We start from the raw sequence: 64,545 nt of genomic DNA on the forward strand, positions 1-64,545 counted from the left end.
TTAACAATTGGGTATACAGGGATCGTAAAAATTATTATTTTGACCAACAAACAAACATCTTTACTTTGCTACTCTGTCGCTATATACGTATTGTTCAAGGACATAAAAGTCTGTATTTCGGGCGCTGAAATAATGAAGTGATGCGTTCATTAAAGAAAAGGGCACTTCAAGTTAAAAATAATATCCGGATTTAGAGGATCCATCTTTCTATTTTACCGAAGTGCTTGTGACAGTTTCAGCTTGTTTCATGTCTTTCTTTTTCAATAGATAGCATGTCCTCATTTTATCGTGCCCGGCCCTTCTAATCGGACATGCATAATTTCACTAGACTCAAAGGACCTTATGCCAGGCATCGCAGACGACAACCATTAGCATTTGTTGTGCCATAAACATCAGGATTGAGATTAAGTTTTTGCATTCATCATTTACAAGCCTGCTTATTAAAACGTCTTTGGTCGCGCCGGACAGATAAGACACTTTTTCAACAAAAATATTCATGAAATTTGACAAGCGCTTCCATAAGACGTTTATTACTAGGTGTGTGAAGGATTTAAGTCACTGTGTGCATGAACAATTGCGTGGACGTCATTTTAACGGGGGATAATAGTGAGGCACTGATGTTTACTTGCCCATGGCTATAAACTTTTGTACTGCAGGTTCTGAATCATAAAATGAGTATGCATTCTTTTTCGAAGGTACCATCTGTGATTTTTCGAGTCAAATGTTTTGGAAGCGAAAAATAGAAGAAAAGACACTTCACACCAGATGTGATTTGTCCTATCAAAATCTTTACTCTATTCTTCATATGTTCATGTTACTATGGTTGACATTTTTGTTTTGCTTTTTTATACGAAGGTGGAGGTCATCATTTTCCTAAGCTGTTCTATTATCCGACTACTCACCTCTGTAAAATTGTGCCGGATTTTACTACAAAACCGCACTGTGTTTGGAACGTTGACATAGCAATAGCCGACGTTTGATACCTCTGAGCGTTGTATTTGTTGGCCAGTATCAACTTTTCATTAGAACTACAGCTAGAACAGAGGGAATCACTGCATAAATAAATAGATATTGCCTATTTCCTACTCGAGAAACACGACACTACGTGCCACTGGTTCTTATCTGTTATAAAAATGTGAAATACAAAGACAGAAATTTTCAAAGAAGAATTCATATTAATTACTTGACATCTCTTGCTTCATAAGGCATGCATTATAATGTTAGCTGCTGCCGAAGCGTTAGGTCGTAAAATTGTATGTCCTGTCAATCTCGGACACTGGAACCGACGAAATAAAATTTTACTTAAAATTACGGTAGGGACTTTTACTACAGTTAAGGTAGCTTCAAAGTCGGACTCTTGTTTATAAAAAACCCGCAATGCCAACGCGGAGTATCTGCCCTTAGTCGACCGGGGGAATTATGTCGCATCCGAAGAGTGGGTTCCGGTTATATACACAAATTTGAGATTTAGGCTCAAACTGTGTTAGTTAAGAGTTTATTTCAGCCAAATTTGTCATCCTAACAGTAGGCCTAAAGTGCGAAGTATTAAGTGATGCAAAGACGAGAGATATTCAAATACAATCATAATGTGAACGCGAACCGTTCATGCTCATCTTGCCTTACCCTTGCACCAGGCCCAGAGATGGTAATGGACTTGAGTAAGAACCTAGCATGTGTGAGTGTGTATCGTAAGACTTGATTGAAGTTTACTTTACAACCGGGCAGCCTCAAGCTTCAGACAATCCTGTGATTTTAGCATGTCATAAAGTTTTTTTTTAAGTTCATACTACCTGTACACAATTAAGGTAGTTTCAAAGCCGGTTGCCAGTTTAATAGAGAAAGAATGTTGTAAAATAAATTCAAGGGACTTCGGTACTTTACATACAATTTTTATTGAGTAAGCTATAAGAGTTAACCCATGGTAAATGTAAAAACGTAAAAACATCTTGTTTTTCACGCTAGTTTGTGAGCAATTTGAAATCATCATCATCATCATCATCATGTATACCTTAGTAACTTGTAAAAGGGACAGTGCTTACACATCATTCCCCTTCTCTAATAATCTTGGCATATCCTAGAAAACATGACATTTGATACCGGTGAGATAATTGCAAAAGTTGCGCTCGTTTGTTAATATATCACGAGAGACAAAAAAACTAAAAAGTTTCAAAATGTTGACATTTTCAAAACAGCAGTGGCCGTCAAATTATACTTGATAATTCGTATAACATTACTTAAAGTTTGAATTAATTCATGAATGTAAAATGTAAGCTGACTTTATTTATTGTTAGTCCTTACCTACCACCTGTCTATTCATTGACCTTTCATATGAAAAACTCAACAATAAGTTGATTCCAACAAACAACACAAAATTGTAAATATCAAGTGTGCTGCCCTGTATTCTCACTTACATTGACTTAATCCGTGACAATTTACGTGGTTTTGGACATTTTAATAATTTATCTTCCTCTTTAAGTGAGAATTTGAAATAGAATATCAAAACTTCTATACCCTAAATATAACAGTTAGCATGCATGGTTGAAGTCTAAAAATAATATAATTTGAAAAAGGACTTATTCTAAGCTACACAATATAATATGCTAAGAAATTACAATACACAAATATAATAAATTCCGTGTACAAATTATCAGAGATGATATTCTGAAAGCTTTCCACGATAAAAATACATCAGACAAACTTTATGACATTCTTGATCACTTTGTTACGTCGAAGAATCCGCACTTCAAAATTTGCCTTTGATTGTATATATCTGAGCAAACTTAATCTAACACTGTGTATCTTCGCTGAATCGTGGTGACACGATAGATCGTCTTAATGAGACTGAAATAGGTATTTCAGGAACTAACGAGCATCATTTAAGCGGCGGAAATTGTCAGAGGCGCACGCAACCACCTGTTTACGTTACAGTGTTAACAGTCAAATCTTCATTTAACAACAGTCGGCAGCAGGTAACGGCCCGGATCTCAAGGACAGGACAGATAAAAAACTCCACATTACCCCAGTGTTCCCCGGAACGTTTTCCCTGCACTCGAGTGCGCACAGACCGAGCATATCTGTCAGGATCGATACCATATATTCTAACAATAAATTTAGACATGGAAGGCATCGCGAATGAAATTTCGAGTCGATACAGCTTCAGGAATTCAAAAATTAGCCGAACGAGTTGCCAGAGCTCTGCAGACATAATAGTCTATAAGCAGTGATCCATCTATCGATTAGCTTAGTAACGTCTCGGCTCCGGTAGTATGACTCAATGCGGATGTCATAACGTTAGACTAGTTTAAATTTATGAATAAATACCGTATGATCTCCAGAAAAGCGACATGGAAGGCGCAAAACATCAAGTCATTCACCGAAAGACGATAAATTTCCTTTATCCAATAAATATCCCTTAAATCGTTCGGAATCGAACCTGCATCGTAGGGCCAGCGAAGTCATCAGCCGTCAGCTGTAGCCTGAAATCAGTCGCGGTGTGGATATATTATCGAATGTCGACGACAAAACAGAGTTTTCTTCAAGTGACAACAGTTTGAAGGTATCTACATGCTGGATATATGCCACTGCAAAGATCAAGGTCCGTAAGACGTAAACATTGATTGGGATCGGGATTGACTTTCACAAGAGCGGACCGGTCGACATAAGTGTTGCGGCCACAAGCATGCAATCAGGTATTTAACAATGAGTGCCATGGAACGGAACCTGTCGGGCTCGTAAGACGTAATCTTGTGATGTTTTAAAGACATGACTTTTCCTATTATACGAACTACTATTTCGATCTTGTCGTTGCATTAAATTCATTTATATATTTGAAAATGTTTTCAATAATTCTGATTACTGTTGCTGTCATTTCTGTCGTAAGCGTAGGGAAACCACTCTGTTCCCAGCCGATGGATGACTTGCTGGGATGTCGGGACGGCCTGAGACAATGATTAACATGTTCACGTGATCGAATCCGTATGTCTGATTTGTACAAATGGCATTTGGTGTATCAAAATTTCAACTTGACCGGATTTATGAATGAAGATATCCTGTTAATTATTTGCATTTATGGGCAGTTGACGGACCGTTTTACAATAAAATGGAAGATATCCCGGGAAATAAACACACATCGCGGCAATATTTTTGCAAGCTGTAAGAGTAATTGAGATTCACCCACATCAAACGAAAAGTAAGCAGACTGTTCAATTGGTAAATATATAATCCCGTGAAATTTTTCTCTATTTAACGTCATCGTACACTCGTGTATTTCGTGCAGCTGCACAACTTCTCGCTATCGGTTCTAATATATGGCTCCGCGAAAAACACCCAACTCGCCCGATAGTTGCTTTGTATATGTTCCAGGCAATTTATATCCACACAGTGCTACCTGTTCTTGTAGATATTTTAGGATACAAAATCATCAACGGTTGAAAGAAGTGGATTATCCGCTACTTGCATCAACAGAGAGGGCGTATCTTACATTTCTGAGATCAAAACTTGCTGTCACACTGACTCTAACAATAGAAACCGCCGAGGGTTGGCGCTAAGTGTACCAGTTCGTAAACTAAAACATGCGTAGAACAAACGTTTCTGACTATCTACGCCGTCCAAGCGATCACTCCAAAAGTATTCCGATAAACGAATATACAAGGCCATAACAAAGCCGACATGCGCCCTCACCTTGTCTCAGGGAGCTTATGTTACGATCCGAGCCACTGCTTTATCAATAATCCATGTCTATAAGTGCCCTAAAAACTCGAAGGTAACGAATTACTATGGTCAGAAAATTCCTTTTGACACACTTCAGTTATCAGAAAATATACGAGATTTGAGATCAAAATAGAAATATTATGGCATGGCAATGCGTGCCTTGTTGTCGGTTTATCATGGTTAGTTTTTTCCCGCTCTACAAAAAAGTGATTATAGTAACTAGCCGATTGAAGTTATTAATTTACTCATCTTTGAAAAGCGAATATATAACCGACGACAATTTGCCCTTCATCAATTTTTATGAATTAAGTTGTTTAACTAAGCCTTCTATCCTCCTTTATTGCTTTTATATGCAAGTTGATTTACTAGAGCTGAAAGTTATATTAAGTGCAATATACTGCACATATTGTGCCAAGATCCAGTGCAGGCTTATATTGGAGAAACGTTTCATACTGCAACTTGTACTTTCTTTAGTGGCTGATCATGGCTTTTAGTTTTTTTCATGTAATCAAAGTATTTGTTTTTGGTATCCTTTGCCCCAGAGCATGATTCACGTAGTAAATTAAAATAAATAAATAATAAATAAATAAATAAATAAATGAAATAAATGAATAAAAGAAGTTACAAAAGTAAGGAATTTTATCTCCTGCAAACTTTCATACAGCGCTGCCTGTGGCGGGGGTCAAGAGGTCATCGTGTAGGCACTAATACGTCAACATATATAAAAGAAGGCTGCAATGGTTGTACGGGACTGCTGTTCCTTGCATGCAAAACTGTCAATCTACAACCCCTTTCCTGCCAAGCTCACATTGGACAATCAGATCATGCTGGTTAAAACTATGAAAAAGCCAAAGATGACTAATACGGTGCAATTTAACAAGATGTTGAACATTTTAATGCCTCTCTAAAATATGAATACTGTATAAATGATTTCTACGGACTTGAGCTGCATTAATAGAACAACAAAAGCAGGTAAAAATACGGAAGGTTTGTTGGCTCAATGCCGCTTTTTACTGAGTTGGGAGATAGGGAAGTGATGCATTCTGACAGGGAAAGGGTAACTGTGCAAATCGACTACGCCCGAATAAAGAGAATAAACTTGCGACAATCGTTGATCAACTTACCAATGTATCACAACTTGACATTAATTATTTCTATTACTTTCAGACAGATCGCATCGTGTCATTCACGAGTCATCAGCAGTGACACACATAATTTAAGTCGAAAAACTGGGGAACCTCCTCATATCATAGTACCATTTTGTTTATTATTTGAGCAATCAATATTTACTGTGAAGCCAGGCCAATGAGCCTAGAAATAAGGTTTCCGAAGTCAGTCATATCTTGTGTATATGGTAATCTTCTGTCGTTTCCGAAATGTCTCGAGCGACTCAAATCAGACAGGAAAGCACGGCAAATATTTCCCTGAAAAGAAGTAAATATAAAGATATAAGAAGACAGACAGGCGGCAAGCAGTCAAACAGTCTTATTTCATTATATATATATATATATATATATATATATATATATATATATATATATATATATATATATATATATATATATATATATATATATATATATATATATATATATATATATATATATATATCAATGCGGGAAATACGTCATTCGTTATTTCACCTGGAAGGTACTCTTTGATTGAACTCAAGGAACATGCAGTATAAACTTTTAAAACAAATCGAACATTTTCATTAAGGTAACGACTTACAATTAATGAGTTTGACTGGACAAAAAATCATCAAATACTAGCTGGTTGTACCAGGAAATCTGACTGGTGAGACTAACCTGCACGTCGATGGCTATGCAGACTGACTCCTCAGACACACAGCCGTGCGTCATTCTCTTGTCGTGAAGGAAGTCGAGAGATTTCGCTATGTCGACAGCGATGACGTGGACCTCATTTATGGTGATTTTGCCTAGTAACAGTTTTTGGCTCTTTTTCAGTGGTGTCACACTGGCGAAATATGACGCCATCAGATCTCCTGGGACGACAGGGTTGCTTCGCATCGTGTCGTGAATCAAAGGTGCTGTAAAATGAAACGTCATCATGTATTTGCAGATGTTATGCAATTGTAATTGAATAATGAAATGTGACAAAAGAGTTCAGTTTTGATGGAGAATCAATAAATGAGATATATTCTTCTAGTATTTGGAGAATATCATTTATTTTGCAGTTCACTCTCTCCGCTGAAGGAAGAGCCCCCACGTGGTCTCGGGAGAAAATCGTATAATTTAAAATATAATAGACATTGCCTGTTTTCTCATAGCCGTCTAAAATCTTAAAATCTTCGTTGGTAGACACTTGCTTTAAAATATTACTATCAAAGCGTAAATAAGTACGGCATGGTGGCTTAATAAGTCGATTTAAATGAAACATACCTGATTAAAATGAGATGTTGCACTATAGATAGAACCAAAGACATTAAAGCCCCAGTATTTGTAACTTTTAACAATTTTTTTTTCATATTTTTGATTAAAATGACATCCTCAGTATGTGAAAGTAGACCATAATTAATACTGAATCGCATGGTTTGCATGCCCAGCCCGCCTCACAATTAACAGTAAAAGGAGAGAAAAATGACTTCTTGTCCGGACCAGAAGTCAGCTTTGTTGACACACGAAACGAAACTTAATCACACCCCCGCGCATGCTCAACCACATCTACGCAAGTTTTACTGTGGCGTCCGTAGAAACTATACCCGCGCTCTTCGAAAAGGTCTGGTCCATCGAAACTGGAAACTCAGCTAAAAACGCGCGATAGTTGGGTGAAATACCGGAAAGACATAAATATGTAAGTGTTTAAAGATTGTTCCGACTATAATAAGCCGTGCAAACAAATGTCTTGAACAGCTAAACTACCGACGGAGGCAGTCGATTGTGAGCTTCATGCAATGCATTGCACGTTGTGACCGACGGTACGGAGATCGTTTGCTGAATGAATTGAGAGAGAAAAACACATATGAATAAAAAATTCAACACTTTACCATTGTAATCATTGAACTAGTCGTTTCTTCCATTATGGAGTATAATGAAAATTTTGTCGAAAATAAATGACGGAACTGATTCTGCTCCGTCTACTCAAACAAAGTTTTGTGTACGGTCAGGCTACGCTGCAGGCAACACAGCCTATCAACTTCGCATATCGTTGCCGTAATTGAAAACGCTCAGAAAGGAAAAATTATAGTTGAATGCAGTTCAAAAGTCTTACTTATTAAATTTAAAAGTATTTCCAAATAATATCGAACGTAACCGGTATCTAATTCTCACAAGGACTACAGTAGTACAATTATCGGCTAGCATGGTATTGGTAGAAGTTCGAACACAAGAGAGATCCCGGCCTCACTGCAAAGTCGTCCCCTGCGCACCCGGCCCGACAGCAAACTAACGTCTTGGTTTGATTCTGTTGTTTACATATATTTGTATAAAATTCATGATACATATATCTGACTTTCACAACTGTACAATTTGGTTAGGAGTGTGATTTTGGCTGTAGTCTACAGACGATCGGAGGGAGCTAAGGCAGGCCCCAAATTTGCATTGTCAATGCCCGGGACAATTATAGACGCAGCTCGATGAGAAAGTCATTCACATAAACCTAAATGAAGTGATCAATACAAAAATTTTAAACATCACTGGTTCTGAAAATTTATGATCAATGGTTCTAACCTACGGATTTTACACTGCGGCGTTGTTTTTTTTGTGTTTGGCCGGCTAAAGGCTGTACTACATGGAGGTAGTAGACTGTATACAAGTGCAGCGGGGCCGGACCGAGATTGGTGTGGGGCCTGCAGCAAGGTAAAGTTGACAGCGTCCATTGCAGAATGCCCGCGTGTTATCCTTTCGCGTTTGGGAGGAAATTTACCGCTGTATTCAGAATACCTTTTTACCTGTATAAAAGCTCAGAAACTGATGCATCAAGAGCCATGAGTCTGTAAATTTCTTAGCAGTAGCTCCATTGTTTTCTTCTAAATTTTCTCTGAGATACAGCCGTGCGTATACTGGTCCCGATCGTTCTGACTCAGGCGTTCACAGCTGTCGAGGGAGCCGTCTTCATTTACGACCTGGGGGTCGGAGGAATTACATTAGAAACTCCGAAATTTTGAGTCACACCCCAGCCAACCATGATGACTTTGACTAACCCCCACTCTAACAGAAATTTTGGCTTACCTGAGCCCATGTAACAATATGTAGATATAAAAGCTCACCTAATAAGCAGTCTCCGACCATATAGGCCTAGTATTGTTAAATTTGGGTGGGTAGCATGTCATTATGGTATGGTTAAATATCCAAAATGGTTGTTGACCTCAAGTCAATTAAAATATACATTTCTATGATAATATAAAGGATGAATTCGCAACAGTTCAGTTTTGTCCTAGATCCTGTGCACTTATAGTAAAATCTGTAGAGAACAGTACTCCATGACCCAGCCTCTCCTTCCACCTCTGGCAACGACTGCAAAAAACTACTGTGTGACATCATCATCACCACTATCGATCCTCATCTTTACTGTCGCTGGTGCCATTGAGTACATGAACAACGATATCATTCTCATCGTCACTATCTTCTCTTTCATAATAAGTATTGCTAGTAGTAGCAGCAGCTGCTTGTAGTTTTTTACCTTGCTTCATCTAGTTGATATTTATTTGTTCTGTTACAGTATTTATTTTCTTTTTATTTAATATGTATCAGAGTAAAATATATATTATCAACTAATCATTATGTCATTGAGGACAGAGTAAGACAAAGAAAAAACATTTTGAGCGCCCCCTTATTAGCTTTCAAATTTTGAATGACCCCCATGTCGTAAATACTGACAGTTCCCTTACTTGCTGCCAAAGGCCATCGCGTTCCCTGCATTCGACAACCTACTATACGTTGCCAAACTATGTTGCAACGATTTTGCAATCACCTTGCCGCTAAAGCAACAACCAGCTGAAATTTATTACTTCAAGTTACTCAATTTTGATAACTATTTGCCTATAGTGAGCCAAGTGTATATAGTGTCGTCTTGATTTTACATCGGTACCCGGAGTTCTGAGTGACCAACTGCAGGGTGCGCATCCGAGTCGGTGCACTGCCGACTGCAGTTTGAAATAATCCGTATATAACGCACTGTGCCAGAATAGAATGTCAGCCTCCTCTGCCAAAGTTCTGTATCCCCTGTAACATAGTAGCAGTACGTATTTGAAAAGAGAAGAACAAAATAAAACCATTCGCAGGTCATTCAGCCGGCGACCATGGGCGAGTACCCAGGCAGTGTGGCGTGCCATGGCAAGGCCCCAGGAATGTTGCAGGCTCGATGATGTCATCAGTATCGGCGTTCTCGGTCACGTGCACAGCCTACAAGTTGTCAACAAACCCGCATGGCAATCCAACTCGATCGGGCAATATTAAGCGTTTGTATGTCACTACAGGAGCACAAATTTGGCTTATTTCTTTACTGAACAACATTTCACGATGGATGTAAGCGAATAACATGCAATTTCGAGCATAAAAAAGGTTAAAAGTTACAAATACTGAGGCTTTAAAAGGAAAAATGATTAAACAACATAAAAGTATGTACCCGTTTCCCATTCACTTGATTTTTTTGAAGTTTCCATAGTTACGGGTATTGATGACCGCGGCAGTCTTTTCTTCACCTTGATGACAGATATGGTGTAGAGGATGGGGTTCATTGCAGAGTTGACAGGCAAGATGAAGACTGCTGTCCAAGCGTATACAGATCCCGGAATTGTGACCGTGTCAGTCAATGCCAGTATACCCATAACAGTGATCGGAACCCAGCAACAGAAGTCAGTCAGTACTATCAGTGTCATGCGTTTGGCTATCTTCATTGCATTCTTTGTATTCCTTTGGGAACTTACGCCAGCGGCTGTCGTTGAAAACTTAACAGATATATACATTGCAACATAGCATGCGAAAATCAAAATAAACGAAAGAAAGTTGGCGAAAAGGAAAATAATCACCGAAAATTCCCATCCGGGTGTGCGCTCATTGGTCAGATGAAGAGACAGACATACAGGGGAACGACCATAGTAATTATCACCAAAATAGGGAATACCAACAAGTGGCAGGAAACTTAAAACGGCTACAACAATCCAACCAATTAGAACAATCAATGTGGCTGTTTTGAGCTTGATACGTATGAACTTCAGGGGAAAGACGATTATTAGAAACCTATCAAGTGTTATGACTGTCAGTGTGAAGACCGACACCTCACTCGACAAGGATGCCAGAAAACCCGCAAACTTGCAGAGAAAACTGTTTTTCCAGAATGCGTCATAAGTGACGTAAACTCCACGGTAATACACATCAACAGAGGCTATTATCAACATGTATATCCCCATCAAGAAATCAGCAAGGGCTAGGTTCCAAATAAGAAAAGAAGGCACTTTGTTTAGGTCATTTTGTTTGACTCTCCAAATAATGACAAAGATGTTGCCAAGAAAAGCTGATATTCCAAGGACCCAAATAGACCATCTTAGAACTTGATTGGCCATGAGATCTTCACAAGAGGAGAATGGATCAGCAAGTGGTGTGCACACATCTACATCCTGGTGTTTTCTGACCATACAGCAATATCGGTAAGCATCAGTATGTCTGAAAGCGAGGCAAACAAAACACGAATAAATGATTACGTTCCACAGCATGAGACATTTCTTGCAGAAGTAAAGGTGACACTTATCAAACAAATATGGATATGATTGAGTCTAGAGAGGCAGGGTGAAAAGTATGGATCATAATAAATTATGCTTGCCTCACAGCAAGAACGTATGCGCGTTCGCTACTGTTGTTGATGAAACGTCACGTTTTCGAGCAAACGAATACCTACATTTCTTGTAATCCTTTCAAGGGTTGGAAGACAGATGAACTTTCAACGTCGAACATATTGTCTGTAACACTCCTAGAAAAATAAAAACAGTTTGATTTATTCCTATGTTGGAACTGTAAGGCCACAATTATGGATGTTTTGATGTGGCAGTCATTACAGCAGCATGCAATGAAGGAAAATTTCAACCATGTCTGACAGACATTAAACAACATTGAAACTCGGTGTGGATGTTTCTTAAGTTTGCTTGGTTGGAAATAATTTTAAGTATATCGGTGGTTTTTGAATACAGGATAATAGCATTGTAATAACGATAAATCTTGTTTTGCAAAAACCTGACTTGTTTTATTTTATTTGTATTGGAAGGGAACTAAATAAAAATTAATATTCGTGAACGTTTGAAACACGATGTTATTTTAAAATACTGCGTTCACATTGCCGTGTATGTGTATGTTTTCATGGACTACCTTTGAGCTGCAAGAGATTAACCATGTCAGGCAATATAAGGCAATATCCTAGCACACACACACACACTCTCTCTCTCTCTCTCTCTCTCTCTCTCTCTCTCTCTCTCTCTCTCTCTCTCTCTCTCTCTCTCTCTCTCTCTCTCGTTTTCCACTTGAACCCTTAGTTACCTTACCATGCCTTAATCGCAACATACTGCCCATCATTCATATCACTTAACATCAAACAAGGAGGTACAGGGTTCTCACATTTATCAATCTTTTTTGAATAATTCTATTCATCTATCAAGATGTTTGTCTTTTAAATAAGATGACCGGGTAAACCATATGATATTCTGCCATCATTTGTGTAGACACGCAGGCAGGAGAAGAATATATAAATCGTCGATCGCGTTACAAAACAAACTTTGCGTACTGAAAATAAATCTGGATATCTCACATGAAGTTAAGGTTTCCAAGTCCTTGCAAAGCACCCATCTTTAACAAACGTATGTGGTTTCCCGATATGAAGCTAGAACAAAGCAAATGAACACTTAAAATCTCGTCGATAACCACAATGGCAAAATCTTGCTGGCGTTTTCTAATTGTGCAATGTTAAGTTTGCAATGCGTAGTGATTAGCCGGTGTTGAGTTATAATTTAAATCTTCAAACTCACTAATATACAATCAGTTTTCGACAACGACAAATAGCTTTTTTCACAATATGCTGCAACCTTACTAACCTGTTTAAATCCTATCTCAATACCTTGAGAAAAAAGTATCATTTGATGTATAACCGAGAACACTGATCCAGAGAACACATCAAGGTAATCTTAGAAATGACAAAGTATCGGTTGCAAAGTTACTTAAGTTATATTTGCTTTTAGCAATTCCTATATGTCGAAAACACAGAATATATAGCAAAATGCTCTGTTACTGACAGTTTCTTCAGACTTCGTAATCCATAAAATGTGTCTCGTTGTAAAACTTTAATGTTATTTGCCTCGAGATTCCTGAAACAAATTAATGTGCATGTCAGGTGATTAAAATGCTCAACTCATTAATGTTGATTAGAAAGTAATTTCGGGTTTACTTGTAACAAATTCCTGACGCAATTCTTTTTTGCGTATGTGCAAAAAACAACAGAGATATACAAATTAACAAGATAATTGTTGTAAATGTGAACATACGATTAAGATAAATAAAGTTTTTTTTTCTCAGAATCAACAAGAAAGGCCAAAATCTTTCATTCAAATATCTTCTATGGCATCGAAAAAGGTTTCTGATACACTTACAGCAGGTACAGATTCGTCAGGAACTTGAACTGTTTTGGTCGAATGCTATTTATAGAATTACGAGAGATATCTCTGAAAGAAATTAAAAAAACACAAACGAAACAGCATTATTACCCTGCTCTGTTGTACAATGAAGTTATGCATGCGCTATGTATGTATGCATGAACGTATGTCTGCATCTATGTATGTATATATGTATGTCTGCATCTATGTCTGTATTTAGTTTGTGTCTATGTAAGTATTTATGTATCTTTGTATGTATGTGGGTATTTTTGTAATCTGGATGGTGTTATACATTATGAAAGCATTAAACACTTGTAGCTAATTATGCAGATGATTGGTTGATTAACTAATTAATTATGTCAATAAACCAGATATGATTGGTTAAGTAGCGTCCATTTATTTCTACCAATAATATGGAGTACTTACAACTCTCCCAACAATCGGAGGTCACCAAAGTCTTCTCCTTCAAGGATTACTGCATTTCCAGACAGATTTCTGATTAAAGATGTGAAACATTGGTGACATTAAAAAATTGCAAACAATGGATCGAGATATATACATGTATTTTCTATTGGCGTAGTCCATCATCCCATTGAATATGGACATTTTTATGTAAACTTTGACAGAAGTGAGCAGGAATATCAAATTAAGGGAATACCACATGTAACTACAGATCGTAAACATTTCTTTTCTTGTATTGCATTTGAATGTTCTGTTCCATTTCAATATTTCTGTTACAACATTAATGTGTAAATCCATCAATCATACGTACAATTTCTTCGTATTTTGACCAACTGAGTATGGCATTAAATTCATCTTCTGGTTGGTACAGTCAATAGCAGCGCCATGACATACACAATTGGGTGGGCAGTGATCATCTAGATATGTACACAAGAATGTGACAGAGGTCACATTTGAATGTTGGAATACGAATACCGACATTTATAAGATAACTATATCTCAATGACCAATGCAATAAACGCAGTATAGGCTACATCATTGCCACAATATTAAACTTGATGAAACGTCTTATGTATATTAAATTGCGTCTTATTTAAGAAACCTCAGCCGTAAATAATGAAATAAAGAATGCATATAATTGGAGTCATATGTCCTTACAAGTTCAAGGACAGGAACTCAATATTTACAGTGAAGTAAGACAGATCAAACTTGTGAAAATACAAAACAAGCAGGAAAGAATATGACTCAGACAACAAAATACAAATACAACAAAAAGATATCATAATTTTTTTTTGAAAGTATTGGTCTCCGATTTTTTATTTAGGTAAAGGTAACTGTAGGTAGAGGTAGCTGATTCTATAAATCTGCTGTTTCCATGGAGCTTCTCAAGAGAATCACTTACCACATAACAGTTCATCATCTCCGTAGTGACATTGTTTAATACCATCACATCTTTGTGATAAAGAAATGCAGTTTTTCATCCCATGACAACGGTAATTCCCAGAACAAGTGTAGGAGTCTAGTAGGGTGAAAAGGACACAAAGCCACTTCCATGGTAGTTTCCACAAGAATACTGCATTGGGTGTATTTTATTTTCTTTAGCCCCTTACCCCTTGCAATAATTAAAATGTGCCACATAGTATAAATGCCACACCTGAGAACACATTTTTATTGATATTCTATAGCCTAATAAAAGGGATGTGTGTGATGAAATAGCTATCAAAGCCCTGCCAGCTAGAGTAATATTCTGTATCTAGATATTACAGTGTACGTCTATGGTAAACGTATTGTATCCGAGATTTTTGATAATTGTAATTCAATGTGTTTGCATATAATTTGATATTATACGCCTTGTAACACATTAAGAAAAACTCCCAATTGTAATTAAATTATAGTACGCTAAAGTTCTTATTAGAATTGTATGTTTACAGGTACAAGTGATGTCCTACTAAACTTTCTCCATTATTGTCTACTATCATGTAACGTTGCAATTACGTTAATTCACACTTTTTCCCTTGCTTATGGTTAAGTGTTTATTGTATTCCATCCAAAAGGTAAAGATGCGAGCATGTTACTGAAAATTTATTTAGTTATTAACATGTATTTTATTTTGCTTATTTATCTACATTCTAAAATCATATTAAAGCGAGATCATTCGTTCTCTGTGAAGTCTATTCGTCAACATGTCATCACATACTAGACTTAATAGACATACCACAGTTTTGTTCATCCGAGCCATGTGGACAATCAAAAATACCATCGCAACGTCGATACAACGGTATGCAGTAGCTGTCAGGACACTTAAACATGGTAGCTGGGCAGCTGAACAGTTCTACGAGAAACAACATTTTGATACTTTTACTATCGATAAGTAAGACAATGGTGGTCATGAGTGAAATCGGCAAAACATCAAAGTTACACTTACTTTTGGCACGGGATTTGGGATATTATAACAAGAAAGTGTTCGTACCCTGTGAAACCTTTTGATAAAAGGAAAATTGGAGAGTCGAATTCCCTATAAGACAGGGGTTCATTTAAATGTCCAGTAAAAGGAATAAAGCGAAATCGGAGTATTCAGAAAATAGTCATAGTCACGCAAATAAACCTGACTCACCACAGTGTCTAAGGTGAGTGACGTCACGACATCCACGCTGGTAGCCATACCTATCAAAATCATAAATACACATCCATTTTCTGTCGATACAATGTCCATTATTACATTTGAAACCATTTGGTCCACAAGCTCCATAGTGCAGCTGCATATGGAATTCAACGTCATTCGTGGCGTTGTCATAGTTACAATTGAGCTCATCTTCATTTTCGGTACCAGCACAGTCCTTCTCTCCGTCACACCTCGCTTGGTTTGGAATGCAGTCAAGATAATAGCAAAGGAATTCTTTGCACATATCTGAAATTATAAAGAAAAGTGTACTCCTGTTAACCCAATTTTTTTCCATTATATTTCTGTTTGAGCGTTTGTCCACAGAATGTTCATTAATGTAACTGACATAGTTTATTCCTCTTTGTATTAAAAAGTTCTCTATCATATATTCATCGTAAATGTAATACTAAATACAAAACAAACACTTTCACAATTAAACTCTATTTCATAAATTTCCAAAATCTTAGAGCCATAAAAAATAGAAAACACTTACCGCAAAGAACTTCATCGCTGCCATCAATGCAATCATAGATCAAGTCGCATCTCCTCGAGACATGTACACACTGGCCATTGTCACACATAAACTGGTCCGCTGTACAATTTCGGTAAACTGAACAGTGATGAAAATGTGAGATATTTTAGAGTATCCTGGTAAAAGCCTGCTCGGTGTTAATGCAAAATCAATCATCAGAATCCGCTGAGTGGGTATAACATCGCATTTTCTACTGCCTAATTTCCCACATTTTATTTCAAGAATCGGTTTAGATCTCCCACTGAGTGATTCAAATCACCTTACATAAAACTTCCATACTACCCCTGTCCAAGAGCAATCTGCTTTGATTATAAATCCAATGTGTATCACACTATACTCTTCCGGAGGTAATTGTACTTCCGTAATACTAAGCTATCGCGATCAGATATATCCATTAAAGTTCATGAAGCCTGAGATTCTCGTATTTCCTATGACCCTACTGGCAAATCAGGCTAGACATATTCATGACAATCAGAATGAGACCATCTACACCTTAAATTATAGTCATTCATAAGCAACAACTCGATTCGCTCATAGTGTCAGATTAATTCGCAAAGAAGACACGTTCAGTTAAATGTCGTTTTAGGTATCATTTCAGGTAGACAACGGAGAAGGAAATAATACGCACTACATTTATCGTACTTCATGTACATCTACGATCAAACATTGGCCCTTAGGGCCTCGACGTTTACCGAGAGTCAACGGTGCAGTATGAGCGTCTGTCATGATTCATGTGGAAGTATCAAGTTCCCTACATTCAGAACACCTGATATTTAAAAAAATACCGCATTGAAAGTCTGACTATGCCCACTGTCTCCGACACGTATTGCTAAGTTTCTTTTACACGTTCATATACGATAGCAGAAACGAGAGCATCACTTATGGTTGGCAATAAGCTGATCTGTGTATTGGTGATCGATCAAATTGTCCCTTACATGACTAGCCAAAGTCAAACAGATTGTTTGAAAGCCCGAAATCATTCAGAAAGAAAGATACATTTGATAATTTGTAGCGTTACTTTTCATTGGCTCTTTGCAAAAAAGACGCGTATCTAATATCGCAAAACGAAGAAACCCAACCATTTAGGCATTAAATAGGATAATTGCACAAGAGACAAGGGACCTTCATCAGAACAACCTAGGATAAAACATTATCAAGAGCAAATCGATAAACAAATCCATTGACTATAAATTCGGTATCACTTCTAAAACCGCCTGCAGCATCAACCACAAAGTTTTGGTAATCTTCCCGTCAGAATTCATCACACATCATTTTCTTGTCAACGAGGTTTATGTGGCAAGCCTATCTTTTCTTTCTTTTTTTTAACGTTTTTTTATTGGAGTTTCATTATGTGGAGAATTTACAGTACTAATATCCACCGAGACCGTGGCAAGCCTATCTCTGACGATTTTCGAAAGCCACAATAGCCTTAATGTGCTAAGATTTATTGTCGAATACACAAATAACAATACAATACAAACCACAATTTTCTTCATCACTGTTATCGCCGCACTGGTCGATAAAATCACAGTAAAATGAAACAGGAACACATTTTCCATTTTTACATTGGAAACTGTCGCTTGTACAGGACCCGGTCGCAGCTGTAATCGGACAAAATCGATGCTCAACACAGTTGACAACAGAACAACAAATTTATAATATTGATGAAGCATTATTAGGGAGGCCGATATGATATCTAAATTTGAAGGGTTGCATTTGCAGGAACAATTCATATTAAGTAATAATGTAAGAAGTACCGATAAGCTATCTTCAGTTACGTCATTATTCGGATTCGGAATTTCTGAATAGGTTTTGTGTTGAGACAATGCATTTTTAATAGTCTATTTTAAACTCACCGCATTCTAGCTCATCGGAGCCATCTCTACAGTCGTCTTTGCCATCACACGTATATACATTGTGTATGCATTCATTGTTTTCACATTGGTAGTTGTCACCGCTACATGTCTCCGGTAGATAATCTGAGAGGGTTTTACACAGGAACGACGAACTTCAGAGAATATAAAACTACGCCACAACGTACGTGTTATGGCATAATGCAAAGCATAACCCGCACATTTTGCCCAGCCTTATTACAAACGTCCTGTAGTGAAAGGTTCATTAGGTCCCCGTTATGCAACAATTTCGTACCTACTAACACCTTCATTTGAATATTTTCCCGATCAGCTTTCTTGCCAACTCAGACAGTCCCTAGACAACAAGCGGCTGGCAATGTTATGTACATTAGATTTATCTCCACCATACACTCGAAGAAATCGACTTGCACGTCTTTTCAGGGGACCCCTTTTTTCGAGAGGACATAATGCATTATGTCAATTGTAATGAGCCTATTCGAAATCTCCTGGTTGGACTAATCGACGCAAATTTGCACTTCTATTTCACTTTCTTATTCACTGGACATTACAAGCATATCACCGTTCTGTATTTTTGTGAGTATCACGCTATATATGTATTTATGTCAGTTTAACGTCACTCATGATGGGTGCAGAATACAAATGTTGATGCACACGTATGCATATGCGTATCTTTCCAGTTATGCCCTTTCTTTGTGTCTCCCCATGTGTTTCTTTTACATATGTAATATATACTGCATTGCATGATAATGAAGTTTAGTTTTCTTTACCTGTAGCTGCTTTAACACACAATACATGTGTGATTTGATGATCATTACAGTTCATCAGTCGAATGGACCAGTCGGATGTGCTTATCACGAGACATGTTCTCGAACTATTCGGATGATAACTTGAGTTATCAAAGTGGTGATCCACAAAACAGTTAGTCCTATTAGTCTGTGTATAATGCTCGCAACCACCACCGATCATTTTTGCTGTGTCAGAGGTTAGTTCGGCGTTTTGTTGCACTAGGACATATTCAGATCCATTATGGAACCAGATGTAGTGGAGGTAATGTTGCAGCGTGTCCATTTTTTCATAAGATGTCCCTTAAAACCTAAATCAGCGCCTTCACACTGCTTTTGTCCCGACAGGATCCTATTAGGCTTAAAACACACGCGTTCATAGCGACCCCATGAATGGTCATCACATTCTGAAAAATCAAGCAAAATTCATATCAAAGGAAGAATATGTCACAGTAAATGTTCTACTTAAAGTTCCACTTCAAGCTAAGGCTTAAAAGTTACACTGCATGCTACTGACTGACTTTTGTGTGTATCAACAGTCTTCCAATTCTTAAACGTTCGTGTATAATCTAGCGTTTCAATTCATCAGAACCAAGCTAAGAAACGATAAAAAACTGAAATATAATAATAACAGCACTCAATTCATCAGAACCAAGCTAAGAAACGATAAAAAACTGAAATATAATAATAACAGCACTATAAATCGAAAGATAATGAAACGCACACATGAATGACGCCACATAATAAATACATGAAATACTTATATACTAATGGTAACTTACTTTTAAAAGGCACGGTAAAACTTTGTCCTTATTACAAAACTGGAAAAATACCATCAGATATTTGAGCAGTACATCGTCAGATACAAGGCCCAATTGTGCATTATATGGTGTATCTTGTAATTCGAGGATTACATGCAAGCATTTACTTGTTTGTTGGGTTTTTTTTAGAACATCATTATACTTACCATACATTGATATGCCAAGGTTTCGATCAGGTTCCTTCACAAGTCCATCAAACACAGCCTCTCGCTTGCATATATATTGGTTCATTGTGTTTGACACACATGAAATGTCATGCCAGTGGTCGGTAAGATGAAAATCAGACAATTCGATCTTTGTACACTGTTCAAACCTGGCACCATCTGGCTGATTGTGCTCAGCATCTGTTCGAGCTGTCTCCCTATTATGATAGGGTAAGTACACATAAACTAAGAATAAAGATTCAAATCACCTCTCAAATAGTCCAGTCTATGACATGTATATTCTATGATGTACAGAATCTAAATAGTAAGCAGTTGTCACCAGCTAGGATGTTGCTAATATATGCATATATGCATATAGCAGTTTTTAAGATATTCACTGGCATCTTTAACCGCTGAAACGACAAAACTAATAAAAACACTGTTCTTTGTGAGTGATGACAAAGTGTTTTATATAATATATATATATATATATATTATATATATATATATATATATATATATATATATATATATATGATATATATATGTATATATACATATATATTCTTATACTTAGTCTATATTCTTATACTGAAATTTCTATATATCCTGTTCTCTTATATCCTCATGTCGTGCAGTCTCATAAAATACTAGGTGAAATATATAATACACACCAGTCTGCATAACTCATTGGGTTTCCATCTGTCCATCGATATCTACCGTTCTGGTTTTCATCGGTTAGTCCTTAGAAATAGTAATTTACATTAAAAGAAATTAGCAAAGTGTCAGCAGGACTCTAGCTGACAAAAGAGTCAAGAATTAGAGGTAACAAATTGGAACACTTAAACTGAAGAGCAAATGTGTTTACTGAGTTGTCAATGCCGAGAGTCTTGAGATGTTCAGACTGAATTTAGATAGCGTCTTATTTTGATAACAGCAGATGAATAGTATAAAGGACGGTTCTACCTGTTAGTCATTCTTTGACTCCAAAATATACTAGCATGCAAATCACACTTTTCCTAAAATTAAAGAGTTCGATTATAACTTTACCAATTACTTCGTATTATTCATTAATTTTTCATGTAAAGCGATTAGTTAATACGAAGCTAATATTGAAGTCACATGGTGGCAGTCATTCTTCAGAGAGTTAATTTTACTATGAATGGTCTTTATAAAAAATCGTAATAAATCGTTAGGAGCAGTAAAGTCATCGCAGTCTTCCTCAATCAACTAACCATGATTGAATGTTGTAACATGCAGACACCTTTTCCTCTCAATTAACAGATTAATGACCTCCTCTTTTTTTCCATTTTTCTAGTTGTCTTATAACGTCTTTACTGAAGGGATTTTAAACGGACTTCTGCTTTTTTATTGTCTCTCTTATCTTTTCCGAAACAAAGAATGTTAAACTGGAAGTTTGAAATTATTTTGGTAATAGCCTTATAGCTGTCTGAGGTCATGAAAAAAATCCATGTTAAATGAATAGGCAATGATAATTCATAGTAAATTATCATAATCGTCAGTAGGAAGATCCTTACCTATGTATGTTGACGTGTCACCATACCACCAATCATTGGCCAGTGTAAAGGTGATAAAGTTTGATTCATCCTCGTTTAATATACTGACAAGATGAGCGCCCTCACGCCGACACTTGTTCTCAGCTTGCCGCCAAGACAATCCGGTATCTTGCCGATAAAACTTATAGCATTCCTTTCCATGCTGTCGCCAGTCGTCGTCACATTTAAATACTAAAAATATAATAAAAACAACATACGTTATGTTGACAGGAAAAGGAGCCTTAGAGATAACCAGAATTTATGTATTCAGTAAGACAAGTACATGTACTTACGAGAATCTCTTGGCTTCAGTCGTGGAATGTCCAGTTGGTATGGAATAGATGTATACCGTGCCAAGAAACCAGAATCAACACCGTGAGGCGTCTGTTGTCCTCTGAATTCGATGTAGAGCGTCGAAGAGGCTGATATAATGGGGGTTGGCTTTTCATCCCCACATAGCGTTCGATATAAATACATATCATCGGCTGATAGTGAACCATAGACTTTCACGAAGTCACGCTCACAGCTTTCATCCCCGACTTTGAAATCAAGGAACTCCAATAAAATGACGTCACCTTCAGCCACTTCAATACTCCAACTACATATCGTATTCGATTTGTATGGATGGGGATATCCAGACGATTTGAAATATCCACATTCTGAATTGGCGTGTATATGATTTTCACATTCAGACATACCCATTCCAAAACCCTCGCAATCTGAAAATGCAGTAGGAAATGCAGTTGCTTTAGATTCTGACAACTACGTATCTAACTAGTTTTCGCTGTCAAAAGATTTGTCTTGCGAGTGAAATACAGCTTTCAGAAAGACACACGTGAATCATATTACGTCTAGCGGATGAAGATGAAGGGCGTTCAAGCCTTACAATTCCAATTTGAGTAATCTTAGAGAGTCAGTAAAAACAATTATAAAAGTATTTATCGTATTTCGAAATTAACACAGATTCCACCATGTATAGATGTCTTCATTTCAAGTACTGTAATCTGTCAACTCAATTGAGAGTAAAAAGACGTTTAAAATGTACCGCTATATTTATTGTGAGGCCTTAGTGTTCTGTAATAGGCATGATCAATTTATAAGACAGTATCAAATGACGTGCACTAGAAGAAAAACTTGTAACTTCAAAATGCAAGCCACGCCTACTTGCATAAATTATTGTAGCAACTATATCACTACATTTAATCCCTTGATATTCTCTTCAAATATAAGGTTTTGTAAGATAACTGAAGATAATTACCTTGTTAAGTTAACAGAAAAAAATCTGTCATCTTATCGGAGCAGGGCAAAACTACATAGCTACGGTATCATTTGCTACGTAAACTTCTATGACAATATAATGTAACTATCGCTAGAGTCAATAATTTTCTAACATATTGCCGGACAAGTGATTAGTACCTGCAGTGTAGTAGGTAGCGTTGAAACCTGTTCCTGAAGTAGTTCGATCAGATGAAAATACAAGAGTCAGCTGATTGGAACTTGATGAAAGGAGCGGTATCTGAGAACCGCAAAACATATCCATCAGTTGAAGAATGTTGACGTCCAAACCATCATATAGAGCTACATAGCTGTCACAGTGTCTACGGCCACCACTCTGACTGCTTGGCACGTCAAAAGAGTCGAACCTGACGTGGATGTAGTGGCCAGACGGTGCAACAATGGACCATTTACAGAAAGTGTCCGGATAGTAATGAAGGTCGCCGGTCAAATAGTTTGTAGTATAAATGAAACCGGTTGTGTCAGTCAGTTTACTTGGGGAGCCACACCCAGAGCAGTCTCCATCCTCGCAATCTGTAATTAAATATAAACACAAGGGACTTTAAACAGAATGCTAGCCTTAAGATCAATCTGTCTGTGCGACCTGTTTCTCATCGTCTGGCCTTTTTCATTTTGAAACATTGTACATCACTTTACGGTTATGAATCCAAATACCCTTTCCTTCAGTTTAGATATGCTTTCTGAAAATATGCCAGCTATGTTTTTGAGCTTCGATAATTTGTGCCTTCTTTCCATTATTCAAGCGAATGACTTGAATATCGCTAGAGAAGTCATATGCTATCATTTTTTCTGGATGTAAATAGTCGCTAAATTGTCACTTACAATTTTGCAGAATTGCAACCACAGGTAATGTGTAGGCACCGTCAATCCTGTCAACAGATACTGTTTGCCCTTTAAATAAGTTTCCTTCCGCTGAACTTTTGCCCATGTTGTTACCAGGGCACTGTGAACATTGATAACAGATATCACTGGTGCCGATGAGATAACACGATGATTCACACATTAACCCTGCAATAGCCATTCAATGTAATATATAAGAAACAATAAACAGTATCCAATGCTTGTGATTGACACAACAATAAAAACACCGCATTTCAAAATTGCGTCATGTGACAATTTTCCAATTGTTATATGAATATCATTACTACCTAAGCATTGAACATATTATCAATAAAGAAATTAAAACTTACCAAGGAAATCCCCTGGTTGAAAGTTGAGAGAGTCTTCTGATGGCAGATCAATGGTTATGCTATCACTCGTCACATCAGTAAGCTCTACGTCACTTTGTCCAACCAGCACGAAATGGTTGTCTTCTTGACGGCGATAAATGCCAGGATGCAGAACTAAAGAAGATCCATTTGCCCACGAAGTGTCTATTTCCCACTGTTTGATTTTGCCAGCACAGGGAAATTTCGAAGATGTGTCGATGAAAACGACCGGACCAGCTTGTTCGATGTAATAGCTATAGTTATTATTTTTCCAGCCAATGTATGGAGGGCATTGGAGCACATCTGTGATATCGAAAGATAGCCACGTTTTAGAATGATATTGGAAGTAGAGTCTCGTTCATTGTAGGAAATTGAGGCAATCGCGTCATATTTACCTTTGCACTGAAAATTTGAAATCCTCAATGTTAATAAAGTCTGTCACGCATACTAGATCACCGTTTAAACTGTTGAATATGCTCATTTCTATCGATATTGAAGTTACGATAAATTGAAGCACTCACCTCGTGGTATAAATACAAGGTGAAATACATTCTGTAAATACATTTCGCTATTTGCGAATGTCACTAACATAAGGTTGCCAGTGCCATAGATGATCTGAAAATGGTAGTTAAAAGACAAATAAGTGAATATGTGTCAGCAGACCGGTTATATAATTAAAAACGTGTACTGGCAGTACAATGCACCTCGTTTCTTCAGGTAAATGCGCCTCGAGAACAAATACTCGGATTCTCAAACTTGTTCAATCCTTTTCTGATATACCACTTATGGGGGTTCATTTTAAAGCTCTTGGTGTAAGAAAACGTTTAAACGGCTTAGTTTTTCGAAAATTGAAAATTTTATTTTTTCTTTTTAGAGTTAACACAGGGATGGCGGCCATTTTGAATTTAAATTGTAAATCTTGAGTACTTTTTTTTCCTGTAGTTACCTCCGATTTTTATTCTTGATTTTGAAAATATATTGTTCGAGGAAAGTTTGAGCAAAAGTGTAAGTCTTTCACTTTCGACGCGTGAATTACATTAAGCAAGATTTTCAATAAAACATATAACGTGAGATCTGCAAAGTGTAATGATTGCTTCACTCTGTAAACTAACAGCTAAGCAAACATTTTTTATAATTAAAGGTAATTATTAGCCCTCTCTAGCATTGACGTCCTGTAGTACTATAAAGATCTCTCCCAGCATCCGAGAGCGAAATTGTAGCACCTTCATTTTACCTCTTGTGGTTTTGTGTTATCTCCACATACGACCGCAAGTTTATCATCTCCAGTGTCAGTCCTGTCGTGTAGCTGAAGAACGTCGATGGCACAGCGTGTTCGCAAGCAATCGCCAACAATAGAGTAATACTCAATGACGGCGTCAATGGTGCTACCTTTAATGTAATGGAAACAAAGTTTTTCTTTTTTTATTGTAGTAGTAAGTTTATTCATTCATTCATTCTTTCCATAATTACTAGACTGTAATTACATCACAATCTATGATTGCAAGATACAGAGACTGCTATTCTTGTGAGGTATAAAGACCTCACGTTATAAACTCTCACTGTGTATTACAAAAGTATATACAACAGTAAATATCTCAGTGTACAAATAAATAGAAACAAAAACTTACATATAATTAAATTAGTCAATAAAGAAATGCTGTTACATAAAAAGACACACGAGAATTATGAGGAATATGTTCTCTTTTATGAAAGGGAATGAATGTGAATAGGAGCTAGAAAATAGCTAATGCAAAGCTAATGAGTGTCTAGCTCCTGGTGGGTGGTAGCTGAGAATTAAATAAACAAAAAAAAAACTAAATTAAACGAGGACGGAGGGTAAATTCAGAAGAAGACAACTAGTCGTGGTTTAAAATCCAAGATTTAAGAGCTTGTTTAAACTGGTGTCTATTGTTTATATTTTTTATAGTAGCTGGTAAACTGTTCCAAAATTTGGCTCCGTGGTAACTAAATGAAAACTGGCCTAGACGCAGTGTTCTTTTTGGTACAATTAAGTGGGAACTGGCTACTGATCTGGTATAATACTGGTGACTGATGTAGGAAAAGTAGTCTGAGAAATTGTGGGGGAGTCTGCCATACAAAAGATCATGAATAAAAATTCCTGTCTGGAAACAAAATTGTTCATAAATGTTCAACATATTTAATTCTCTGAAAAGGGGTGCACTTGAGGCTTGCGGGGGATTGAACGTGATGATTCTAACAAGTTTTTTAATAGCTTGTGAACAGGAAGAAGTGTGGAAGGGTAAGTACTACCCCAAACCTCGAGACAGTAAGAAATATGTGGTAGGATAAGGGAGTTGTACAAGCGAATAAGAATATGTTTTGGGACAAAATACCTGAGTTTAGAAAAGAGACCAATTTAGGACTAATCTGGTTGCAAACTTTCTTAATGTGTGATTTCCAGGAAAGATGGTGGTCTATATGAACTCCAAGGTAACATACATAATCTTCTTCTCTGATCTTACATGAGTGAATGTCAATAAAACCAGCTTTACTAAAGTGACGTTGATGAGGAGCAATGAGAACATAGTTTGTTTTATCCTGATTAACTGTAAGTTTGTTGGCTTCACACCATTTTACAACATGTGAGAACTCATCATTTGCTTCAGTCATATCTACTATATTGTCTGGGAAAGCATGAAAAAAGTTAGAGTCGTCAGCAAAAAGTTTTGATGAAAAGTAATGAGAGCAATCAGGTAAGTCGTTGATGTAAATAAGAAAAAGAATGGGACCTAGGATTGAACCTTGAGGTACTCCATGTGTTATGGATTTGAGTGTTGAAGTATAATTTCCTGTACAAACATATTGTTTCCTTGAAGTCAGATAGCTTTCAAACCACTTCAGAGGGATACCTCTAACTCCATAACATGGCAATTTGTCTAATAAAATACTATGGTCGATGGTATCAAAGGCTTTAGTCAAATCAAGACAGATCCCCAGGAGAACATTTCCCTCATCAACATTGTGTAAAACTTCGTCAATAAGATTAATAAGAGCCATTTTGTACTATAGGTTTTTCTGAAGCCATACTGTTGAGGGTAGATCAGAGAATGTTTATCAAGAAAAGCAACAAGCTGTTTACAAATTATGCGTTCAAAAATTTTACTTAGTTGGGGTAGGATGGTAATTGGGCGGTAGTTACTGAGGTATAGTAGGGGAGCCTTTTTAATATTGGAGTGATCTTAGCAATTTTAAGAGGATCAGGAAAAACACCATGTTGAAAAGATAAATTAATGATATGACACAATGGTTTGGCAATAATGTGAGCCCCATCAAGTAGCAAGCGAGCTGGGATATTATCATGACCAGTTGATTTAGATGGGTTAAGTGACAATAATTCTTTAACAACATCTTGCTCTACAACAGGGTGAAGAAAAATATTTGTTGGCTGAGAGAGAGAAATGTACTTCTTGTGACTAATTGCTGATTCTATGTTTTCTGCTAGTGTTTTACCAATGTTACAAAAGAAGTCGTTAAAATTCTCAACGATGGAAGATGGTTCTATAACAGTATTTATGGCTGTACTATTATTATCAATAATTATTTTGTTGGGAAGTTTAGTGTTTGTTTTCTCTGTTTTACCCAAGATATCATTAATCACTTTCCATGTATTGGCAGAATCTGTCTGGCATTCACTGAATTTATTACTGTAGTAAAGTTTCTTTGATTTCCTAAGGAGGGTGGTCAAAATGTTCCTGTTAGAGTTAAATTTTGCCCTGACTGCTAAATTGAAAGTCTCTTTGACTATAACTATTTTATTGCATTGATGGTCGGACAGGGTCATATAGTTTATATCACCCTATTGTATCAAAAGAATACAGAGGAATTTCACCCTTTGAATTATATGTAGAGTTTACATGCACTGACCCTTAAGTACATTTAAAAGTCACCTAAGGCTGAAAATTAAGAAGACTGTAGCTATAAGAGTGAAATGTTATCGATGAGATATTTGAAGAGACATCCTATTTTGTATCTCTCCAAAATGATTGACACTAAGTCTTTCAGTGTTTTTATCCACCGGCACATTATATTATTTCATGTGATCATGAGAATGAACGTTTTAGTACTGCATATATTACTAAGCAGGAATATGAACAAGGTATATGTCATTTTTTCCAGTCGAAAGTATTTGAATATGCACAAGAGTAAACCATGTCGGTAACTCGGTGGTTGTACACGGTCCTGTAGATATGTGAAGTTGAAAATACATAAGAGCTGTTCTTACCTCTAGGTACTTTGATTGTCCATTCGCATCGGTCACTCTGTGAAAACTGATGGTTGATGAAACCGATGTCCATGACAGTGAGATCCAGTACTTCCCCAAATCCACACTTTGAAACGTAAACTGATGAAAAAGTGAAAGTACTGTCTGTCATAATTTATTAATTTATGTAAACACTTTTCAAAAGGTGGTGTGTTGGTGGTAGTATTCCATATATATTAGTTTACTTTTTATTTGCAAACGTAGATCGCACAAGAAAGCTATCTTTTAGGAATTGTTGTTTGGACAGGTTGAGAGATGATGAAAGGCATGGCGAAGTCCTTGCAGCCTGATGCATCAAAAAAGTAAATGATACAAAACTGATGGGCTAATGTGCAGCATCAAGAAGCTGTTATCCAATTTGGTATACGTAGCTGAATCTCACCTTTATAATTAAAGCGATACAAATACACTCCGTAAGTCGCTATGAATAGTGACAATTGACCAATCAGAGATCACCTTATTAGCATGGTACACATCAGCAGAAACTAAGCCGACGCTCAAGAATAATAAAAGGATCAAAATACTTTAAACGATGATAACAGCACGACTAGTCAAACACAGACAAACATATATCATCTTGTTGCTGTAAATATAAATCTATTGCCACACACGGTGAGAAATGGAGTTGATTGTCCGATCACCGTTTCTGTGTTGGTAAGTAATTAAAATGCTAACCATCCCTCATACTTCTCACTCGCTTTATCGTTTAGAATAAATATTAATGCATGTTTATTTCCGACCGATGTTTCATCAAGTTAAACGTTTACGCTTTTAAAATTATTGGTGTGAAAATATCTCAATAGCGCAGGCATTCGTTAGGAAGAGGATGACATGAAACCTCAGAGCGTTCCTTCACTTGAAATTACTCATCGAAACCTTGTACACGTGGCAAGAAAACATTCATTATTATTATGTTTTTATGCTCTTTAGACGTTTCTCCAGCACTGGCACCTGATTCCAGATAAAATAAAAAGTCCTCATTTATAAATATTGGACCCATCGTTCGCTTTCACGAAGATACCGGAAAAGACCTCTGCATCAATTTTGCACAACTATTTGAAGTGCGCCCTCATTGTCTCCATCGAAATTGCATATTCGTTTGTGCGTTGGCGTGTACAGTCGGAAAATATGTACTGAGCTCATTGTCAGGAACGGCATATACTTACTTATGCACCCTTGTTCTTCGGCTTGAGCTTTACAATGACAATTATCTACCGATGCTTCATTTACACACATGATGTTACATGGACTGTTCTCTACACCTCCCAAAGCACATTTAGCAATATCTAGGAAAAATAATTCACGGAATAATTTCAGATACTAGACAAAAATTTACCATACAAAGATTTCACAACAATAATTTCTAACGTCAGTCATGAACTTGAAGATCGTTACTTTTTATCAGATTCATATGTTGCAAAGTTGTAGCATTTTTTAGAAAATGTGGCGTCGTTAAGCAACCTAACCTGCATGTTTTTTTAAAATAATTAAACAAGATGGAGAAATGACATACGGCCTCATAGTAATGTAACTGAAAAGGCTCACAGAAGAACAAAGAACATGTAAAGTTTTATAAGGCGCCATCGGTATATCTGATTCTGCTTTTATCATTATATTTTCAAAGGGAGTGTCGACTTGTAGAATCATTGAACGAAAACGGATCATTATAAAGAGGAAGTACCAACAATTTTACACATTAATATTTAAAAATAAAAGTGTCTTTTATGGTTTGTAAAGAAGAATCCATCTTAATCTTGGGTGTCGAGAACACCAAAAAATGAATTATCGCTCTGACACTGCGCTATAGGTTCTTCTATACAAAGAAAACTGAGTCATTTCCTTTCTACCTAGCCGTCGTTATGGACTAGAATGCATACATTTGTGACATCGTCGGTTTTGATAGCTCACCTGAACATGTGCTGTTAAGTGTATCTATGTTGTCATCATCGCAGCTACAAAATAATTTCCCAAGCTCGTGCTGACAGATTCGGTCACATCGGGTTGTGAGAGTGCGCACTGCACAGTCAAATTTATCTGAAATATAGCATGAATAGAATATTGGACTCAGAATAAAAAGAACCAACGACCACAATCAGAAAAAATTAAGTTCAGTGGACAGACAAGCAAAAGGGTGTATTCGAATAGAATACAAGAAGCAAGTAAAATTGAGCTTGCATTTTTGGTGTAGTTTAACATATGAAGTGGTTCTGACAGTTAAAAGTCAAGTTTTGTTAAACTTAGTGGTTTAATTCACGTATTGGCCAGTCATAACATCCATAATTAAAATATGTTTCTAGTACCATTGCATTGTTCCGAGAGTAATGCAAAGCTTTATAAATTCTATAATTCTCGCAAAAGCCCTATTCCATGAGAATTAGTGGTTAACACGTACAATCACATTTATAAGCTTATCCCTCGGTATTTGCTGTGAGTCGTCATTCGTGTGAGAATGTTTCAGCAGTAGATTACAAAGACTGGCCGCATGTATAAAATCCTTTTAATACAGTATAGCGTATACTAACATGTTTGGCTGAGGGATTAAACAGTTATCGGTCAAAGTTTCCAATGAGCTATTGTCTCGTTTGTACTTTGGAATATTTCAGTGAAATAAGTAGTTCATAATTCTGTTTGAGGGCGCTGCATCACAAGGGCAGACAAATATGATTGCAATCTTGACTTTTGGACACTCTTGGAAACGAGATATAGCAGTAATCAATTTACAACGTTATGTACTCACCAGTCGTCTCACATACGTACTTTACTGTGTCCTCGCACTTGTAGTCATTCCAGAAATACTCATATGACATCCTGATATAGACAAACAATACTAGGTGGACATATCGAGGAGAACTCAATTTTCATTCGCACAGATATAATGTAAATAACTGTCGCTTAAACATATATTTATGGTGTTTAATTTCGAGAATGAAAAAAGGCAAACCCGGTATATGCATCCTATACGGGAATTGTATAAAATATGAGGTCATTGTGCACTTTATAGAGAATCACATTTTAATAATGTAGCTTAGGGCTACGGCAGCCATAAGTCCTGATGTACTTTCAATGATTTGGGCTTTACGATCGAACCGGACGGAGAGACGGGGCTCAACCTGCGCGTTCGCACGAACGTTAAGCTTTCACAGGGTAGTCGTGAAGGTCATGGAACAAGCTAAGTGAAGCTAAGTGACAAGTATATGTAAATTGTATATTGAATCGTCCTAAATAATGCTCCTTAGTGCTAAGAATGTCAAGGTCCCATGCTAAAAAAATCTTTTGGCCTGATGTGAACATTTTATCGAAAGCTGAGTTCAATATCGCGCGGATTGAGGGTGTGCATCATGTCAGCAAGATGGATATATGTATGTCCATGCTATCACGCGTCGTAATTGCTGTGCAGCCGAACTAGCAACATCCAAATAGTACGCTAGTCGAAAGGAATTGCCCTCCAAATAAATCGGAAGCTACTAATGAACACACATATTTTATTAGATAATTTTGTAAGGTGGTCAATCCAACTACACTTCATGAAGTCATAATCGGAGGGTAGGAATACTTCAAGACCATAGCAATAGTTTTGAGTTAAGTCAATCAAACAAACTGAAAATTCCAGGGTGTTTTATCTGACTTTCACTAAGCATCTTTCACTTTTACCCTGTTTTGTAGTTTTCTTTTATCAAAGTGTGGTGCGTAGTGTATACGCTGAAGAAGGCGACTTCTGCATCGCCGAAATAAGCATAATTTTAAAAATGGAGACCGGTTGAGCAGCCTCTTACTTTACTCAACACATAGTAAAAGTCAGCGGATTAGTATCGTCTGATTTTGATCTGTGATGTTCCTCACCAAGACATCTCCATGCATCTGCCGTCCCCGCTTGGCTCAAAAGCACTGAACTTTGACCACGATATGATTGCTCCGTCACTGGACTCGATGTACTGCCCATCCAGAGATATCCTAGCGTCGAACCAAAAGCTCTCCATACCAACAGGGGAAATGTAGTGATCTATGCGCTCATGTTTGTGGCTGCTGTCATCCTTCACTAAAGCCATGTTATACGTCTCGCAGGCCAAGGCTGCGTCATAGTGTGACTTTGGCTGTTTGACGAATGCGAAAGGTGATGAACCTGACAAAAACACATTAAAAACGCTTTAACGAACGAAAAAGCGTAGTGTGACAAATGTGTTCAAACGATTAAAACCAGATTTTTTTAACTTGTTCAAAATTTCTTTTCACAACCCTTTAAAGATAACGTATACATATGAGAAGCTTGGCATCTACATCAGAATAAACTTGTACACATGGAAACTATAATTATCCTTAGTTTGGTAAACTCTAATACGACTAGCTTCTCACAACTATTACCGAGGGAAATGTTTCTTGACGATTATGGATCCTGTATTTATATATAGAACGTGATTGGAACTGATTTGGGAGAATTGGATCTTCATATTGTTCAAATTTCTTAAAAAGTGTTAGGTACCTTAAAGGTGAATGTTGCAATGTTACAAATTAGTCATAAAAAACAAGTGTATAACTTTAAAAACAGATAAGCTTACATTTCGAGATTAAACCGACATTATATCCCAAATTAGTTCCAATCGTGTTGTAGTCTGTCATATTGGGGGTAAAAAAACCCTCAATTTTGCCATTAATGATAAAAATTAATTTATATCAAAAACTTGACGTTATTTTTTGAAATGTAATATTTTACTTGAAAGAAGAGTATGTGTAGGAAAAAAACCCGACTATTTTATTTGGCATTATCTATCTTCATTCTAAAATGACAAGGGTTTAAAGACTGACACTCAAAAAAATGATTAAAATCGTGGTAAGCACAATTAAAATGCCTCTTATTCAAAATGTAAGAATTTTATTGCCAAACAAAATAATAGTTTTGTTAAATGGCATTTAAAGAATATAATGTGATAATTTAAGAAAATTTGACCCAACCAGAGTGGAGTTATATTCTTTGGAAATTTCGACATTGGGTGGAAAACGAAGCCAGGAAATCGGGTGATTTGCATACATTTGCATTAATTAACATTTCTTTTTCATGCAACTTTCGACTGTTTGAAAAGCTACAAGGTAATCTTAATATATTGGTTTTAACCAATATATTTTAAAAAATGTTTGGTTGACAAATTAATAAAAATTGAATAAATATTTGCAAAAAAGTGATTTTTGAGCAAAATATGCTGTGTAGGGTGCAGCGCCCCCTTAATCTATTTTTGCAAGACATATCACACATACGTTTGTAAGTATCGTGAACTTGGCAACTTTTGCACAAAAGGAAATCAATCTCTCCGATCAAATCGTTTCCCACAATCTGTTACTTACGTTGACATGACCTTCTATCCGATAGTAGCCGGTAACCATGCCTGCATTCGCAGTAGAAAGATCCAGCGGTGTTGGTGCATCTGTGTTGACATAAACTCTCGTAAATCGAGCACTCGTCGGTATCTATGAACAATGCAGTCATGGTTACTTCAGTGTCCCATGATTGTTTTTTATTTCAAATCTAGGAATCGGTAATAACAAGATATTTGCATATTGGATTAAGGCAGTATCAACGTCATGTAAAATGTACAAAGTGAATGCGATTTTCCTAAGATAATTTAGTGCAGAACAGATTGGAACTAATTTGGGATAATTGGATGATGAAGTAGTGACGATTTAATCTGCAAATGTAAGCTCATCTGCTTTTCTTTTTAAGTTTCACATTTGGTTTTTATGAGTAATGAGTAAAATTGCAACTTTCAGCCAAAGAGCACTTAACCAGTTTGATAAATTTGAAAAATATGAAGATCAAATTATCCCAAATTAGTTCCAATCACATTGTAGGTAGAATGCGCCTCGGGGACGGATATTTAGACTTTCAAATTTGAACATTTTTTCCTGGAGGCTCATTTTATAGCTCTTGATGTAAAAGGTACTTTCCTTACGGTCTTAGTTCTTCGAAACTTGAACATTTAAGTTTTTCCTATAGACATAACACAGGGGGTGGCGGCCATTTTGAATTTTAAGAATCCATAAATCTAAGGCAGTTTTTTTCTTTTGTACTAAACTTTGCATGGTGGCCCTGATTTTTATTTTAGATTTAGAATAGAATGGTTGAAAGTTTCATTAAGGAAGGTTTTATCAAAAGTTTAGGTCTTTAACTTTCGAGGAGCATAACCTTAATACATTAGAAGCAATAGATACTCTGTGAGTACATTCCTGGAAATATGACTTCTTGACATTCGTTTCATTTGTCAAAGGCAATACTGGTACTTTTTCTGTAAAAGCATTCAAGCAGTTCACATACCTACACATGTTTGGTTCATTAGCTCATATCCTTCACAGCATTTCAACTCTACGGCGTCGGTGGAACTGATAAGTGTCACCAGTCCGTCTGAGCAGTTTCTTAATTCTTAAATGATAAATATAATAATTTATTAAAGATGAGATAACTTGATGCTTATGTTCCAATGAGTGCTAGATAACAGCGACGATATCTCTCTGAGATGAATATTTACAAGGGAGGCATTTATGCATATTAATAGAAATTTTGTTGCACTCAGGATATGTTTACTCTTCTTCGTCTTCTTCTTTTTCTTCTTCTTCTCAGTGTCTGTCTGTCGCTCTCTCTCTCTTTCTCCTCGATACAAGGCTTGATATACTAGAAGTCACTTCGAATAATTTCTCTCCTTATTCTAGTTAGACAGGTTGTATTACAACAGCATAATTATCATTAATGAATAAAAACAATATACATAATCGGTTTACGTTTGTATCAACAATAGATATACATATATACGCAGTGGTAATTAAATGGCATTGATTTTAAGACATGGTCGTCTTTACCTGTTCCAGCTTGAATGGCAAATTATAATTGCAAATTGTTTATTCGTTGACGGCAATCAAAACTTTGAAATTACAAGGCAAGTTTGTTTCTCCCAAAGAAACTTTTTTAATATGTGGAGTCAGAAGGGCTTCTCACATTTCTTAAGGACAGGATGACTGAGCAATTTACATATTATGGTTATGTGTTGTGCTCTTGGTTTAATTTACGCAGTCTTAGGGTAATGTCTCCCTCAAAAGGCTCGAAAGCAGAAGCCAATATATGATGTGTACTTTGATTTGAAATAAAAACAGGCGGACGATATATGCAGTCAAACATTAATTTAACACAAATGGCCTACTGCCATGTATGTAGATGAGTCCGCAGATGGCTGAAGGAGAATCCCCTGTGTAGCAAGAGGACAATTTAACTTCCGCTAGAAAAATTGTCCTCTATACACTAAAACCACGTACTTCATGAGACAGCATCGACGAGTAAAATGTCATTAAGAAAGGAAACTCAAATCCAAGCTGTCAGAAAATTTACAGGCAAATCCAACATGAATTATGTGAATGTCATGATACCAATGGTGGCAGAATGTCTTATGTTTCCGATATTCAATACAAAACTTTCGTGAAAAGTGGTATTCCCATACCGAAGAGAAACGAACATGTTGGTAGCAAGATCCTTCGATATTGAATAACGACAAACCACGCCAAAATCATTTGCGGGGGCTTTAATTATGGGCAAAAGCATTGAACGTAAAATGTTAGGATTTCATTCATTCGGTGAAAACGATAGCATTGCTAAAGAATTGCCATTTCCTAGATTTGAATTGTTAAACAGTCATTTAGAGTAACTGCTCCTTGCCTGTACAATGTAAATTACCTAATATACTATAAATTGTGTGTTAAGCATGTTTGCTATATTTCATTTTTGCTGCTTTACTGATACATTTTAGCAGAGTTTGTAATTTTATTGCCAATATCATTTTATTGTAAATCAATACCCTTTATGCTCGACTTCTATGAAAAGAGGCGTGTACCTGTCAAGGCTATCGAGTTGAAACAAAGCCTATTAGTATTGTTTCGTATTTGCATACCAACAAAGGGCAAACTATTATCTATCAATGCAATAATACGCGATTTCTTATCGCATCACTTGATTACATGAAATGGGAAATCCAGCGCATTTGGTAATTAACTTCCATGTTTATTCATAATATACATTGTATGCCAAGTCTTGCTTTGATTGCTCTGACGTTGTGATGTTAATCAAATGGTTGACAGTGATGATGTTCAATATCCTTACCCTGTCCGTAAACTTCAATTTCACACACAGATAAATATTCCACACGGTTTGGTATGTCTACGCTGACGTATCTTCCGATCATTCTCCCTGGACAGTTTACAATATTTTCGCCCATGCTATCGGCGCCTATGGGCTTTCCACAAACTGGGTTCCGTATGTGATTTTCGCTGTTTCCGACGCGCAATCGAGCTCCGAGCATTCTGTAATCTTTTGGCGGAAAGAGAAAGTAGTTTGTTTTAGCACTTCATCGATAGATCGGTTAGTTGATGCGCCGTAATACTGCATAGAAAGCGAATCGTCGACCTGGTTAGCGCCTTACCGTTGTTTAGTTAAAGATTTTTACCGCTTTCTCTGTGATTTTATCGTTAATGAAAAGACCTCGTGCTCTATGTGTGCGGCTTGCAACTACACTGTTTTGGTGTGAGAGTGTCTTGTCTTCGGATTATTATCTACTTCATTTGCACACGACTCCATGTCATTTCGTTGCATAAAGTGAAATGTATATTGGTGCATATTTCATTTCAGATTGACGAAACATAGCTGTGCAAGCGATTACCTAATCAGTAGTGTTTATAAAAAAAGAAAAAGTTAACCTAGTACATGAAATTCGCTGTGTGCATCTTTTACTGATTGTGTTATTTTTTTCAGGTTAACTATTTTGTCCGTAATTTCTTACGAGCTCTTTTATTCGTGTGAATTGCCTGAAAGTGGGCAACTGAATTCACTTTTTGGACAAACTTGATATTTAGGTACTCGTGGTGCAACATAAGGCAATGCTTCGTCAGCCTGGTACAGTGTAAACTGACTCACAGTACATATCTCCTCTGTTGAATAGATGAATCCTCATGATTCGATATGACTCCATCAGATCAACTTTAAGCCAAGGTTCCAAATCGTTATGGGTGTGTGAACATCTAGCGGCGTTGCTAAAGATCCGGTCGCCGTCCACGCCCTGAATTGCTCGTCGATGTGTCGCATAATCCGTGCTTTGTGTTGCTGGTTTCCCCAATGCTAGGTTTTTACTTTGCCCTGAAATGGATACACGCTGAGTCAATAGATTACGCTAAAGGATGAATAAGCCACAGGTTGTACAAGAAACGATGAAATGGCCCTTAAATCAACAAAATCAATTATGACAAGTTTTAAGCCATATTTAACCTTCATTAGTGAGACCATTTTGGTTTTCATTCGTCTCTTTTCTACATTCAGCTGAAACATGTCTACTAAAGGACAACAAACCTGGACAGAAAACCTCATCTTCATGATACGAACAGTCTTGGTGAAAATCGCAAAGCATATCAGCAGCTATACAGCTCCCATCTATACATTCGTACTCATCAGCTGCACAGTTCATTTCTGAAAGAAAGGTGTGAAACAGCCAGTCATATACAATAACATAATTCCAGCGTACAGTCTGAAGTAAGCAAGAAATGACCCAGTGAAATTTTAATGTAAAAGTAATTTTCGCAAATGACCGACTTAGCAAAGGTGTGAATGCATTTCATCGCACTTGAACTAACAGGTTTAAGGAAAGGGGGAAATCCATTGCAAATAGAAAATAATTTTAATCGTCAAACAATAAAAAAGAGAATGGCATCACATTGGGTTAGAAATCAAAGCAAACCCCCTCTTGCAAAGTACAAATAAACGCTTTGAATAAGCGTAATCAAGAGGAAGCAGAAAGACAAACCCGAGCAAGATTTGGTGCTGATAATCAGATGTGTTCTATCTATATCATTCTACCTACCTTCAGGGAAGTCACTATAGTCATCCCAGCTAACGGAGTCTTCGTCATCGTCACATAATTGAGAATTTGCCACACACTCACCATTTGCACATTCGTATTCACCATCTGTACAATTTACCACTGTGAAAACAATGTTAAAGCCTTGGAGTTGTATACTGGTAGACGACCATATGTGTTAATAGGGCACAGCAATTACCTACAAGGAAACTCCTGTCGCTGCTCGACTAATTATATTATTTTATAAATTAGGTTGCTGTATTTTTTTCAGGCCGCGAATAATGTATTGTGTGCGAGAATATAAGTTAATGTGAAGTTGTAAGTTTTGGCGCCATTCTACATGGAGTGAATTGAGCATTTCCTTACAACCTACTATTCCTGCTGTCCAGCTTTTTAGATTAAATGTTCTAAAATTCACCACTTCCTGTCTGATTGTCTTCTTAAAATTAATCCCAAACGATTAAAAAACGACATGTATCAATATTTTTTTTCGACTGTTGGAGTTCCGGTTTGGATTTAGTTGATTGCCATCTACATCAATTTGAAATATCAGTAATTACTTACCTTTTACAGACACTGTCAATTTAAACCCTGAATCGACAACGGACGAATCAGAATGAAAAGTAATCCAAAGTTCACCCCCATCTGATGTGTAGTTCTTTGGAATGTCATGCCCACTGTGTTTCTTTGCCTCACTCCTCGGAATTATTCCGCTGCCAAACGCCACGGTGTCGTAGTCTTTCTCGGTTTCGAAACTAATAAACACAAGTCGAATTCTTGCTCCAACTGTGTTTGTTACAATAATCCATGTACAGGCAATGTTTATATGATAGTTATACGGGTAGTTTGGTGAAGTGATTACGAGTTCTTCTCCCGGATAGATATGTGACTCATATTCGCAGTCTGGAATAATATAATATTTAGTAAGACGTTTTTTGTTTATTTCTATATTATGTTTGCTTTATCTCCACTTCAGAAGTTAAATCTACCAGTCTGTATACGTTTATCTTGTTTGCTGGTCATGCGACCGAGGCCCCTAAAGATATTCCAATTACCTACACTGCCGAAGAGATTATTCACAGAAGTGTCATTTTAACGGCCTGTGGACACCTTCGCAGCTCACCGTTCAGATCCCTGAGATGTTTAAAAAATAACTGGACTCTCGGTGACTTCAAGTTTAGCCGAGACAAGCAGATGCGAACGAAAGCATCTCCTCACAGGAAGGCTCACATGCACTGCATACCATTTGTTGTTTATATATGACAATGCAATTGATGTACACTCTATCTGATACGTTTACTCTGATGCTTGAGTGTCAGTGTGAGCAATCCATATTCAATTTGTTTAACACCTGCTTTGCAGAAGGTTATTTGAAGGCTACTGATAATTGTAACAATTTCAGGTACATTTTTAAGAAGTTCAAGAGCATTTTAAAACGTCACACCCGTTTAAAAGGTGACCTATGATAACTTTTGTTGTATGTCCATGATGTGAACTATTATTGTTTTCTACCATCCGAACATTTGGAATTCTAGGTGTAGATGAGTACCAATTGTGGCAGTTAGTTTTTAAGTCCCCACATATTAAACATTATAAACTCAATGCCATGTTTGAACTAAGGTGAATGATTGACTCTAGTTTTTATTCTCAGAAGTAAGACTCGGGCCCTGGATAACAACGAAAATCAAATATTAACTTGAAGTCTTGGGCCCCTGGACGCTGCATAATGAAACAAAATGGAGAGCTTAGCGTTTGATTGACTTTGGCATGAGAAAAAGACGTCTGTCTTTTAAATCTCGCTGAGTTTGACATGACATTGCTCCCGTAGAGGTCCTTCATATGCTGCCAATTTGCTATTATAACCGCTTAATCAGTGATTATTATAATGTGATCATCAAAGATTTCAAAATCCCACATCAGTGCCTACATTTTACAATCAACAAATCAATCATTTTCATTACACTAAACTCACACTAGCAGAGAATGTGGTATGGTACATGCCATAAACTGGACAAAGTACAAAACTGAGCACTTTCAAAGTACAACAAAGTATCAAAGTTGTACAATAAACAAACTCTTTTACAATGAGAAGGTTACTGGGGGTCAGCGCAAATTAGTGTTTGTTGTAAATTAAACGCGTATTCTTGATATCCGTCTTCTACGTTCTTTTCAAAGTCTAAATTTCTGATGAAAATGTCGAACAATGTATACAAACAATCATAAGAGCTTAAGACTAAATGACTAAGGATTATCTCAGGATTGCTATTAATATCTTTGGTTTAAAATTTCTTAAGTATTTTGCTGAGTCTCACCGGGCGTATTTATTTCTCTTATATTAGTTACAAGAATTTTCAGCGTTTCTCACAGGCGGAATGCGTTGCCGCCCTCTATCATTATACAGTTGATGTCGAAGAAAACATGATTTCCTTAATGCTTGAGAGGTGCCGATCTGAGGTTTCTGATGTTCTAGTTGTCTCATTTTGCGTTGCGTATTACTTCAATTGGTTGAAACACCTTTTCATGGTAACAAGAATATGTTTATACATTAGAAATATGCCTACTTTAAAAATGCCTTTTGGTATTAAACGGAAAAGAAATGTTCTGTGTACGCCTTGGTTGCTGGAATAAACTCTTTGGTACTTACCGGCTGTTGCCATAACAGACAGACTGAAACCAGTTCTGGTCACTATATCGTCTGTTTTGAATGTAACCCAAGCTTCATATCCCGACGATGTAAATGTTGCAGGGATGTCATTCCCATAAAACCTCGCGGCCTCCGCATCATATTGCACACCACTCCCATACTGAACGTAATCGTACAGTTTCTCAGTTTCAAAACTAGCGAACGTTAGTCTTGCCTTTCCACCATCTTCGTTTGTAAAAGTCCACATGCAGTTGGCGTTGTTACCATAGTTACCGGGATAATTTGGGGATTTTACGACTAAACTGTCACCCGATCTCAACCGTCCATTGAAGCCACATTCTGAAACAATCGATGCAATTAAACGTGTTGACTAAACGAAAATGTTGGATAATCTTCCTCGCTACGGCCTTCACTGCAATAACATACTTTTTTTCGACCAGTGCAAATATCATAAACTTTGATTTTAGACCTGTAAGCCGCTGTACATTGGAATAGAAGTGCCATTATCATTGTTAGCTATGATTAAACACTGATAGCCACCTGTCTGGGTGATGTTATAAAGACTTTCATCTACAAGCACGTGAAAACATCACAGAGACAATTTATAAACCCACTCATTCTCCAGATATATAGTATTAGGCAGATACCCTGGACAAGGGCTGAATTTCGGTCTTGGCGGATTTAATTGGGATGGTGTTACAATCGAGTCTTGAATAACGACGGACAACATTAATAATCACTTTTTATTATTCGGTATACATATGTAACCGAATGGCTTTGACTACCGACTTCAGTGTGAGTAGACACCTTCGGTCGCGTGTTCGACAGCTATAGAACAAAGTAATTATATCACTTGCGAAACAGAGGTTGTTGAGCAATTTCTATCAATTTCCAGGCGCAATTCCAAAGATGATCGGAACTGTCTGGAAAATATCGTTATCCCATTGATAAACAAACGCACAGAGCCCAACACAGGTAATATGTGTAGGTTTTGTAAACCACTTTTCCCCTAAAATATAAAGGGAACAGCGGAGTGCTGACATTAAACTAGGTTTTGTACTTACCGCCGACTGCACTTGCCATTAACTGGAATCCCGAGCTAGTCAAAGATCCATCAGAATGAAAAATTATCCACACGTCTTGCTCAGATGATGTAAACACTTCGGGAATTACATTCCCATGGTGCTTGTGCGAATCGACATCGAGACCCCGTCCATTACCGAACTGTACATAGTCATAGATCTGTTCTGTCTCAAAGCTGCTGAAAGCAAGTTGAATACTGCCGCCATCTTTACTTGAGATGGTCCACAAACAGTCTGCGTTGTTCGTGTAGTTGCCCGGATAGTTTGGTGAGTTCACAACAACAGGTTGTCCCGCCGAGACGAAAAACTCAAATCTGCAATCTGCAAATAGGTGGCGAAATCGAATAAGCAGATAGATCGATACTTTACTTAATTATGCGCAAATAAAAATGGGTAAGGCCGATGTTGTAGTGTTCAACGTCTCAAATCATTATCTACTTATATTACCTACTTGCCATGCGATGTATTTGGTAGGTTGGTGTATATATATATATATATATATATATATATATATATATATATATATATATATATATATATATATAATAAAACAAATTACTACCAGTACAAAGTAATAATATCTGTTACTTAAGTTTCATGCATCCTGCAATCTTCACACAGAAGTTAAAGAATTCTTAGCCCTATACTCTCATTTATGTGTTTGGTAGATACCATTCTTTATGTAGGTGGTGTTAAAATTTGATAAGTAACATAGAAATAATGAGCGACGCCCTAAGACAATTAATGTTTATTTATGGGCAAGATGAGAGAAAAGACAAACTTTCACGGGGGAGGCTTGCCGAGCCCGTTAATTTTGGCTTTCCTCTCGCCCGCGCCCACAAATAAACGTTAATGGTCAGTCTGTTATTTCCATTATATTATCAATAAACCAAAGGAAACCGTCAAAACTCACGAAAATTTCATATGTGAAAGACAACGGGGCCCAGAACCTATGCATACGCGATGCAATATAACGCGCTGCTAAAACTTTTGCAAATTGGGAGTTTTTGGGGGAGAGTGTCTAAACTTGGCAAACAAGTGTCTCATTTTGTTTGTGATTGATTATGGTCTTTGCACAAATCACAATTTACGTATTAACTGTAGAGTTACGATGAATATTCATAAACAAACCATTACTGTGTGTTTGTGGACAGTCACGTGGTTCAGCTCGACCAATTAAAGTACGTCAAACAGGGCATGGTAATACAATATTTGTTTTGGTGGCGACATTTAAAACCTACTCAGAGCGTTTGTTTATCAGCGTAGATTAGTCAGCATTTATAATGTGCAGATTTTCTGATACACAAAGCTTGACAATTGATCGGGCTACTCTAACATAAGCAAGCGATGTAATCTTTGTATATCAGAAAAGCGCGCACATTATCAATGCCGACAAATTACCGCAATACAGTAATTTATGCCTCAATGTGGCCTTCAGATTGTGCAATAAGCGAAATATATAAAGCGCCTCATTACATGTAGTAAAAGATAAATTTTAAATTTGACATACCGCTACAAAAGTATTCATCCCTGCCCGAGGTGCAATCGTAGTTTGAATCGCAAACCATTTCATTACTTATGCATGTACCATCTCCACAGGAAAATTGGTTTTTCAGGCAACCTTATAACAATGTAGAGAAATATTATTCTATTACAGTAAGCTATCTGTTGACCCTTTCCATGAAATTATAGTGAATTTCAATATAGCTTGGAATTACAACGTGCTCGGGTGATAAGAAGAACGTTTCAGACTGGAGATAGAAAATGACGCCATTCATTACAAACGTTATCCTGTGATAGATGTTTAACTCAATACGACGTTCACTGTGTCACAGTCAACTTCGTCAGTGTTGCCGCGTACCCACTGAAAAACTCACACGTACACTGACTGCTTGAACATTCATTCTGCACAACACGCTGACGATAGGTTTTCCCGGTACAGTGCGAAAGGGTCGGAGGGTACAACGATTGGTTTTTCGTAAATTGATTGTGTTCTGTAAGTGATAACAGTGAACGTCGTAACGTTTTTAATGGATACAGTTGGGGTTATTTTCTTTCGCCAGAAACGTTTTACTTATCACCAACGCACGTTGTAATTCCAAGCTACCTTCAAATTCACTATGACATCCTCACAGCATATAAAATGAAATATGCACAGGTTAGCATATGTAAACTAAAAAACAGTTCCATTGGATGAAAATAGCCTTTCGGAACAGGCAGTGTATATTATCTTGAGTAAAACTTATCTAACATTCAAATTGTAATACCCTTAATCCACAAATACTCTTTAAATCTGCGAAAACCATCCAGTTACATAATAATGAGTCTTCACACAAATTGCAATGTAGCATTTAGACTGAATGATTCAGTCGCGTGCGGGCGCTCCGGCGCAATTAAAGGGTCGTAGGTCGCAGTGCGCCGGAGCGCCCGCACGCATGAATCTTTCAGTCTCTGTAGCATTCACCATTTACCGACAACATCAATATGATCTGCTTGAAATATTACGCTCACTCGTTCGTGGTTTACGCGAATTGCAACACATAAAACACTAGTTAGAACTCGACGTTTTTTGTAGCTAAAACTTTCATACAGTCATCTTTCTTTCTTAAATCGAGTCACCGGTTTTGCATATACGGTGACAATTGCCAAGTAAATCTTATGACCAATTGACAATAGCTACATGAAATGCTATGGATTTGACAAGTCGGCGTAGGCCAGAGACTCTTGCACACGTAGGCGTCTGAGGCAACGCAACGAGCTAAAGTATGTTGCTTTGATAACCTTTATTAAATACGGAGATAACAATAAATCATCACTGCAGAACTATCGGTGTACTCTTGCCTGTTTAGTGCCAAATTAGACGAAGTTTTGTTGCCCACTTGTAATACAAGGTATTTTGAAATTAAAAACAACTGTCGAAATATACATGTTGTGTCAAAGTTCAGCTTGTGAAGTGTAGATATTTACGAAAGCCTTTGTCTATATACTGTGTCTCTGTGTGATATAAATTTTAGACTCTAGACCATTTATATGCAGACATCACAGAATCAAATAACCTTTTCAAAGACGTAAAAGGTATTACTGAGGTAGCCGATTCCTTCGTTTTTCATCAATATCTTACAAGAGGATCAATTACCTTAAGCGATCGTTGAATCGACATCGAATTAAGATTAATGCATCGAAAACAGTTTTTATTCCGTTATTTCTATTTTGAGACAATTTGCATACAGGAGACTCTTAATTGACGCTGTGTTAACAGAGACAACAATGGTGTCCAAGAGCCTTTATTCATTAGCATTTTCAATAAACCAATTGCTATATTTTACTTCAAAACATGTAAGCAGTTGTTACACGAAGTTTGAGTGATACCGCGTCGTATTCGAGTGATGTGTCCGTATTTTGACGAGTTGTGCAGCGACGAGTAAAAATGCGGACACATCACTCGAATACGACCGGTATCGATCAAACTTCGTGCAATAACCCCTTTACCATACATGCATAGTAAAATAAATTGGTTATGATTGTTCTAACGGACGTTCCAAAATTAGCGACAAAATCAACTGAAATCGACCTAACTTGCTGCTCGCTGTACTCATAAAAGTTGGTTGCTAAGGAGTGGTAGCATCCGTATCACTTCTTGATATTATTCCCATATTGATCCGTTCCACTTCAAGGGAGGGTTTATGGTACACCTTTAAGGCGAACAATCTAAATATTGAGATGTCGACACAGGTTTTCACAATTTGAAGAAGATTTATTTTAAGTTTAGAACGGCGGTGGATGTAAAACATACTATTGGCTGGAGTGTGTAAAATGAGCGTGTTTTCGTGTTTTGAAACATATGCTCATCCCTTCGCGAAAGTTATGAGACCAGCCAAAATGAATTCAAAATATTCGCACCGCGCCAGCGTTCGCTTTCAAGAAAATATAATATGCGCACCTTCTCTGTCGCAAGTATTTTAAGTGCGGTTGGATTTTTGTTGCTCAATTATGGCTGTAAACATTGTAACTCGCCACCCAGATACTTAATCTTGTCGTATAGCGGTTTTATCATGATGCACTGTCGACCGGGACCGTAATCTTCAACAGCGTAGACGACAGGGAAATACTGCACCTTATACAGTATGAGACCGGCCGTGAACGATGATGGGTGTCGGTTGCGAAAAATACAAATTTTCAATGCGTTCGTTTGTATGTTTTTGTTACAACTGTACTTGTAACTAAGTGCAATGCCCGTGAACCGAGTGCAAACAATAGAATTTTTACCATAATCATCAGCGACGTTTCGGAGAGTCATAAATCCTGTTCGCTCAGCTGTTCTAAGTACGTATAAACATACCACTACCAGCGAAGGTCACGCGTTCGCGTCGCTGTAAATAGTTCGGTTACAGTGAAAATATAATTCGTATTGTAGCATGTTAAAATACGACGAGAGTGGCAATACAATCATAGCATGTATGATCAGAAACGATATGTTTGGTTCTGCTACTGTAAGACTATTTAGGTAAATATGTCAGACACTCCCTCGATCTCCCAATTCGTTTGTACTACATCAAAATAAAGCAAGACAAGAAAAAGTGTATTGTCGGTGATGGCATTTGACAACCTTTTCTTTTGCGACAGAACGTCTATATAGTTGCGTGGGGCTTGGACGCCGGGTCTTTGTAATAAACGAGCGCTATTCCCTCATGACTAGTTGATAATTGTTTATTATAAATGGTTGAATTCTTTCGATTTTGATTTACGTCTCGTACTTGACCTAAGCCACACCTTTTTTATTGTTTAAAAACATTTAGGCCGGCAATTTTTTTCCATTTGTTCCCTCCACATCAAGATACAATAAGACATGGAGAAATATGAATCTTGAGCGACGACTGGTGTAAGCTTCACTTTTAAGACAAATATGACAGTCTAAGATGTCTTTGCAAAAAACTTCACTTCATCGTGGAGTCCCTACCCGAGGCGGAGAAGAAGAACCGCTTAAATCTCTCCCTTAAATGAGGTGTTATAGTTTAACTTTTCGTCAAAACATGAGTCTTCATCGTTAAAAATTTAGTGAATAGATGACAGCTAATGTTCCATATTTACGCCTCCCTAATTGCTTTGTCCTATAATCATGCAATAGCGACTGACAGTCTGAAACGCCGAGCATAAATAATGTACAGTTCTTGCATTAGTTCCCAACGAAAAAAACACATTATTATTTATCCCTGGAGGACGTTTAACTGTAAGATTGTCAATTGGCATTTTGAATAATAGAAATCTCGTTAACAATAATTCCATTCTGCACACACTGCCGCAAAATGTGGTAAAGGCCTAATGACACTCAAAAACAAGCCTGTTCTGTCAAAAGTCCTGTGTTAACTCACCAAGGCATTGTGCTTTGCTTTCATCATCTTGACAGTTCTGTCTGCTGTCACAAATAAGTCGATTTGCGATGCATGCTCCATCAGAACAAGGGAATTCGTCTCTTTGACAGACTAGAGAGATAATTAAAAAAAAAGTGACATTTTTAAGCAAAATAATATATCAGTTATATTATCTCCTCTATGATAAAAGTGAAGAATATTATTTCTTGTAAATACAATCTTTAAAATCTTTTTTTTTTTTAAATTGGAACGGATGGTTAACAGAGCGAAATAAATTTTGTCATTCAGTAGAGAGCTGGACAAACATTGCAATTATTCCGACGTTATCTCAATTACTTCAGAAGGCATTTATATTGATGCCAATTTCATATTTTCTGTTTATGGTCATATCTACAGCAGGCTATTTGTTTGTATGTAAGTATGTGTGTGCGTGTGCAACTATACTACATTAAGTTTCAACAGAAAACTTCGTTGACGTCGTAGTACCTCTTGCTCTGTGCTACTTTGGCGACAGCAGAGGCGGTTAAAGAACAACGGTCGAGCGTTAAGCGGGACATTGTTGTATGCAACAAATAAACTATTTTGGAAAAGAAAGGACACTCGCCTTTTTTGCATGTTAGGCCATCACTAAGCAGTCGGTATCCGCTCAGACATTCGCATGAAAAGGATCCCATTGTGTTGTTACAGAGGTGGTCGCAAACCGTGCCATTATTTTCAACCCCACATTCGTCGATATCTGAAATTGTTACATTCCATTGATGGTGAATATTACATTCTCTAAAACTAAAACCAAATTCTAGTATTTAGTGCATGAAATATTTACCTGTATCATATTTTTTTTCAATTGAATTGGATATCTGCCAGTGTTTCGACACCTCATTACGCGAAATAATCATCGCAACTCCACCATCGTAGCGAATAATCAATCTCCTATTACTACAGCTATGCACAAAGCATTGTACATTTTGCATGTGGCAGGCCTCTTTCCGATTATTTGAGCGATTTTTATTGAAGATCGTAATTTAAGAGAAGATAAAATTACAAAGCCTACCCTGGCATTGCGTTCCATTGTTGATTTCTGTGTATCCGTCCAGGCAACTACAGACATTTTCTCCATTGATTCCAGCCTTGCAAATTTGATCACAAACATTTGGTCGAGTACAATTTTCTCCCTGAAAAAACGGGAATTAAAATGGAGATCACACTTGCTAACAACTCTTGCACAATTCCTTGCGATAACGTTTATTTTTATCAAAAGATTATTCATGACAAATTATAATAATGTAAACAAAAACCAGCATACATTCAATCTCACTTGGCAAACGGCATGATAGTCTAAGAAAATCTTAGTTAATAAAATATGTGGATAAATCGCAGCTTTCCTTGTTGTTGCTTCCTTAACAGCAACTAGTCCGTCTTTAAAGGGATCAAAGAAAGCAGTAGCTTTAACACTTAAGTAATTTCTGCATAAGAACTAGATGAGGAAAAGAAAGATGACTATATTTGGGCATTAGGGTGTTAGTTAGCTGCATTTTTTGGGGTCCCGGAATTTATAAAGCTGGCGTTTTCAGACAGAGGGATAAAGTTGTGTGATTTTCATTGGTTTCTAATACTTATATGGAACAATAGCATGCATTTATCGGTTATTAAGTGGAGAACTTACTTGGCAGATGTGCAAGGATAGCCACAATATGTAGCAAAGAGAGACGGTTTTCATGCCCTTCATTGACTTCGACGCCTTGATGGATCTACAAACAAAAGTAATGAAATGAGATTGCAGGAGAAATACTGTGCTCGGTACATGTAGTGTTCCAAGAGAAAAGACTTACCTAGGAGAGAAGGATATGTAATTATCCTGTTCAAGATGGATGGACTCGTCACCTCCAATCGATAAATAGTGGTTGCGAAATCTCCTTTTGACTGAATCTATATAAACCTGGTTATGGAACGCTCCCTGTGGTGCTACTAACAGTTAAGACCAATCTGCTAGAACCGAGGACATAAATTATACTTTCAAATATGTCAATTCGATTTTGCGTTACACAAAGTAAAATTCAGACTGAGGTTGACACAAATATCACCGTAAAGAGTCTGTTCTCTAAAGTATAATGTGATAGAAGTTAATATGATATGCATTTTACGACTCGAAAGAGAAAGTTCTTAAATTTCAGAATTGAAACTTTTGCTCATATTTTTGATAAAGAAAAATTGAAATTATCTGCTTTCACAAATTAGGTGTATTCCTTTAAAGTTTGATATAAGGGTATTTTTCAACTTTTGAAATCTTAAATGATCACTTACCCTGTGTCTACTCGATTATCACAAAAGTTAAGGGTGATCGAGCCACTAAATTTTTTACCAACATTTTTTTCTCTAACAGTAATAATTGTGTGAGGATGAGATTACGACAAAAATCATTATGTCACCAGATTAATTTGACAGCTAGGATTTGAAATACACTCACTTTATCCCATTCGAATGACAGAAATTATGAATCTCCCGAAAGCGTGGACCGACCCGATATATTTGTGAACTTTCAGTTCCTTTCTTGAAATGCTGCACTTGTGTTATTTACATGTGAACCACATTGAATAATAAATGAAAGTCGTAGCTATTTTTCAGCTGAAAATGTTCATAACAATTTAAATTATTTTCACATAAATTATTGTTCTGATATTGCACGTTATATGCATCAAATAACCATATGGGTCACCAGCCTATTTTCAATGTTGCATCGCTGAACATCACCCCTCCTCATGTGTGAAATGGAAAACATCACAATTTGATGAGAAATATGTCCTTTTTAAATTATTTTCTTAGGATTTTAAAATATTTTGTAATTATATATCAACATTCAAACATTGAAAGCTTACAACTAGGAGATAATAAAATGATCATTCAATCATCACTAACAACGTCCGCTTTCATGCTAAAAGCTCAGACAATATAAGTTGTATGAAGGTCGGTTTCCATCAAAGCCACGGTGTAATTCATACAGTGAGTACAATCCAGTAGAGTGGACGCGCGCGTCGTAGAGTTCGCGTTCTATTGTTTGCAGCTAAGATGACGTACCGAGTAACTCGATCACCCTTAATGTGCTCCATCGTCTTTAAAATGAGTCGTACCATCAGCAGATCAAACTGACATTAAGGGTATGAGTTTCCTAGAGTTGTCCCTTGGGCGGGTATCCTAAACAATTAAAATATATCATTGCCATGGCAACATTTTGCAGCTCGTGAGTACAATTACAGTAACTATAGGAACACTCCTGTTTGGCATTGATATCATGGTCTTCAGAAGTTTTGGGATATACCATCTGCTCTTGGGAGGGATTAGCTCGAAATTGTGGGGTACATTTTTAAAAGCAAAAGTTTTCAACCTGGTTTCGTTGAAGATAGGCCAAAAAAACTTTAAAATGTTTCACTACGAAAAGCGTAAAATGAGCTTTTTGCAAAAGCTGAGAGCGTGACTTTTAAGCCATTATTTGTTTCTTATTCAGAAATTGGGGTTTAAAGAACAGAATTATTTGTAGATTCTCAGCGTTATTAATTCATTGAAAGAAACTTCTTGATGATGTCTTTGTGCTTTTTTTCAAAACATAGATTCAGAAGACGCCGTGAATCTTAAGGTCGCAATATTTCAACGTTAGCTGTCACTCTTTGCAATTACGTGTGATGTTTCTCACTCCTTACAGATTTACCATTTGACTATGATGTTTTATATATAGCATCAAAATTATAGTGGTTACAATTGGAATTACAACATGTTTGGATGATAAGAAAAACGTTGCTAGCGATAGAAAATAACACAATCTGCATTCATAACAAACGTTCTCCTTCCATGAATCTTGCAACAATTTAACTCAATACGACGTCCACTAGTACTGTGCCCTATCAACATCCTCAGCGTTGCCGCGCTCCCACTGAAAAAACTCACTCGTACACTGACTACTTGAACATTCTAATATTGCCTTTATCACATTTCCCGGTGATGAAACTGCACAGAACGTTAACGACAGGGTTTTTTCTCGATATGTGTACGGGTCGGTATAACGCTTGGTGTTTCCTACACTGAACGTGTTCTGGCAGTGAGAATAGTGGACGTCATATTGGGTTCAATTGTTGCCAAATGTATCAAAGGAGAATGGTCAGTCAAGACACTATATTTTAGACAGCTGTCTGAACGGTATAAATTCAACAACATAACAAAATAATGAGGGTCCTGATTTAAATGACTTCTTGTCGCTTAATATCAATTTCAATTTCGGTTATTCGGGTTTCAAGGCATCTGGGCTATATTAGAATGAGGTATGTAAAACAATGTGTGGCCCATATCGACAAGCAATCAAATATCGCATTTTACCGTTAACTGCGCACTGCAGCATTTATTATCGCGGCTTCGTGTATTTCGAAGTGGCAAGTTTTCTTAACTCCAGGCGACTTTAAAAGAAAGCTCAGCCGATTTATGAATTTAATCGCTGGTGACGAAAAACGATGACGCGAAACTAACCGTGTAGTTAAAATAAAAATTAAAAAACGCCGTTGTCGACCGCCGGATGTTGTATAAAAAATGTTAATAAACTATTAATGGTAATGAAGCCTATACGTATCTTGTTCTTGGACGCCGAAAAGTCAACATCTAGCAATTATCTGGAAGAACGCCTAAGTAACTACACCGATTAATTTAAGAACTTAAGTCCCTGGAGGAAATGTGCCAGTACTGTACGCCATAGTACAGACCCCGCATTTGATAGGAGAGACAAAGTGACACTGTGATCCTTTATCGCTATGTTTCGAAAACAGAGTTTTCCTCATCAGGTGCTTAAAATTCATTTTAGGTTGAATGGTTCGGAATGATTGACTGATTGTATGAGTTACCATGTTGGCCAGATATTTAAGGTTGCGAAATTTCCGATAAATATCGGATAATATTTTTCCGCGATTTGACAAATCTATAGTATTTTATTTTTCGAAGTTATGGTCGAACAGTTAGAGTAATGGCAGCCTGCAACGTCACCTACCTGAAGAAGCGTATCGTCATCTGTTAGTATCTCATGTCGATTTTATACAAAAATACTAAGTCTACTGCGTCGTACATTTTCCTACAGGATGGTCACATTTTTAGGGCTGCGGAAAACAATGTGTACTGTATGGACTATTAATGAGAGATATATTTCAGTGACTTACCAGAATTCAGCATGTCACATCCAGAGAGGAATATAAACCGAGTCACAGAAACAGATGAGTAGTCTTAGTGAAGCGATGTATACCCTGAAAGAGGCATCACCTTCTAGTGACAGCTTGTCTTTGATGATCATGCGCTTAACTAGCGCTTTTAACGCGTCAGTTATTCTTTTTACGAAATAATTATATATTCAAATGACAACAACCTCACTGCTGGGCCCGACTGGCCAACCAGCCAATCATGATATCTTGCTTATGAAGTTTATTTGTGTTTAAGCGAGATGCTTAACTACAATCGACTATGATATTTACATTTTTGATATAGCGCGAGGAAATTTCACATGACGTCCCGAGTCAACATGATCGGACCTCATAAGTAATATTGAAAGAATAACTTGTTTCCGTTTCAGCACCAAGAAATATAACCTTGAGAAACGTGATTATTCCGGGTAACGTATATCTTAGAAATCGTGACACATTCAAGACGAGAGGTTTAAATATTAAGATAGATAGATAGATAGATAGATAGATAGATAGATAGATAGATAGATAGATAGATAGATAGATAGGTAGGTAGGTAGGTAGGTAGGTAGGTAGGTAGGTAGGTGGGTGGGTGGGTAGGTAGGTAGATAGATAGATAGGTAGGTAGGTAGGTAATTAGGTAGACAGACATGACATTTTGATTAACATGCACTTTTTCTTTAAGATTTTAATTTCTCAAACTTTGCATTAGCTTTGAGTGTTCTATTTTAAAGTAAAGCTTTAACATTGGATCCATATATTAACTAAATCGACAATCTAATGTCCAGCCAACCACTAACAATAAAAACAGGTTTTTGTATAATCGTCAGTGGATATCAATGGTTTATAACAACAACATACGATATGATTCGTTACCATGGTGATAGCTATTGATTTAGTTTGACGGCTTAATGCAGCGTTATATACGCTGTAAGTTACATTGTCGCTATATATTTCACTTGTCCATGCTTAATTGTCTCGTTTAAAAAGCCATCGTGGTTATAGAGTTTGCAATACTAAACGTTTTGCTTGCGGAAATGGTACACATTCCACCTCCACCTGAAACAAAATCATCGATTTCTGGTGAGTTTGAACGATTGAATGCAAATTTTACTTCAGTCTTGATCCTTATTATGGGTCTCACCGACTTTCCTTCGAAACGAAAGAAAATGCGGATTTAATTCCAAAAGTTGCCAAACGCATGCGCAAAGAATCACGAGATCGCGAGTAAACTCATGAAGTTTTATATCTCAATGAAATGATAGGAATACTCATGAATTGGTAATATTTGGCTCATGAGTTGGTAAATAATGTGAAAATGATCTCGCGAAAAAACATCCAATAGAGAAATAGAGCAACCTTGACTGTGACACCTTGATTTAAGGTAGAACGCACATCGGGGACAGACATTCGGACTCTTAAACTTTTACAATTCTCTTCTGATATACCACATGTGGGGGTTGATTTTGAAGCGCTTGGTGAGAGAAAACTTTCTACTGGCTTAGTTTTTCGAAATTCGAAAATATTTATATTTCTCCATAGAGTTAACACAGGGATGGCGGCCATGTTGAATTTCTAATGTCGGTAAATCTTAGGTAATTTGTTTCTCTAGTACCAAAATTTGTATGGTGACCCCCTGTTTTTATTCTTCATTTCGAAAGACAATGATTGAAAGATTCCTTGAGGAAAGTTAGAGCAAAAGTTTAAATCTTTCACTTTCGAGGTGCATACTACCTTAAAGTGACATTACCTTCCATGTTAATCTTCTCCAAGTTCGAGTCGGATAGTTATTGTAGCGTGCGGTTCCTGAGAAAGGTGACAAGTAAACGAACAGTAATTTTAGGCCAATGTAGTTGTTGTTTTGCTTACTAATACTTTATCTCATTTGCGATGATGAACTTTCGATTGTTGGTAAATATGCAGCTTCAGATTCTTTTACCAAAAACACTTTCCGGGTCGTGTGGTAAAACATATTGCCTGATATGATTGTGATTACTTAATATTTTTAAAATTGCTTTAAACTGAAATGAATATCTGGATTTTTCAGAAGAATTATAGCCATGTGTATTTTTAACATGGAATAAATACAAGCGCGAAATGTCTGCGTAGAGTACCCAGGCTAACTAAATAGAAAAGCAAATACAATACAGCATACGAGATTCAGATTTTTAAAATAAGTTTCTTATATCCTTTTGCGCACGCTTGCACATGGACACACAATTACATAAATAGATACATAGATACAAGACCTACCTTTTTACCTACCTATCTTGACCTACCTACCTAGTTAGACCTACCTACCTACTCAATCAATCTAGTAACAAACGCTGGATATAAAATGATCAAAGCTATTTGCTCAAACTTATCAGATCTTGACACATATCAATATCTGATATGTCTAATTCGAGAAAAAATATCAATGTTGGTAACATTTGGCCAGAAACAGTTCGCAAAACCAGATCACATGCTTGTTCGTCACTTGATAGAAGGAAATGTCACTGTACCTTTGTTACCATATTTGACATAAATCAACTAAAAGGCAATCATTTTCTAAAAAAGAGCAACAACACATTGTGTAAAACCGATAACATCTCATACCATCTGAAAAGACATCATTTGCAAATAGGTCTTGTAGTGACATTTGCCTTAGGAGTTTAACTAGATAAAAAGATGTCTGTGCGTTTCTCTTACAATCAAGTGTCATGAGATGCATTATCGGACGACACTACTATAAAGTAATTACTCGGACTCTGGTATGTTTCTTTTCAGCCCGTCGTTTGCTCCTAGACCGGGGTCTTCTGAATCCAAGAAAACGTGAATTGATCGATGAGGCCTAGTAACAGGCAATTGTTACTGCCTGCAAGGGTTCCTTTACCGTAATTGTATGGCGCGATATTAAAATACCCCACACGTGAATGTTCCATTGAAAAGTGACGTGACAGTATTGTAGATCCGCTGCGGGTGATATTAATGCATGGAATCGAGATGGGATGTTACACAATGATACTGATAGATGTATCTGTTGCACGTAAAAGAAATCATTGTTCGTTATGGCATCTCTCGGGCTGGTCATTTTACTACATACGCACAGTATAGAAAGTTATTAATCACTGAGAAATTATGGATAACATCGACAAAGAGTCGTGATATATAACATGGCATCATTTTTGAAAAAAAAAAACACCGAATAAATGTTGGAGTCAGAGCTTTCTAATGTTTGCAAGTAAACAAGTTGCTTCATTTGTGTCTATTAGCTACGTGTCAAGCTTTGTAATGGAAATAATTTTAAATTTATATTACTGTGTTACTGCATATGTGGCTAATTTATTCAATTAAAAATGTAAAGTATACGCAAATTTAGTTTTACAGACCCAACGGCACGGTTGTGCCTTGGAAATATTACAAAATATAAATATGAGAGAGAGAGAGAGAGAGAGAGAGAGAGAGAGAGAGAGAGAGAGAGATTATATTGCAACCACTCTATAGTATTTTTGACTTATCTCAAACTGTGCCTTTGCCACAGCGTGTAGCAAAATATAACATAATATATCTTGTGGATTGCCGAGTGAGATTTATATAGTGGATGTATAAAATGAGAAAGTTTACACCCCGAAGAAGGTAACTTTTACCGAGGCAGAAAACCTAATTTTGTATACATGTTTCAATTCTTCAGACTGATACAATTATGTAAACAGATGCACAAGAAATCAGTGAGTCGATAAAGAGCAATAAAAACACATAAACTTGGAAGATTATTGTGTGTACGATAGACAGTGTAATGGAAAGCAAGGAACACATGAAATAACCATGTCAAGAGCAATGAAATTGTAAAATTAACCCTCTCTATTGTGCGTGTCTGAAACGTTCTATACTTTCCGAATTAAACACTCTGTTTCCAAATGTTCGCACTGCAAGTTGCTTCATTTGTGTCTTCTAGCTACGTCTCCGTAAAGTATTTACTGTGTTAATACTTATGTGGCAGTCTTCATAGACTAATTTATGAAATTACAAATCGAAACGCTAATACAGTGTGGATTCGTACTCGTGGACTAGTACTACAATTATTATTCTTGTCATACGAAATGATCGCCAGCAGGAAATTCTAAAGCAACTTTTCAATGCATATGGCGACAAAGAGCGAAACAACGGGTTTATATTGTAACATAGTCCAGATGTATTTCATCGCCGAATGTACGCTTAAAATTTAGACGTAATAAAAATTGCAAAGTCAAACTACTTATGATAAATCGAATGATTTACCGGTCACCAACGAAATGTTTATACATCGGCTGAATCTGCCTTCTGCCTTGCTGAGCTTCGTCAACAAGCTCAATGTCTGTCTGTGTTGCGACGTTGATGCACCACACACGTACATTCACAGTTATGTATCATGCGCAAACACAGATGTGTAGGGATAACAACGTTACGCTACAAATGGTTTCAATGCCTTTGCTGTCAACACTAAAAGAGTTCCAGTCTGTCTATATTTTACCAATAATGATATACTATCAAAGGTATGCAACGATTATAATTAAAAATAATTTGTGGCAGTATTGCTGAAGGCAATGAGTACTTGGGCCGTGATAGAGTAATTTTGAGGACAATATATACTACTATTCAAATATGGTCTTGAATTTCCTCCTGTCAATTAGGCATTTGAGTAACTGGTTATTAAACGAAGCAATGGCATGACAACGGCAAAATATGTCTAGCAACTTTTGTGGAGTTTGAGGCAGGGGTTCTTTATTTATAGTGAAAATTGCTTAAACTCCTTAAATATTCAAATTACAGCAAATTTCTTTTGTTCTCGATGGTAGATGTCTAATATTTAGATGGGCATATTTAGATTTCTACCCTATAGTTATCCCTATATACCAAAATCGGACATCCAGCTCTATTGGCTTGCTCAGAATTAGATATGCGCATAATTAATGAAGTACAATATGTGGTGTCATAAGGTGTCCCATCATACCAAATATGAAGGGTGTAGCACTTGTGGTTACTGAGTTGTGGACAAATATATCTATTTGAGGTCAAAGGTCATTGAGGTCACGTGATATTTTGTCAAAATAATTGTATTGCTAAGTTATTCCTATATACCAAAAATCAGACCTCTAGCTCTATTGGCTCGCTCGCTTGAAAACAATCTCATAAACCTGGCCATATGGGCAACTGTGTATGGGCAGCTGGATGCTTGACTTCCCGGAGAAGGCGAGCTGTCACGTTCAAGCTCAGGATTATTTGTCGATCAAATTTCAGTAAATTTACCTTACCTAGATGAAATTTTGTCTATAGGCTGAAATTTCGCCGAATTTTGACGAAATTGCATCGATTTTTCAGGTTCATATCCGACATTTTTGAGTTTTGAGTGCAGACAGAAATAAGTTTTGAGGCAACATGGCTGCGACCCCATGTTGACCCCGGTATCTGCTAAAGTGCGGGTTGCGGGCTACGGGCTGCGGGTTTTTAGAATTATGGCTAGATTTCTAACATATGTAATATGGCATTTAGTATATAAGAAATAAAACCTTTAGAATGTGTCTATTATAAATAATGATGATCAGGTCTATCGTACAGTATCCCTTTTCCTGCGAAGTCCATATTTCACCATCAGGTCAAGATGGTTAAAATTAATGAAACACTACTATATAATAATAAATAATAATAATAATTTATTTATAAAGCGTCAGTATCCACAAAAATTGTGATCAAGGACGCTGAAAAATAAAAATACATTACAAAAAATAGTTAAAAAGCAAAGTTACACCACAAAAAGTTGTTAAAAATAGTTAAAAAGCAGTTTTAAAAAGTAAAGTTTTCACATTTGATTTAAAAACAGATAGGTTTGGTGACTGGCGGATGCTAAACGGGAGATTATTCCAGAGAATAGGAGCTGCAACACTAGAAGCACGATCACCATAGCTCTTAGTAGCTCTTATATGGTGTATTTTAACGTAATACTGTATATTTGAAGGCTGTTGAAAACATCAATGCTGTAAACTTGATTTTTTGGACTAAAGATGCTATAACAGACCAAACCAAATGGGTGAAAATACGTTATGTTTCTGAAAAAAATCAAAATCTGCTAAACTAAAAGCGGCGATTCCGAGGACCAATTTATTTATTCCGAGCTGCCTGGCAATTACAAATAATTAGGGATCTGAATCACTTTTCTTTCTTGCCATGGATGTGAGTGAGAAATATACGTAATACCAGACTGACCAAAAAAAATCGCGCCTCGGAAATGTCGCCACTTATCGCGGAATGAAAATTGTTACATTTCTAGTATCAGGCCATAGGAAGTAAATTCTTTGTAATGCATCCATTCACAATTCGGTTCCAGGGCAACTCATACAGAAAATTAAACAATGCCTAGTTAAATGCAATGCATAAGGAAAGATTTGACTTAAAAAAGCGTAGAAGTGATGTGTATTGTAAATGCCGTGTATTTTTCATGAAATCTTTAAAAAGAAAAGACGTACAACAAAGGACTTAGTTTACTTTGCCGTTTCGGTTCAAGCGAGGTCGCGACCTCAGAGAACGACATTCTGCTAACATTTACGCGAGAATTTCAGTGGGAAAAACACGCCGGTGCGTTGCCTTATTTTCAGGAATCGATCTAATAGGAATATTTTTGGATGAGTTTGTGTTCTGCAGCTCTCAATAATTTATCTCCTAATATCATGAACGTATGACTTGCACCTGCAGTATGATAGTCCTCCATGCCGGAATTCCCCCTTCAAGCATTTGATCCGGCGTGACTTTGAAAAGTTTCCTAGGACTATAATCGTGTTCACCACAATAAAATTATTTGAAACGGCGTTGAAAACGATTTCGAAAATTGTGCTTTTATCGGCGGCTGAACTAATTTGAAGTGTGAGAAGGGCGAAAATGATATCAAAAAACACACATTTTTTCATGCCCGCAACCCGCAAAATAGCGCATCCGGTTGACCCCTAGCCCTGCGTACGATGCTATGTGCTACAGCTAACACACAGCATCGTACGCAGGGCTAGCGAGAGAGTAGCTGCAATAATTGTAGCCCTTGGTTGGTGTGGGGATTGGGCTTCTGTCGTGCGGCTCGCGCCTTGCCCCAACCAGGGCTACAATTTCTCCCTATACCTGCTAGTGTAAAAGCTGCAGTGCGGGTCTACACTGCATGGTCAAGGCACACACGGGGCCGCATTATTGGAGAATCTCGCCTTACCGTGTAAATTTCAAATTTCACTATAATCCTGCTTCCGGATAATGTTAGAGCCCTTGTAACTCCTATCGATGGTCAACTTTACTCCTAGCAGCTGAAAAATGACAGTTTAATGACTCAGGCGCGAAGTCAATTCGAACTTGACCGCTGTCGTTGAACTCTGTACCCAGCCGACTTGTACCATTACATTTTAGGGGTGGCCGACAGGTATGAGGGACTAATGAAAACGGTGGCACCAGCAGTACAGTAGCGCGCTAGTGGCAGTATAGTGTTGTAATTTTAACGCTATCTTTTCGGAGGATTGAAAAAGGTCATAGGACCGTTTGCTCCTTTTCAATTACTGCTAGAATACCACTATCGCTGAAAGCAAAGAGAGACCAGTGACCATTGAAGAACTTGCCATCTTTATTTCCTAAGAAGTGAAAGAGATATTCACGCCATGCAAAGTCTGTCGTCTCCTCTTTGCCATTTTATACAGATGCTCTGACAACAAGAGGACACCGCAATATAATTATAAAATATCCAATCGATATTTACGGCTACTATACTATACGATATAGATCTCTAAGGCTATAAAATCTTCGATATATATCGGATATTTACCCGCCTAATTAACAAACTCTATTATCATCTAGTAGCGAAGTTCGAGCCAGACTAGCGCTTGGCCAGAGCTGTAAAGTGGTGAAATGTCTGACAAATATTCGCGACTCTTTTTAATCTTGAAGCTTATAATGGTACATTTTCCGACTGTTTCAAATGTGCTGAAATAGTTCCGATTCATAAGGGAGGCTCTAAGAGTGATGTTAACAACTATAGGCCTATCTCCCTTCTACCAGTTGTATCTAAAATACTAGAAAAACATGTTTATACTAGTTTTTACAGTTTATGCATTTAATCTTTTTTTGTCACAACTCACAATCATCAGACAACATCACTCTTGTCACATTGCTTTAGTCAAGTTAACTGACCAGGGTCTATACTTTTACAGAATATAGATGAAGATAATTGTTTTTAGATATACTTAAAGATTTTTTTCATCGTTGATCATAACATTTTGCTGAGCGAACTTTCTGTGTACATGTTTTCTGATTTGTCACTGAAGTGGTTTCGATCAGACCTTACAGAAAAAGTCAATGTTAGCTATTTAGGTGTACACGCTCATGTTTTGTCGATTGATGCGGTGTATCTCAGGAGTCCATTTTTGGTCCACTTCTGTTTTTGATCATGTTATGTATGTCATTTCCTCCCACACTCATCATGACATGAGTTTAATTAGTCCGGAACATTCTCAACTTTGTGTAAAAATGGGAAGCTTAGATACTACTACTACTGTGACTACTACTACTACTACTACTACGGTGCTTCAAATTTTATCAGATTTATTCAAAAACTGCTGAGGTCAATATCAAAGCATGTATGTAAAACATGCTGATTACAAGGAATTTGTTACAAAAAGAAAGATGTATCCATGAAAAAGCACAGATGTGAAAATGATTTAAAGAAATCCTCATACAACCCGGCCTACTTCATCATAAAGATGTATGTTGACAGACAAGAAAATGCCGAAATTTTAAATTGATAAACACTGCATTATTGAAGTAGTCATGAGCAAACGGATGGAGGAAGTCCATCTGATTAAAATCAGGTGTAGAGTACGGCGACGTCTTCTTATGCGTACGCGGTCACCTCTCGCTGTCGCCTCTCACTACGCGACAGCGAGAGAATACCGCGTACGCATAAGAAGACGTCGCCGTACTCTACTTCTGATTTTAATCAGATTGGAGGAAGTCGTTGCTATATTTAATAGGCTATTTCCATACTGAGTTCATCATGCACACTCTAAAGTTCACTATGGTTCGAAGCGAGACTACATAAATGTCATGTGAGCAAATTAACCTGGAATGTAATCCGCGTTTGTGTAATGAGTTAAGAAATGCTACGACCGTACAAAAACAGTAAAATACCTACGTGTTGTATACAAATAGCAAAGTATTTGGCAAAGCTGCACTATCGGCGATTTCCCAGACCCGGCGTGCCGTGGCACAAGGCTAGTCATTGTAGTATCGTCTAGAGTCCGGAAATCGCCGATAAATATTCTGTAAGTATAGGCGATTTCACAGACGCAGAGTGCTGAGTCCAGTGTCGATCGGCGATTTCACAGTAATCCCGAAATCGTCGATATGTCAAACTTTGATACTAGATGGAAAATATCCGATTTAAAAAAAAATGTTCAAAGTCACGCCGTCATGGACAAGAATGCCGTTTTGGCACCCCACTTCACACATTGTGACCTTTTTAGTCAAACAGATTTTGCTTGGAACCACTCTTTCCACATTGAACAACAGCGGCATCTTGTTAATGTAGTTGTACCATGGAGGTGGATGGTTGAACTTAGTTGTGAAAGTTGAACTAGTTATGGAGTTTAACTTAGGCACACGCCTCTGAACAATGTGCATGGACACAAAGTTCTAACTGCTTCAAATGACCCGCTCCCGTGTAGGATTTATTGAACTAGTACGTAACTTATTTGAGAAAGTTGGGAAGATAGAGCACAGGATTTATTGAACTAATTAAAATGAGTAGTTGAACTTCGGCAAAAGTATCTCTCTTTATTCACCAAGAGTTATATATTGTCATGAAAATTACCCACCCCTTTCAATCCCATAAGCTAGTCCTACGAGTATGGCAAGAGTGTCCGGCTTTGGCTCCGGAGGCATGCAGTGTAGGGCTCGTAGGGCTACCCGTAAGCATGCTCATTCAGCTCCCTCACACCTGTCGGCCACCCCTAAAATGTAATGGTACAAGTCGGCTGGGTACAGAGTTCAACGACGGCGGTCCAGTTCGAATTGACTTCGCGCCTGAGTCATTAAACTGTCATTTTTCAGCTGCTAGGAGTAAAGTTGACCATCGATAGGAGTTACAAGGGCTCTAACATTATCCGGAAGCAGGATTATAGTGAAATTTGCACACGGTAAGGCGAGATTCTCCAATAATGCGGCCCCGTGTGTGCCTTGACCATGCAGTGTAGACCCGCACTGCGGCTTTTACACTAGCAGGTATAGGGAGAAATTGTAGCCCTGGTTGGGGCAAGGCGCGAGCCGCACGACAGAAGCCCAATGCCCACACCAACCAAGGGCTACAATTATTGCAGCTAGCGAGAGAGTTGCCAACATCGACGGTTATTTACGAGAAGTGAATAAAAGACTGTCATTTTTGGAAGCGATCGAGTAGCTGAGGTAGGCTGGGATACGACTTGGGCCCAAGAACGCTGAATTTCGGCAGTAATTTGGCTTTTTACGTAAAGTCCCAAAATGGATTTGAAGTCACCGACCCTACGTACGGGTCTTTGCAGGGCTGTGGTGAGCGGGGCGATTAGCTGTAGCGGAACACACAGCATCGTACGCAGGGCTAGTTGACCCCAAGTGAAAATGTGTCCGCGATCAAATCTTCCTATATTTTTTTCAGAATTTTCGACAAAATCATTGCTTCTTAAATCTTTTGTAAAATATAAAATACTAAAAATAAAAATGCGATGTGCCATGTCTCCAGATTTCTAAAATATCGTTCGTTGACCGTTCGACGGAATACTCATTTCGCACACTTGTGACGCAGTTGAAATTCAATACTGACCGCCAAATAATCTTAATGAGACGAGATCATTCTAGACCCCGGTTCTAGACATCCTCCAAATTATCCAACCATTCGCGTTAGAGTTCAGCTCGCTTAGAGTATCATAACATTCTTCGGCCTTCGTTTAGATCGACCCTAATCTCTCCCATTTAGGAAACAAATACACAAGCTACCTCGACAAACTTCGTGCACCATCCAGGACCAAACGCACTACAAATCTGTCTTGACGTCATCATCTCCTTACATGGTAATCGGCATACCGTATTTTTAGCAAAGGAGACACAGAATACGTCGGAGTATTCAGTTTCAAAACGTATTACATTGTGTGATGTTGTCAAAAAAGTAATGTTACTGCAGCGGTATAAATTACAAAACACAAAAGTTCAAATCAGTTTATTTTGGACTGGCTTTACCCAACATTTCACATTGTTTCTTATGCCAGATTTGACCACGTACTTACTGGCGACCCCTTTACATGCAAATTTTGTGTCAAATGGTGTGTTCTCCTGGAAAAACAAACGTACGATTTCTATATGAAGGAGGCGAAATTTGCCCTCAAAACTCGAAACCACCCCTTTATGGGGTGTACCTAGCTATTTTGAACGAGCTTCTCGAATCTGCAGCTCTATTTCGAAATGATGGTCTGGTTTTCTCAGCTCAAGGATAAGTGTTCTCCATCGCTGTGGGCATTACTATTCTCAACTGGGGGTACAGTTTCCAGTCGTAATGTTTTTCATTGTGTCCGGGATATAAAACCTTTCCTTTCCAAACTTTCAGTTTGATTAACACTAGTCCACATCTTGTCAGTGATTGAACATGTTTCAAGTTTAAATGTTAAATTCTGGTCTCGAGCCCTCCTGTTCGACCAAACTGAAATTACCCCTCCCACTTTGGCTCGTCCAGTGGGTGTAGCAAGGGTCGTGCCATCGCTTAGGAAACGGAGGGTGCATTAATTGTTGCATTTCGATGCACATTTTGATTATATTCAGAAGATTTTGTGGCAAAAACTCAGATAGAGAAGCATTTATATTCACATCTCACTTATTCATGACTGGCTGAGAGCAGCACTTCCATTAAGTTAGCATCATTACGCCATTTATTATGCCAAGAAAGATGAAGC

General features: G+C 37.3%; 2 protein-coding genes across 2 annotated transcripts; both read right to left on the minus strand.

The window, feature by feature from the left end:
• Window positions 1-5,352: 5,352 nt before the first annotated feature.
• LOC139144005 (G-protein coupled receptor GRL101-like) lies at window positions 5,353-12,649 on the minus strand. Its single transcript, XM_070714644.1, has 5 exons — window positions 12,466-12,649; window positions 11,566-11,637; window positions 10,297-11,333; window positions 6,519-6,760; window positions 5,353-6,134 (listed from the first exon to the last, which is right to left on the minus strand). Exons 1-5 carry the CDS (start codon window positions 12,501-12,503, stop codon window positions 5,997-5,999), a joined length of 1,527 nt encoding a protein of 508 aa, XP_070570745.1. The 5' UTR covers window positions 12,504-12,649; the 3' UTR covers window positions 5,353-5,996.
• A 31-nt stretch (window positions 12,650-12,680) lies between these two features.
• On the minus strand, window positions 12,681-18,487 carry LOC139144007 (G-protein coupled receptor GRL101-like). Its single transcript, XM_070714647.1, has 10 exons — window positions 18,315-18,487; window positions 17,940-18,059; window positions 16,420-16,536; window positions 15,879-16,172; window positions 15,480-15,596; window positions 14,667-14,783; window positions 14,076-14,181; window positions 13,730-13,798; window positions 13,301-13,372; window positions 12,681-13,018 (listed from the first exon to the last, which is right to left on the minus strand). The coding sequence occupies exons 3-10, from the start codon at window positions 16,505-16,507 to the stop codon at window positions 12,889-12,891; spliced, it is 993 nt and encodes a 330-aa protein (XP_070570748.1). The 5' UTR covers window positions 16,508-16,536; window positions 17,940-18,059; window positions 18,315-18,487; the 3' UTR covers window positions 12,681-12,888.
• Window positions 18,488-64,545: the final 46,058 nt, after the last annotated feature.

This window comes from Ptychodera flava, chromosome 11 (assembly GCF_041260155.1).
Source record: "Ptychodera flava strain L36383 chromosome 11, AS_Pfla_20210202, whole genome shotgun sequence".
NCBI classification, from domain to species: Eukaryota; Metazoa; Hemichordata; class Enteropneusta; family Ptychoderidae; genus Ptychodera; species Ptychodera flava.

Bases quoted from the DNA above. Each gene is read 5' to 3' on its own strand.
- LOC139144007 (XM_070714647.1), bottom strand. From the start codon at position 16,507: ATGTGTGACAATGGCCAGTGTGTACATGTCTCGAGGAGATGCGACTTG. The intron at 13,799-14,075 runs GTACGTATGATT...ATCTTTAATCAG, and splicing joins GGTCAAAATACGAAGAAATT to AAATCTGTCTGGAAATGCAG. The intron at 13,373-13,729 runs GTAAGTACTCCA...AATTTCTTTCAG, and splicing joins CTCCGATTGTTGGGAGAGTT to AGATATCTCTCGTAATTCTA.
- LOC139144005 (XM_070714644.1), bottom strand. From the start codon at position 12,503: ATGGGTGCTTTGCAAGGACTTGGAAACCTTAACTTCAT. The intron at 11,638-12,465 runs GTGAGATATCCA...TTATTTTTCTAG, and splicing joins CTTGGAAACCTTAACTTCAT to GAGTGTTACAGACAATATGT. The intron at 6,761-10,296 runs GTACATACTTTT...TTCATTTTACAG, and splicing joins ATCAAGTGAATGGGAAACGG to CACCTTTGATTCACGACACG.